This window comes from Arachis hypogaea, chromosome 16 (genome assembly GCF_003086295.3).
Source record: "Arachis hypogaea cultivar Tifrunner chromosome 16, arahy.Tifrunner.gnm2.J5K5, whole genome shotgun sequence".
Classification (NCBI taxonomy): domain Eukaryota; kingdom Viridiplantae; phylum Streptophyta; class Magnoliopsida; order Fabales; family Fabaceae; genus Arachis; species Arachis hypogaea.
Genome location: NC_092051.1, coordinates 117,439,878 through 117,511,966, shown reverse-complemented (window position 1 = coordinate 117,511,966; position 72,089 = coordinate 117,439,878). Strand labels below are relative to the sequence as shown.

Below are 72,089 nucleotides of genomic sequence, written 5' to 3'. Positions count from 1 at the left end.
ATTATGTATATGAAGGCACTGATGGGTTATCATAGATATTATACGAGTTTTGAGTAAAGCGAATCGCGGGTTTTGGAAACATTGGAAACTATTTCTCGAGGCTATTCAGTTGTGTGTCTTGAATTCTATTCGAGTCGACCTGTTCCTTCATGTCCTAATTTGAAGTTCTTGTTTGCTAATCCTTTTGAAAAGTAGTTTGATTTTTCAACTCTATTCCTCTATTCATATGCATTCTTGTTTGATCTTAATTGCATATGCTTGTTTGGAATCATTGTTGCGTCTATCTTCCTCTATTTGAGTTCTTCTTGATTCATGTGTTCTTTGACATAGCTTTGAACTTGTCTTGATGCGCTGTGCCTTTTAACTCCTGATTCCGAGTACATTATTAGAGAAATTGTTGATTCAGTTTTTCTCTTATTTGGCAGTGATCGCAGCCAATTATGGGATTTTATAAAAATTACTGTTGATTAGATATATACTTATCTATATATGAAACTTTGAGATTTCTTATACAGTTTAACAACTATTTACTTCTAATGCCTCGCCTGTACTTTTACTGGTTTACTGAACCGTATTTACTTTAAATACAAATTTATTTTCTAGTAATTTTACTATAGTTCCAATGCACATCTTTATTTGATTATATATTTGGGCATTTTTTTTTTAAATTCTGGGAAGAAGGGATTCTTCGCTTTTATTCCGGTTGACTTTCGTTGATAAACTTTACCTAAATTATTTTTGGCTTGAGTTTGGTTTAGCATACTACATGGTTTATGCCATTGTTGTTCTTTTGAAAATGTTGGACTCATGGCTTTCTTCTTATGAGCGAACTCGCTCCTTTTTAAGCTTTTCACCTCTATGAATGTCATACGTGGTTCTGTTTTTAAATATACATCTACCTTTTGGGAGCACTACAATCAATTTCAGCTTTCCTTCTCTGGTGAATCTCATTCTTATGAGTCAGTTTGATTCGTTTCAAAATAGTGCATCATTTATCATCTCATTGTCTCTACCAGAATTTTTAGTCAAAGATTTATCCTTGAGAAATTACTAATGATTGAGTTGTCTTTTCCTATGACTTTTGTATTCTTTTGAATCAATTGAAAGCTTGTTTGATGTCTCATGCCTAATGGATCTTGTTTGAACTATCTTGGTTTAAGATCCTTTCTTGCAAGGCTTGACTCCTTTTTAGTACATCTTAAACTTCTTGAATGTTCTTCTGAGATGGTGATTTCAAGAACACTTTTGGAGTCTTGTTTTGAACTTTTTTAAAGAAGTTTTGAATTCTCTTTGGAAGAATACTAAATGGAATTTATTTTCTGTTGTTTGATTGAGATTGAAATCATTGTTCAATTTTGACGAAGTTAATTTAAAGTTGGCATACGCTGTTTTAAATGAAGTTTTGGAAAGCTTCCTTGTTTAGTGAAAATCGGTTCGTTTGTAACGCACCACTTACTTCCTTTACCAAATTGTAAACAAATTTTTACTTCGGAGTTTTTTTTTCTAAAAAGAGTTTGACTTCCTCTTTTGTACTTGCTATAAATGTTATACACGCTTGTTTGAATATAAAATTTTGAGAATTTTGAACAAGCATTTGATTACTTCCGATGTTTTATTGAACTGCTTTTGGTTAGGTTGTGTACCTAACTATCCTTCTAAAATATTTGAGGAAATATTTTAGCTTTTAGCCAAACTTGTGTGCATTTTGTTTTTAAAACTCTACATGATCTACTTCAACATGAGATTGTATTGAAGTAACGCCACGTTTATGCTTTTGCTACTCTCTTGAAGAATGTTTGTTGCTCAACTTTTCTTCTAGACTGCAAAGTGGTTTTTCGCAAGTTTTCGACTCTTTTATGAACAATGTATTCGAAAGTATTTGTAATCGTGCTCTTGAGTTCTGTGAGATTTGTCTTGGGTCTGAGATATTCTTTTCTGTAAACATCATACTTCTTCGACTCAGCTTGAGTTTGTTTCAAACTGATGTGCTGGTTTTCTTCTTATTGATCCTATTGAACTTCTTTGATCCAAAGGTTATCTTTGAAGTTGTTAATTAATTTATTTCTAGCAAACCTCATTGCTTGAGCGTCTTTGTTTATATGGAAATTGGATACATTCTCTTAAATCTATGAGTATTACCCTTGACAATTGTCTCTCCGTTCTAAATCTGGTATCCTTCTGAGTAGACTCGAGAATTATTTTGATATCACGTGCGACTTGTAGATGTAGTAACACAATGCGTTAGTTCTTTAAGACGTGATATGCGTATACGAAAGTTGAAGCGGTAGGTGTGCAACGTATGAGTTGTCGGTGTTTTGTTCCTTGCGAACGGGTTTGCAATCGTTAGGCTTATGATCGATTATGGGGATTGTAAAGTGCTTGATGGAGTTGGAAAGTTGAAGCTTTGAAGTGATATGAGATTAGTGTGCGGATGTTGAGCACGTCGTTTTAACCCCATCATGTCTTATAGCCTTCGATGCCTTGCCTTACTATCACATGTTTGAATCATGTCATCTTTTGATTGAGCCTATCTTGTAACGTTTGCATTGCAATCACACTCCTACCCTTGCATCTTATGCATACGACAACCCAAGTATTTGAAAACCGTATATATATGTTTATATGTTGAGGTATTTTTTCATCTTCCTTAAATGTGTTCCAGGATGAACTGTTATGAAATTTCTTTCGTTTTGTATCAATTTTTGAGGGCAAAAATTTTTATAAGGTGGGTAGAATGTAAGACCCAAAACCTTTGAAAAATGGCTATCATTAGCTAATTTTAAATTCAGTGTTTCTGTAGCTTTAATTTCAGAAATTTCTTTATTAAAGAAAATAAAAGCAAGTTTTGATTTATTGAATTTGAGATAAGTTATGATTATTATCCAATTTGATAATTATTGGATTATTTTCTATAATTATATTATAAAGTTGGTAGTTGTGAAATAATAATGATTTTTATATGATTCAGATTAAATAATTAATATTTTAAATATTAATACTGTTACTTTGGAAAATAAAGGGTTTAATTATATTATTTCTAATTATTTTGATTTGGGCATTTTATGGAAAATAATTTGTAAGATTGATGAGCAAATAGTATTTTTCTATATACAATTAGTGTTGGATTTAATTTGGGTTTCAATTACTACATTATTCCCAATTTTATCTGGAATTACTAAAACGCCCCTAACCCTAATTTTTGGAAATGAAACCCTAACCCTGAAACCCTAACCTGTGACCCGGTTACCTTCTCCCCCAACCCAGCGGCAGCAACACAAACGCTCCCCCTTTTTCCTCAAACCAATACACTCAGCAGCAGCAGCAGATCTTCCCCTTTCCCAACAGAACGCAACACACACGACTTCCTATTTCATGAAAGAAAGAAACTGAGGCAGAGAGGGGAGATCGGGCAGAGAGGGAAGGGCTGCGCTGTGACCACCGCCCAGCCATCGCAATCGCCGTCGCGCCTTGCGGAGGTCAGCTTCGCCGTCTTTTGCCTTCCTTCAGGCCGTCTCGCCACTGACGTCGTTGAGCAGGGAGAGCGACCACCATGCGGAGCCGCTGTCCTTGCTCGTTGTCCCCCATGGAGTCGCTGCCGTCTGTGAAGCCTGGGTCGCCGTTCTGCCTCGCCATCGCCACTGAAGCAGCACCCAGTCCAGTCGCGTCGCCGTCCCTGCGTCGTCGCAGAGCAGATCTGGGGCGAGGGGGAGGACCGCGATGGGGGAAAGAGTTGCGCCACCCAGTCGCCAGTCTGCTCACCGCCAGTGTTGCCGGTATTGAGGTCAGCCATTCCACTACCACCGTCGAGCTTTGTTTGGGGCTGGAGCTTCTCTTGGAGGTTTGGAGGTAGACAGGCAGAACCGCGAGGTAGAGGAGCCATTAGGGTCTGCCGTCGAGCTGCGGCACCAGCCACCACCGCAGGTGTCATTGCCAGAGAAGGGAGTTGCATCTCTATGATTCTGGCCGCCGGGAGTGGTTCTGTGACTTCCGAAATCGCCGCCGGAGCTCCGGGCTGAGCTTCTGCCACTTGAGACCCTGTTGCTGTCGCCGGAAAAGTTTACCGGTAAGGGTTTTAATTGAGGTTTCTGCCTTTTTAGATTTCGAGAAGGTTTTAATGCTGCCCGATTTTTATAGTTGATCCACCAAAGCTTCTGGCCGCCGCCGGAGCTGTTGCCGGGCCAGTTCGAAATCGCAGCTGCCTCATTGTGTTATTTCGGTAAGAAATTATGTTTCGAATAATCTCGCGTTAGTATTCTGTTGTGTTTGGTTAATGAATATGAGTCTTGGTAACGTGGGATCGAGTCCTGATTATTATATGTTGCGATTAGTGTTGCTTTGGTTATTGCGAAAGTGGCTGGGAGCTGAGGTTTTGATTGCCGGTGATTTCGAGTTCAGGCGGAAAGGACTCCGTGAGACGTTTGGGTTATGGATTTGCGTTTTGAGGTAGGGGCGCTTTCCAAAAACTATATTTTATATATTGGAATTATTACATATGGATACTGATGTGAGTGAATGTGTATTTGGTGATTGTATCGGCCTTATGTATGGCTTGATTTGCCTTGGTTGGTTATGAACGTCTGTTGGTTGAATTGTTGTGTGGTTTTGTGAAACGAAATGCTTTTCAAGTTGATTCTTTTAAAGCTTTGAGATCGAGTTTAACCCGTTGAGAATTGATTTGAGTTAATTTTATTGAGAATGTGAAAAATAGAATCCACTCTTGAATTCAGCCTGGCTTGCTTTAAGTGATCTGGTTTGATAAATGATTGTTGCTGAACCGTTTCTTTAAAGCTTTGGAAATGAGTTAATTCGGTTGATATTGGTGTGATTTTGAAACGGTTTCCTTGAGATATGCCAATGAGGCGACTGTTGGATTTAGTTTGATTTTGAATTGATTTTGGATTATGGACTGTTGAAAAGGATTGTGGAACGGTTTAGTTGGGACCCGAACCGGGTGGCAAGTCCAAGTTTTAGGGGAGATGCTGCCGAAATTTCTATAAAATCCGAGTCTTTATTGAAATGTTATCTGGAAAAATGATGAGTTAAAGACTTCTACTATTTTATTTGAATTATCAAGAAAATGATGATTCATGTTTTTAAAATGAATTATTAAAGGGGAAATTGTGATTTAGTCTTGCTTCTTAAGAAAGGCATTGTATCTCTTTCAGGAGAAAGTTATTTAGATGAAACTTATGTTTTAAAGCTGTTTTAAATGTGGTAGGGGCAATGCCTTTGAATTTGACTTGAGGGTTTCAATTAGAGGAGTTTCAATGACTTTGAAAGAACCTGAATGTCTATTGACAAGTTTCATTTTGAAATGTTTTGGGAAAGGTTTTAAGTACTCTTTGAATTCTGAATTCTTACAAGACTAAAACAATTTTGAACAGCTGAAACGCCTTAGAAATTATCATGGGGGTTGAAGTTGGTTTTGCCTAAGTAAAGGAAATGGCTTTGAAAAGAGTAATTGATTACATGACTCGGTATGGCTTAGATCCTAATTTGTTACTCAAACCGGAAAGCCAAGGTTTTAATGATTTTAAATGAATTTGGCAAAATGAATTATGTTTTTCTCCCCTAAAGACTTGGGACTCTGCCGAGAAACTTTGTTATAAAATCCCATTGTTGGATGGATGATTTTGAATGTTTCAAAATGAATATTTAACCTTCCATGGTTATGAAAGTTTTGAAAAGAGGATGCCGAGAGTGGCATTGTTTTAAAAGGGGAATTTACCTTGGGTAAAAGTGGCTTATGAGCCTGAGATGATTTGAGAAATGAGATCTTTAAAGCCAAGGCTGAAAAGAGTTGAAACTTGATTTCAAAGTGAAATGAATTGAGAAAAGTGATTTATGGCTTAAATGCCGATTTTATGAATTTGATGATGTTGAATGGTGGAAGTGCTGTTTTGTTGTGAGCCGGAATGGCTGTGTATGATATGAATATTGGCTGGTTCTGGATTGAACCGTGAGCCAGAATGGCTGTGTATGATATGAATATTGGCTGGTTCTGGACTGAACCGTGACTAGATGTTGATCCATGGATGAGAATAAATGCATGTATATGCTGAATTATTGATAATTGTGATTTGCACTTCCACTATCAGAGGCACGAGTTCCCTGGGAGGAAGCAGTGGCTAGCCACCACGTGCTCTAGGTGGAAACTCGAGACTCTGCTGACCCTATGTCGTAAGTGTGGCCGGGCACTGTGAAAGTCCTGGATAAGCTCGCCCCCGTGAATATTCACCAGTGAGGGTGATGGATATGGATCATGATTATGATCAAATTTATGATGAGTATAACTCGAGTTGGGGATGCACGACAGAGGGACAGTCCAATGGTTAGCTACCAGGACTTGTCAGGTTGACTCTATAACCGACAGATGATATCATCGGCCACTAGGGACAGGCATGCATCATATGCATCTATGTGACATTGTTTACGTGTGCATATTGTACTTGGTTTGCCTATGTGATTACTTGAGATTAACTGCTACTTGTTCTACTTGCTGTAACTGTTTGTTTGTGCTTGAACTTCCTATCTGTGTTTGCAACTGGGACTCTGTTGGATTGTGGTGATTGGTTGTTGGTTGGATTGTTTGGGCCTAGGGCCGTGGTTGAATTGAGATGGACTGATGGTTGGTTTCGGTTTTGTGGTTATGGTTTGGAAATGTATGAAAGGCTAATTTGGTTCAGCATAGATAAACCTTTTGAAAAGCTTTTGAATATTGTTTTAAATGAACAGTTTCCTCTTTCAGAAAAGGATTTCAGATTTCTCTTTTATCGTAAACCTTTGTTTTTGAAAAGAGGCATAAGACGGTTATTAATCACTAGTACGGTTTATCTTCACGTATCCTATTACAGTAATTCCCAAAAACCCTCTACTGAGAACCCTTTCGAGGATGATGTTCTCACCCCCCTACATTTTTTCCCTTTCAGGATATGGGTGCAGAAGTCGCGAGAAGTTTATTTAGTTGTTGAGATGCTCTGTATTGTTTTAGTTATGGTGTATTGAACCCTCGCCTTTATCTTGATATATTCTGTAAGAGGGATAGGAATTGTATTGGTTAATGCTTGTAATATTATATATGTATATGTATATATATGGATGTACTCTTTATGAGTTTTTGTAAGTTGTATGGTATCTATGGATGTACGTTATCGAACGAAAGTATTTTCGGGAGTGGTGTTGCAGTTTAAAGTTTTAAACAGGCTCATATTTTAGTATCAAATAATATAAAAGTCGTCGTAATGTCCGAACTATCAGAGTCGCGCAGCCGGAAGCGTGAACTTTGGTAGTTAGGGTGTTACACATCGGCTAGCTCAATCATGCTGGTGACCAATGTAGGAAATGGCAGTAGGCCATGAATGTGTGCACGCCACATGCTTTACCTGATCAACCGGGGAAAGTCTACCTCCTTCTCCTCCATGACGCAGCCAATAAGAACTAGTATATCCATCGGAATCTCTGAAAAGTGAGTGGTGGACAAGACATAATGGGCAAATATATGCTGCCAAGTCTTAGCCTCTCTCGACAGATAAGTGAATAGCATCCCCTTGGGCTTCTTGTTGCCAGAATCCATCACCCAAGGGGCGTCCGGAGTGGTAGTCACGCGCTTCAGCGCTTCATAATCAAAGGTCATGCAGTGGATAGCTACCTCTGCCTGCTGATAGGCGCATGTGTCATCAGTACGAGGTCGGCAAAGCAATGCCTCCCCAATAGATGCCTCAGTGATCAAGATCTCCCTACCCCGCAGGTGGACTGAATCAAGAGTGGCACGAAAGAAGTTGCAGTAGAACTCCTTCACCCACGAAGTGTTTATCCTCTCCAAGTCCCTATCAACAAAGTTCAGGCCCAATTCCAGAATACGGCCATTGATCGCGCATCTCACGTCGTTGAGAAGGACCAGTTTCTTTTCAATATTCAGATTCGTCTTCCGATATTTGGGGAAGCAAAGCTCACAGTAGAGATTGGAAAACTTGATTGGGTCTATGGATGGTAACAATTGATTCTCTTTTTCCACGTCATTTAGTGGATTTTTAGCATAGTTGGTGTAAGGAAAAGGGGTAGAGGCTTTAGAGCACTTCCTCTTCTTTGAGGTAGTAGCTATGGCTTTTCCCTTATCTGATATCCTGAAAAACAGATGTGATATGATATAAGCAGCTAGCCAAGTAGATGTGTAGCACTCAAGGTAAGGCATACTCATGAAGTGAGTGAAGAGAAGAGAATTTTTGGAATGCAAGTAACAAAATTCAGAATTCAAATCGAGTCACAAATCAAGAATTCAAACCACAATTGCACAATGCTTGTTCATTAAGCCTAAGAAACGCCATCTCAAAAAGAATGATCAAAAGAGTTAAGTTGGAAACCAAAAGAGAAGTTAGTTGGTTAAACAAGTTAGGATTTAGAGAAATGGTTCAAAAGTTAGTGATATGACGATTACTGGCTCAATTAAAAGAAGTGCACAAAGTATGGAAGGTAAGCATACTCATAATCATGAGGAACACATAGTCATTGATGATGAAATATGAAAATTTTTGCACAAAAGCATATATATGAGAAGTAAATCATCAATCAGTGTCATGGTCACAAGGGTTTTGCAATAGTTGGTACTGAAAAAGTGAAGTACACACTAATGCAACCAAAAACACTCAGAAATAGTTTTGAGTCAAAAATGGTTATACTAGTGAGATCCACCAACTATTGCAATTAAATTAACCTTATTGAGGAAAATCACAAGTTAAAGTCAGATTATAAGTTTAGCATGAATCAAAAGGCAGTTGACTTAACTTGAAGGGTGAAGACATAAAAAGGTTCAAGTTGATGAGTTAGGTAAGGGATTATTTGTCACAGAAATCCGACAAGCAACTCCTTGAACTAATCAATCCATTGCATATCGCGGGAAATTCAAGTAAGCACGGAAATGCCAACCATAGTAGCCTAGGAATTGAACTTGTTGAAGTCAGGAAAAACTCACTTCGAAAAGTGCCAAGTTCAAGTCTTAGGTTGTAAGTTAAGAACAAAACGATTTTCCAGAAATTTGGGCAGCATTCCAGCAATAAAATGGATGTTCCCAAATAGCAACAACAGCAAATTCACATACGAATCCAAGAATGCAACAAAACACAGTAAGAGCATGGATTACATATGATTGACTAGCATTAATCTAAATTATGCAAGGAAACTCAGCAGGGTAGCATGTAAGAACCAAAAACTTAGCACAGCCTTAACCAAAATCCAGAAATAGCAGCAACAACCATCATTCAACCAATCATGCACAATTAAGCAAATAAACACAAACGGAGCACTTATCAGGCCTAGAATCCTCTAACCACATCCTAACTACCTAACCGCAATTATTTCTATCTATCCTAACATGCAGCATTATCCAACTAACTAATTAAAACTAATTAACAAAACTAACAAAAGACAGTAAAGAAAGCAGAACAGTGGTTCAGGCTATGAAACCTGGAAGCAGAGCAGAGTACAACAGCAATAGAGGAAGGGAAAAGGTGGAGGAGCATCACAAGTGGTGGTGGCAACGAATTCATGGCGGTGGGTGGCAGTGATCAGAGGGAACAGAGAGGAGACAGAGCAGGGGCGAAGTGAGAAGAAGAAGGTGAGAAAGGGAGGAAGAGCGAGGGAAGAAGAAAGAGGGAGGTGTGTGGTCGCGGGATGCTTGCCGGCGACAATGGTTGTCGTGGCGGTTGTTGATAGTTGCAGCAGAGAGTAAGAAAGAATGAAAGAGAGAGCAGAGAAGTGAGAACGGTGAGAGAGAGAAGATGGGATGAATACGGCCAGCGGTGACGAGGTGTTCGCTAGACGGTGGCGGTTATGGGTGGTTGGTGGTTGAGGAGCTCGAAGGTTGGAAATGGAGGGAGAAGAAGAGGGAGAGACGTTGGCTAGAGGGAGAAGGGGTGCGCAACTGCGCTAGGGCTCTCGCGTCCCTGGGGTAAGTGAAATTTTGAATCCACGCGCGTACGCACCGTGCGCGTCCGCGTGGATAGAAGAATAAAGAAGTGGTGCAGGAGCGTCATATGCGCCTGCGCGTGGATGGGAGATATGGGAATGGGCACGGATGCGTACGATGCGCGTCCGCGTGGGTGAGCTGGGCCAAAGACACAAAAGTGGCCCAGAGTTGGCATAACTCTCGAGTCTTTGGCCTGGGTGATGCAAAAATCCATCGACGCGCGCGTGCACTGTGCGCTTGTGCGTGGTTGAGTTGAATGATGATGGGACGCGGAGGCGCCGAGTGCGCCAACGCATGGGTAGGGAAACACAAAGGGACACGGGCGCATCGCGTACGCATCCATGTAGATTAAGGCCCAGAGTTGGCTCAAAAGTGGCACAACTCTCTGGTCCTTGGCCCTGAAAGTGCGAAATGCACAGCCGGCGCGCGTGCGCACTGTGCGCTTGCGCGTAACTTGCTCTCTTTTTTTTCAAAAGCACCAAGAAAAGCTCACAATCCTCCTAATCTCCTCTAGGACTCTAAAACCAACTAAAATGCAAAATCAAACATATTTTTGAATTTTTGGGGATTTTTCAAACAAATTGAGAAAACTTGTAATCCAAGCAAAAACTCAAATTCAAATAATCATCCCTAATTAAGGCATAGAGTGTATAAACAACTTAGCAAGCAAGGTAAAATATACTAAGGGGGTAAGGAAGCTATACACAATGGAACCCAATTCATTCATTCATTATATCTACAAGAGAACGGAAAGAGTTTACCATGGTGGAGTGTCTCCCAACAAGCACGTTTAGCTTAAGTCCTTAAGTTGGACATTTGGGAGGCTCTTTGTCAAGGTGGCTTATGCTTGTATCCATTCTTGAACCTCCAAGAGTGCTTGTCCTTCAATCGGTTGCCAGAAGTTCCAACCATCTTCACCGAGCTTGGGTGAGGTTCTCTCCAAGATATGAGTTCCCAAAATTGGTTTTCATGTTGTGATCCAGGGTCCCATATCTTATCTTCGCACCCATCTTTGAATTGATCGCCTTGATTCCGTCTGGGTGACAAGAAAGCCAAATTCTCATGAAAGCACCAAACTATCCTCCTAGACCCATTTAATTGAGCATTACACCAATCCATGCTCTTCAATTTTGAGCTTCCAACCATAATGAGTCTAGATTTACAATGCCAACCACTAAACATCCTCCTCTTTCGCTTAATTCCACAAAGCGCCCTAAGTTGGCCATCCTTTTCAAGCAAACCAAATTCAAGTGGAATAATAAAGCTGAGAGTTAGAAGTTTTACCCACTCAAATGAAGGATTGGATGGCGACCTAAGTGGAGGAGTTCTCAATGATCTTGACAAAGCACGCTCCACTCCTGTCCATCCTCTTCTAGAGGCTTCCACCACTTGGCATGGTTTTTCAAGTTCCTCCTCTTGCCAAGCTCCCTCAAGTTCACATTCTTCTTCACCAATTTCTTCTATCTCTTCCCCATCACTCTCATCATAGATAGGAGGTCTAGTGAAGTCTACTTCATCATCAAGTCTAAGCATATTAGGGAAGGACTCTTCAAACTCGAAAGGGTCATATGTTGATGCGGAACCATCGTATATAAGGGGGCTTGTTGCTTGGGACACTTCTTCCAATTCTTCACTCATAACATGCCTTGGAGGTTACACATCCTCCTCAACATTGTGTTCTAGTCCACTAGGAAAAGGCTCAACAAGATCGTCAAGGAGATTGATCAATGTGGGCAAAAAATCACTAATGATGAAATCCACTTCTTGATCAATTTCCTTCAACTCTCTGTCTACTTCCGCAACATCACTCTCATCTTTAACATCCCTTCTAAACTCCTTGGAAGAGGGCTCTTCAACTTGAGATTCCTTTATGTGCTCAACATACCCTAAACATCCACCCACTACTTCCTTTTGTCCACTAATCTCTACCTTCTCCTCTTGTTGCACTTCTTGCTTTAACTCCTCTTCCTTACCATGGGGCTTCAAGTTCACTTCCTCACTAGGCTCCTTGATTGTTTCTCCACATTCAATAATGGGAGTACTTAGGGTGCATGAGCTTAGGTGGGATGTTAGGTGACTCACGGCTTCTACTATGCTAGCCATCCTTGCTCTTAGCTCCTTAAACTTATCTTCATCCTCCTCTTGTCGCCTTAAGATATGAGATTCAGGGTCTCTCAGTTCTAACATGAAGGTTTCATCGGGAGGTAGTGGTGAAAGAGAGGGTTCATTGTTTGAGGGAAGGTTGTTGTAATTGGAAGGTGGTTCATATTGGTGAAATGCTTGAGGTGGTGGGTGTGGACTTTGTGGTTCTTGGGCGTATTGGTGTTAGAATGTCAGATATGGGTTGGGATCATATAGAGGTGGATGGTGGTAGAAGGCTTGTGAGTGTGGTGGAGGGCTATGTTGAGGAGGGGGTTCATATGCGTGTGGTGGTTGTAGTTGACAATTACAATAAGGGTGACGAACTGAATTCCTGCGCGATCTAGAATTTTCCAAAAATAAATCCTCGTTGCAAGTATAGCTTCTAAACTGGCAAGGAATCCCTTTCATACAAACGTTTCGTTGTCACAAGTAACAAACCCAATAAAATTTATAAACTAAAGTATTTAAACATCGGGTCGTCTTCTCAAGGAATTGTAGGGAAGTATGATTTATTATTGTTATGGAAAACGGTATATTTGGGTTTTGAAAAGGTTTGAACAAGAGAAATAAATTACAGGAATTAGTAAATCAATAACTAAGAAAACTCTTGGCAAGGTATGAAAATTTGGAAGTCCTATCCTAGTTATCCTTATCGATGGCGATGAGAATTGAGTTTTAATCCCACCTAGTTAACCTTTACTAAAGCAAAGGAAAGTCAAGTGGACTAATTAGTTTGATCTTCAGGTCCTAGCCAATTCTTAAGAAAGGACTAGAGTTATTGAGATTCAATTCAATCAGCAAAAATAACAATTATCAATCATGATGAGTTTGATAACTCAAGAGTCTCCAATTAATCAATTAAAGCCAAAAATATAAAAAGCTAAATAAGAATCATAAATTTGAAATACCTCAATTGCATTAATAATAGAAAATCAATCTAAACATAAAGAGTTCATAAACTAAATTGATAAAATAAATAAAAGGAACATTGAACCTGTAATGAAGATAAGCAGTCCTAAAATTGAGAGAAATCCTAATCCTAATCCTAAGAGAGAGGAGAGAACCTCTCTCTCTAGAAACTACATCTAAAACCTAATATTGTGAATTATTGAAGACCTCTTAATGAATGGATGCATTCTCCCACTTTATAGCCTCTAATCTGTATTTTCTGGGCCGAAAATTGGGTCAAAAACAACCCAAAAATTGCCCCTAGCGTATTCTGGTACGTACAGGCCGCGGAAAAGTGACGCGGAAGCGTCGTCCACGCGTTTGCGTGGATTGCATTTCTGCCAGGTCACGCGTCCGCGTGATCCACGCGTTCGCATCATCTGGCTTTGGGGCAGCTGTGGCAAATTATATATCGTTGCGAAGCTCCGAACGTTAGCTTTCTAACACAACTGAAACCATCTCATTTGGACCTCTGTAGCTCAAGTTATGACCGTTTGAGTGCGAAGAGGTCAGGACTGACAACTTTGCAGTTCCTTCAATTTCTTGTATTCCTTCCACTTTTGCATGCTTCCTTTCCATCCTCCAAGCCATTCTTGCCCTGTAATCTCTGAAAACACTTAACACACATATCAAGGCATCGAATGGTAATAAGAGAGGATTAAACATAGCAAATTTAAAGCCCAAAGAAGCATGTTTTCAATCATAGCACAAAATCCGGAAGGAAAAAGTAAAACCATGCAAATAGTATGAATAAGTGGGTAAAGAGTTGATAAAAACCACTCAATTGAGCACAAGATAAACCATGAAATAGTGGTTTATCAAAGGGTCATCACACACATCGGATTGGTATGCATTAGGATTAGGATTATACCCATAAGAGTTCGGAGGAGGTTGTTGCCAAGAAGGTTGTCCATAAGCTTGGGGCTCCTCCCATCCTTGATTTCCAAATCCTTGATGCACATCTTGATTGAAGCTTCCATTTTCTACAACATAGTTTGAACCACACTCATAACCAAAAGGATGAGAATTCATAGTGTCAAGAGAAAATAAAAACAATGACTAATAAGAACAAAGAGAGAAAAATTCTACACTAACAAAAACTAACAAACAAACCAAAATTCAAGCTATTCACAATATATACGATAGCCAATAACATAGCACCATTGTCCCCGGTAACGGCGCCATTTTTGATGCACAGATTTGCTCAATGGTCTAGATTTTTTCCTAAAGAAAGGAATTACTTCATTGTAAGCATAGCTCCAAACCAACAAACAACTCTCGCATCAAATTAAGATATGATTTTGTCACAAGTACAAACCCCAAATAAGAATTAACCGAAGTATTTAGACTCCGGGTCGTCTCACAAGGAATTGCAATGAAGTGGTCAATTATTGGCTATAAAGGGGGTAGGGGGGTTTTGGGTTATAAAAGGAACAAGAAAAAGTAAATTAAGCAAGTAATTAAAGAAAATAAGATAAAGAACTCTTGGCTAAGACTTAGGTAATTGAGATCACTATCCTTGTCAACAATTCAAATATTGATAATTATAAGAAACCAAGCTCATTAGGTCTACTCACTAAAGCCTTAAGTACGCAATGTCTACTCCTAGGCTTGGAGTATATCAAATGGTTTGATCAACATCAATCCATAAGTCCCGACCTAGCTACTAATTAACTTAGTAGTAGGCTAGAATCAATGGTTATCAAATTGATCTCCAAGGGTTCTAGAATTACCAATTTAATGAAACCCATGGACTCAAGATCACTCAATCCCTTTAGCCTAGGCCAAGGGTCAAGAGAACTACTCAGAAACTAGTGAAAACATTCTATCAAACACCTAATGTGCAATAAAAGTAAACATCACAAAATGCTAAAATTACGGAACCCATAACTAACATAAGCAAGAACTCAACAATATCAATGAAGATATATATAAAAGAGACATGGAAACATAAATTTGCATTAAAAGGAAATTAGATCCACAATGTTCATCAACAAAAAGGATAGAAAAATGAGAATTTAACATTACAACTAAGAAAGACAATATGTAGAAATGAGAAATTATAAAAGAAACAATATGAAATCAAGTAATTAATTCAAGATCCAAGACAATTTAACCTAATCCTAACCTAATTCTAGAGAGAAGAGGGAGCTTCTCTCTCTAGAAAACTAACTAAAGGCTCATGTTGACTAACTAATTGCTCCCCATTTACTTGGACTTCAATTCTGCATGAAATACACTCAAAAACAAGTTGGAAAAGGCTTGGGCAGCTCAGAAATTGCCCCCAGTGTTTTGCCTTTAAGTGGGTCACGTGAGAGTATCGGCGCGTACGCGCCATGTGTGCGTGCGTGTCGATTGGCTGTTTCTTCATCTGCGCGTACGCGTCATGTACGCGTGCGCGTCTCTATGCGAAGCCACTTCTGCGCGGGTGCGGCTTGTACGCGTGCGCGCCCATCGATGCATTTCCAATTCTTGTTTCCTCATGCATTCTCCACTTTGTATGCTTTTCTCCTCATTTCTTCCATCCAATACTTGCCTTATGAACCTGAAATTACTCAACAAACACATCAAGGCATCGAATAGAATTAAAGTGAATTAAAATCACCAATTTAAGGACCTAAAAAGCATGTTTTTACACTTAAGCATAATTCAATGGAGAATTACAAAACCATGCTATTTCATTGAATAAATGTGGGAAAAGGTGATAAAATCCCCTAAAATAAGCACAAGATAAATCACAAAATTGGGATTTATCAAGTGACGAACTGACGCTGAGAGAGTGGCGAACTGCCAGCGCCGAGCTTGAGAGAGTGACGAGGTGAGGGTGAGGGGCTGCCCACTGCCGACGAGCTCAAGAGAGCAGAGACAAAGAGACGAGGGCACGAAGCTGGCTTCGGGGGTGGTTTTCATTTAATCTCAGATGCGAGGCTTAGTGTTCAAAGAGGGAGTGGGGGTGCGAGCTGAAACGATGCCGTTTCAGGGGAAAAATATAAAAAAATAATAAACATGACCCGGACCGAATTTGCACAAAACACGTCAGGTCGAACCGGGTTCGACCGGGTCTGTTGCATGAACGGTTCAACTGGTGGCTCGACCCGGCCAGGTGACCGAGTGACCGGGTTTCCGGTCGAACCGGCCGAGTCTGATAACTATGGGATTAGAGTTACTGGGTTACCTTATTGAATGAAACGGCGCCGTTTAGGATACAAAATTAATTTTTATATTGTTCCAATTATCTTATACTGTACCATGGCTAAAACTTAAACTATAATTAAAACAAATTTAGCATTATAAGTGGTCACTGATGATGGGTTAGTTTTTCATCTGTTATTAATAAGTTATTAAATTATTTTTTATATTATTAAGTTCTAAATCATTTTTAATTTAAAATTAATAGTATTCAACTTAATTTTTTTTATAAAATTAGATTTAAAATTTTAATATTTAAAGTAAATTATATAAAATTATTATTAGTTTTTAATTATTAAAATTTTTAAATTTTAAAAAGATAAAATATTAAAAATTATAAAAAAATACATAAAAATATTAATTAATTAAAACTCAAATGATTAAAACTGTGACCATAGACCCCTTTAGGTCACCCCCCAAAACTGTGACTATAGATTCTTTTAGGTCACCCTCCAAAATCGTGACCATAGACCCTTTTAGGTCACCCTTTTGAAAAACCATCACCATAGACTCTTTTTTGTTACTATAAAAAATCGTGATCATAGACCCCTTTAAGTCACCCCCTAAAACTGTGACCATAGACCCTTTTAGGTCACCCCCAAAACTGTGATCATAGACTCCTTTAGGTCACCTCCCAAAACCGTGACCATAAACCCTTTTAGGTCACCCTTCCGAAAAATCGTGACCCCAGACTCCTTTTTGGTCACTGTAAAAAATCGTGACTATAGACACATTTAGGTCACCCCAAAATCGTGACCATAGACCCTTTTAGGCCACTCCCAAAACCGTGACTATAGACCCCTTAGGTCACCTCTCAAAACCATGACTATAGACCCTTTTAGGTCACCTTTTTTTGAAAAATCGTGACCATAGCCCCTTTTTGGTCACCCCCAAAACCGTGACCATAGACCTTTTAAGCCACCTTTCAAAACCGTGACCATAGACTCCTTAGCTCACCCCCAAAACTGTGATCATAAACCCTTTTACGTCATCCTTTTTTGAAAAACTGTAATCATAGACCCCTTTTTTGTCACTGTAAAAAATGTGACTATAGACCCCTTTAGGTCACCCATCAAAATCATGATTATAGACCCTTTTTGGCCACTCTTTTTTAAACTGTAACTATAGATACTCTATGGTCACTCTTGCTAAAAAAAAACGTGATTATAATTTTTTTTTTTTGTGGTCATCCTAAAAAATCCTGACTATAGAGAGTCTATAATCACGATTTTTTATCGTAATTAAAAAAATCGTAGCCATAAACCCAAAATGTTGTAGTGGTTATTATCAAAGTTGATCCCCGTTAACAATACGATGAGTTAACACATTAACTTGTCACGTTATGCTCGTGGGTTCATAATGCCACGTCGGAACGACCAACTATTAGTTGAAATGGCAAATTTAGTTTTGGCTCAATTTAACCCTTTCCAATGAACATAAAAGCCTAACTAGAGCCTCGAATTTCCCAAATTAAATTGTTATTGTCGCCTTTGTGACTATAGTGGGGGCGATAGTCAAGCTTTTGGGAGCTTGACTAGGTCTCAGTCACTTGAAAGCAGGGTGAGAACTCTCAATCAAAGCAAAGCCATGAATCTTCCACACTGTTGTTGTTGGGATGCGCCTTGAGTTTTGCTGGTTTAGGACAAAAGTGAATCCCCAGCGATCGTTTAATTTCTTTACTTGCCCAAATTATAATGAGTTTTGAAAATATTGGTGCTTATTTCTTCTTAGTTAATGCATTTTAATTTTTGTTGTTATTGATGTTATAGCCTGTTGAAAAGAGAGAATGGAATTTTTTTTGTTTGGACAGATGGAGGAAAGAAGAAGGCATGGTTGGAAGATTTAATAATGAAAAGAATGTTGACTTACTATAAGATGAATTTAGTTTAGAGAATTAGCATAGTGGAAGCTGAAATTAGAGTTTTGGAAATATAGAATAATGTTATGATTATGTTTCTTTTTCTGCTTGAGTTTATCAATATTGTCAATGGGCTAGCTATATCAAAATGGTAAGTGAAATGAGCAGAGCTTATGTTGAAAAAAATCCTTAGTTTTTGGGTGAGTTTATGGATTTTTTATTTTAATAAATAAAATAATTATAATAATTATTGAAATAAATAATTTAAAAAATATTTATCAAAATAAATATTCATCTCTTATCTCGTTTACATTGTAAACAAGATAATTTTTTATATATCTCGTTTACCGTGTAAATCAGATAGGTGTATTTTTTCAATTTTCATATATCTCGTTTACACAGTGTAAACGAGATACCTAAAAAATTATCTCGTTTACAGTATAAACGAGATATATGTATATATAAATAATTAAATATAAATTTTTAAAATAATAAAAAATATTAATAATTTAAATTAGACCAAACTTTAAGAATGAAATGTTTCAAGAAAGATAGACGATTTTAAATAATAAAAAAAACAAACAGTGCATTTTAAATAATAAGAAGATGGACTGTCTATTTAAAATAAGCACCTTAACACGTTTACTTTTCCGTTAAAATAAGTGAAAACATACATAAGTGCACTGTTAAACTATGTTGACTCCTTTATCGTAGCCGCTAATATCTAAATAATATATTAACCCTTCATTCATCTTTGGAAATTGTATTCCATCCTCAACCGCTTCTTCTATTTCCATATCCCCCACTTCTCTTTCTACCGTAAATTCTGCTCAACTACTTTCAAATTATTTTTAAAATAAGAAAAGATAAAACAAAATATTCTTATATTATAAAAATATATAAAAAATAGACGCAAACAATAATGCAAATATTAATTTTAATTATTTCGAATTATTTTTGTACAAAAAACATTATTGAAAAAGAGATAAAAATATAAAAAAGTTTTTATAAACAAAGTAAACCTATGTATGTTTAATTTATTAATTATTATCATTAGAATTTTAAAATTATTTTTTCAATAAAAAGTTTTTAGTTTTTTATTTGTAACAATATACTAAGAATATTAGTTAAAGTTTTAAGTGAATGGAATAAGCAATAACATTAATAATGGGTAGTTAGAAAAAAAATAATCGTATTAATAGTGGGCAGTTTAACGGTGTATTTATGTATGCTTTATTGCTTTCACTTATTTCAGCGGTTAGAAAAGGTAGATGTGTTAAAGGTGCTTATTTTAAATGGACAGTTCATGTCCATCTTTTCTATTATTTAAAATACACTGTTTATCTTCCTATTATTTAAAATGGTCCATCTTTTTTATCATTTGAAACAGTCTATTTTTAAAAATTTGATCCAATTTAAATTATTAATATTTTTTATTATTTTCAAAAATTATATTTAATTATTTATATATACATATATCTTATTTACATTGTAAACGGGATAATTTTTCATGTATCTTGTTTACACTAAACGAGATATATGAAAATTGAAAAAATACACGAACGAAATACATAAAAAAATTATCTTATTTACAGTGTAAACGAGATACGGGATATTTATTTCAATAAATATTTTTTAAATTATTTATTTTAGTAATTATTATAATTATTTTATTTATTAGAATAAAAAATCCGTGAGTTTATAGAAGATGTGAATGATATAGCTCAATATAAAATTAAAATTTTGTGAATGTTTTCTGTTTGCTTAGTTATTATAGCTACTCCATTATATTATGTAAAATGTAAACTAAGAAAGCAAGAATAACTACAAAGTTAATTAAAATAATAAATTTATAAATTACATTTGTAAAACTTAAGTAATGACAATGAGCAACTCTAACTGCTATAAGTCACCAAAAGCGATGTCAAGAATATCATCTTCATATTATCGTTAAAAGGGTTATACAAAAAATTCCGAAAAATAAAATCGTATAGAATATAAAAGAGTCACAGTCACAAATACTTTCAAAACAGTACAGGCATATACTGTTAAGGAGTGTGCATTAGTGGACAGCAAGACTGAAGCTCAAGAAAATCAAGAATCAATTATCACAAGAACTAGTTAACAAGTTAGTTAATAAGTGAAGTTTTGTGTGCTTGGTTTGTGCTGTCACAGTGGTGTATAAATGTGCTTTCTAGTCTATTTTACGGAGAGATAGAAAAGTATTATTCAAGTTCATATTTGTTCTTTCATAGTTCTTTAAACTTCAATAAAACACGTCTTCTCTCTTCTTTTTCAATTCTATTTTTCTGCTCTGAGTTGACAGATTCTATTAGTGGTTTTTCTGCTACTAGTATCATAGTTATTTCTATATGGTATCAAGAGCATTTGGTTCTTGAACTATGGTGTCTAGAAGATCATCTGTTTCAAGAATGTATACCATCACAATTCGCCTCTCTTGAAGATCAACATAATCGAATTGATTCTACTGTATACCAACAATGGCTTCAGAATGATTACAATCTTCAGTCATGGTTGCTGGCCTCAATTGATCCAATTTTCAAAAATAAGATGGTAGGGTGTACGTCTAGTTATCAAATTTGGAAGAAATTGAAGAATATTTTGCTGAATCAATAAGATTTCGAGTAAAGCAGCTCAAAGCTCCAACTCAAAGCGACCAAGAAACTAGGACAATCACCTAGTAAGTATGTCCACAAAATAAAGACCATAGAAGACTCTCTTGCAGCTTTAGGATCTCCTTTAAGAATTGAAGAACACAAAGAAGACTTACTCGATGGTTTGAGTGAAGAATATCAAATGATACTTACCACTGTCAGCACCAAACTTGAATTGTACAGTCTTTGTGAAGTAGAGACTATCATTATGTCCTATGATGATATGCTTGACAAATTCAAGAACACCAACTTGTTGCCATAGGCTCATCTCACACAAAGCTCATACCCTTCAATTCCAAACCCTGCAAGAAGCTTCGGAGAAAGAAGAGGGCGTGGGGGCAGATCCTAACATGGAGGAAGATCATTCTTTCATAACATATGGCCTCAATGCCAATGTGGTCATTTTTGCCACAAAGCTTGGCATTGCTTTAACAGATTCAACTAAGATATTCCTCCTCCTTTCTAGAATTTTTTATCATGACAACCATCTTAATATGCCTCTTTTGTATCCTCTTCAACATAATCTCAAAGCAACATGTGCTCTAGTCTATTTTACTGAGAGATAGAAAAGTATTATTCAAGTTCATATCTGTTCTTTCATAGTTCTAGAATTGGACAATCTTTCTTATATGCATATGATTCCAAATAATTTTTCTCATTACAAAATCTAATTCATTCACTAGAAATCACTAAGAATTTGATAAGTGTGTCCAAATTTTCTAAGGATAATTGAGTTTATTTCCAATTTTATGCACACATATGTTTTGTTAAATGTGAAATGACTGATCAGATTTTGTTACAGGGGTATAGACAAGGAAGAATTTACAAATTTTACCACGTAGCAGTTCCTAGAACTTCACCTTATTCATTTACTCCTTGTGCCTTTACAATTTCTTTAGCTTCTTTAGATTTGTGGCATAAATGACTTGGACATACTGCTAAGAAAACTGTAACTACTATACTGTTCAAATGTAATATTCAACTTTATAACAATAATAACAATTCAAAATCTAATTTGTGTGAGAATTGTATGCATGCAAAAATGCACAAATTGTCCTTTTCGTTATCTCTTACTTCATATCATGCCCCTCTGCAATTGGTTTTTTCTGATGTATGGGGCCCTACTCCTTTCACTTCTCATCTTGGCTTTAAATACTATGTTACCTTTATCGATGCCTATACTCATTTTACATACTTGTGTTTTCTCAATAGCAAATTTCAGGTGTTTTATGCCTTTCAACAATTCAAAACATACATGGAGACTCTTACTAATCACAAAGTTAAGGAATTCCAATTGGATAATAGAGGTGAGTATACCTCACACAGATTTACTAATTTTCTTGCAAAAGAGAGAATTATGCAGAGGTTTACTTGCCCTTACACACTGGAGCAGAATAGTGTGGCTGAGAGAAAACATAGGCATCTCATTGAAATGAGTATTGCCATGTTATACACAGACTCCATGCCACTTATGTTTTGGGATGAGGCTGTTTTGACAGAAACTCATCTAGTTAATAGAATACCTTCTCTTTCTTTAGGTAATCGTTCACCTTTTGAAAATTTATTGGAACTCTTCCTGATTATCATTCATTAAAAATTTTTGGTAGTTGTTGTTATCCCTTGCTTAGGCCCTATAACAAAACCAAATTAGATTTTAGGTCTCACAAGTGTGTCTTTTTAGGTTATGCTTCACATAACAAAGGTTATAAGTGTCTCTCACTAAATGGTAAAATTTTTATAACTAGACATGTACAATTTGATGAGAAATCTTTTCCTTATAAGGAGCTTTTTCTTCAGACCGTCACCACTAATTCTAATGATTCTGAATCTTTAATTCCTAGCATAGGCACTGCATCTAATTCTATGCATCATTTATTATCTGCAAATAGTATAACACATAAAGCTACCACCTCTACTATTAGTCCTCTATCTACACTAAATTTGGTTCATGACATCTCTTCTACTCATTCTACTCCTACTAGTGACCTTCATTCACATCAGTCTACTATACCTATCTTTGATATACAAATCTACATACCATCTATTGACACACATCAGTCTAGTTCTCTATATAATTCACAATTGTCTTTACCTACTTTCCCTCCCTCACAAAACTATCTAATAAGCATCACATGTTAACTAGATCCAAGACAAGAGCTAATAAACCAAAAGCCTTTTCTACATCTCTAGATAGTGCTCTCGAATTAGATTCTATTTCCAAAACTGTCACTGTAGCCTTGAGCATTTCATATTGGAAGAAGGCTAAACCTGAGGAACCATACCTAGACCCTTATTCCTAAACCTGAGAATGCAAAAATCATTGGTTGCAAGTGGATTTTGACCATAAAAAGGCTTCCTGATGGAAAAATCCAAAAACACAAAGCGAGATTGGTTGCTCAAGATTTTCACTAATCTCAAGACTTTGATTTTGAGCAAGTTTTTAGCCCTGTAATTAGACCTACTACAGTTCGAATTATCCTAATCATTGCTTTGTCTAGTGATGGGGTGATAAGGCATTTCAATTTTAATAATGCTTTCTTAAATGGTGATTTGCATGAAACTATATATATGAATCAGCCGATTGATTTTGCTCGCAATTCTGATACTCATGTTTGTAAATTGAAAAAATCTCTCTATAGATTAAAACAAAGCTCCTAGAGAGTGGTTTCTGAAGTTATGTAACACTTTAAATTCCTTTGGTTTCACTAGTACAGAATTTGATACTTCTTTGTTCGTTAAGCATGGTACTACTTTTGTTTTGTACATCTTATGTTATGTAGACGATATTATTATTACTGGAAATGACCCTATTGAGATTGATTCTATGATAAAGAAGTTGAATAGCATTTTTATTTTGAAAGATCTAGGTCCTTTATCTTATTTTCTAGGTATTGAAGTATTGAGGCTTGACACTGGACAGCTTCACTTGTGCCAGACAAAGTACATTAGAGATTTGTTGTCCAAACCTGGGATGAGTGGAACAAGCTCCATGCCTCATCATTGCAATTACTGTCAACCGGTTCAGTTCGTTTGAGGATCCGAAATTGTTCAGATCAATAGTTGGGACATTGCAGTATGTGACCATAACTAGGCCTGATTTATGTTTTGCTATAAGAAAAGTAAGTCAGTTTACGAATAATCCATTGTTAGCTCATTGAAAAACTGTAAAGAGAATTTTAAGGTATTTACAAGAAACTCAAGATCATGGTCTCATCATGCACAAGTGCAATGATTACAGGTTGTATGATTTTACCGATTCGGATTGGGCTGCAGATTTAGAGGATAGGAGGTCTGTCTCGGGCTATTGTATTTTGTTAGGAACCAACTTGATTTCATGGTCACGTAGAAAAAAAGTTACCATCTCAAGGTCCTCAACAAAAGCTGAATTTTTTATGTTTAGCTGCCTGTGAAGCAGAGTTAGTTTGGATGTAGAATCTGCTACAAGAGTTGAGGATTAAATTGCCAACAGCTCCTACGATATTTTTTGACAACTTGAGCATAGTTATGCTCACTGCAAATCCAGTTTTACATGATAAAACCAAACATTTTCAGTTGAACATTCTGTGTGTGAGAGAGAAGATCAACAGCAACTCCTTGCAGGTTGTGCACATCCCAGGAGTTGAACAGATTGCTGACATATTCTTACTAAATTGCTGTCAGCCTCTTCCTTTGAACGTTTAAAAATCAAGCTCAGAGTTGTCTCAAAGACTAACTTGACCTCAAGAAGGGTGTTAAGGAATGTGCATTAGTTGACAGCAAGACTGAAGCTCAAGAAAATCAAGCATCAATTAGCACAAAAATTAGTTAGCAAGTTAGTTGATAAGTGAAATTTTGTATGCTTGGTTTGTGTTATCACAGTGGTGTATATATGTGATCTAATCTATCTTAATTTTTCTGCTCTGAGTTAACAGATTCTATTGGTTGTTCTTCTGCTACTTGTATCATAATTAGGGTTTCTATATATACAACTAGACCATGTTCACCTCTAAAACCTATATGCATTTCGAATAGTTTTCTTGATTAGACAAAAGAAAGTAAAAACTGAAAAATTCCAAATAATTAGCAAAATCAATTTTTGTTGTAGTAGCAACATCAAAGGGTGTATTTGGGTTAGCTCCATAATTAGCAACATCTCAATCATTATCAGCGACACTAGATCCAAGATTAGCTCCCTCAATTTGAAAGTTAGCAGTAATAACTATTGTTGCTAGAGCAAAAGCAGCTACAACATCATGTCACTTTTTGTGGGAATAACATTTTTTAGTGTGTTTTTTTTTTTGCCACAGCAAGTTCAAGTGAACTCTTTATACACCCTCTCAAATATTCCTAAATGAAAATGTACTTTTCCTAAAATCCCAACCAAAAGAACCCTTACAAAATTTCAACCAAAAGAAGAGGTCGAATGATTTATAAAAATGATAATCATTGATTCCGTGTCAAATCCTTATTTAAAGATAAAAAAAGTGTACACGCATTGGCATTTTTTTTTCAACTTTTTTGCTGAACAAAACTAGTAAGAACACTTTTACGGATCCGGCTCACGGATCCCGCATCCGGAATAGTCTTTGAATTTGGGTACCCGGGTTTGACCCGCTTCATCATTCTAGAAGGCCCGGAACCGAGCCACTAGAGCTCCTAACCGATAATCAAATTCAAATACCTCTCTTATCTTAACCAAATAAGATAAGATAAGATAATTACCATCACCTATATAAAGGGGAGCCCCAAGCTCCCTCAGGTACGTCATTCACTCTACACACCTTATACCTTTGAGATCTATTCTGACTTGAGCGTCGAAGTGTCTTTGCAGGTACCACCCCCCCATTGCTCCAGTCGAAGGATCCGGCATCCACCCCGACCCGCGAGTTCCCGATCCATCTCCCAACCCGTACCGGACACATATTGTACATTGGCGCTGTCTGTGGGGATTTGCAACATCGCGACAGAATGGCGGACGTCTTCGAGGAGCAGTCCCCGAGCCACCACGATAACTCCCGAACAAGGAACCCAACTCCCGAACACCGAGAGGCTACACCCCATGGAAGGATAGCAAGCGCTATTCACCAGACCACCCCACCGCAAAACAAGAAAAACGGTCCCGAAACACGGGCCCCCGAAAACCTGGGAGGAAAGGCAGCCTAGATAATCCAAGATCTCTGCCTCTGAGTACAAGAACTCGAGGGACGAGTTGCAACTAAGGAAAAGCACCACATCAAAAACGGAAGTCACGCGACTTCCAGATCAAGATCTCGTCATGAAACCAGACACGGCAGGTCGCCCGAGCGGCGACACAGCAAGAGGTACTCCCGCGACCCGAGTCATCGACATGACACGGACGACGATCGACGACACCGAGAAACCAAACGCACAAGAAACGACCATGTGATAATGGGAGCTACTTCCTTTACCGAAAGAATTCTGAGAGCAAAACTCCCTAAGGGTTTCGACAAGCCCACGGATATGAAGTATGACGGAACCAAAGATCCCCAGGAATACCTAACGGCCTTCGAGGCCAGGATGAACCTAGAAGGGGCCGCCGATGCGGTTCGATGCAGGGCCTTCCTTGTAACCCTAGCCGGGCCCGCGATTAAATGGTTTAATGCCCTTCCCAACGGATCCATAACTGGATTCTACGATATCTCGCAAAAATTCATGGCCCAATTCACCACCAGAATCACAAAAGCCAAGCACCCCGTCAGCTTGTTGGGAGTTACCCAGAGAAAGGACGAGTCCATGACAAAATACCTTGACCGCTTCAACGACGAATGCTTGACGGTCGATAGACTCACGGACTCAGTCGCAAGCCTTTGTCTAACTAACGGACTCATGAATGAAGACATTCGGAAACACCTCACCACCAGACTGTTGTGGTCCATGCACGAGATCCAGGGCGTCGCAAAGGAGTACATAAACGACGAAGAAGTAAGCCAAGTCGTAGCCGCCAATAAATGGTAGCACGGCAACACAGCACCTCGACATAACCCCCCACCAAGAGAAAACCAGAAGGAACATCCCAAAACGACAAACATAAACCGACCCCCCAGAGTTGAAAAATTCTCTAACTACACACCCCTGACAACCCCGATCACTGAGATATACCACCAAATAGCAGACCGAGTTATCCTCCCAAAAGCCCGACAACTCAAGAAAAGAACGAGCGGCAGCAAAACTCTATACTGTGACTACCACCGAGGATACGGACATAGGACACAAGACTGTTTTGACTTAAAAGATGCTCTCGAACAAGCTATACGAGATGGCAAGCTCCCCGAGTTCGCCAAAATCATCAGGGAACCAAAATGCGCAAAAAGAGACAGATCACCAGAGAGAAAAGGACGCAACCTGAGGACGCAGAGACAAGCCCCCAGGGAAAGCCCAGAGACAGACCCGACCATAATCGTAAACGTCATCACAGGCAAAGACACCCCGGGAAAATCGAAATCAACACTCAAGAAGGATCTCAAGATCTTGGCAGTCAGAAACCAAACCCCAACCGTCACCATTGGTAACGCAATAACATTCTTTCCTAAGGACTGCCAACACGGCACCTCGGCGGAAGACGCCCCGTTCGTCATCTCGGCAAAGATTGGAACCGTGCTAGTTAGAAGAATACTGGTGGACACGGGAGCAGACTTCAACATCCTTTTCAGAGGATCCTTTGACAAGCTCGAACTCCGCAACGACAACCTCCAGACACACCATAATGGAGTCACCGGACTCGGAGAGAACTTCCTCAAGCCAGACGGTTCCATCGTCCTCCGCCTCACCATAAGGACAGAAAACCAAAGGAAGACAATCCTATCCGAGTTCTGGTCCTCAAGGACTCCACCGCTTACAATGTTATCCTTGAAAGGAAAATAATCAATGATCTCTCAGCCATCATCTTCACAAAATTCCTCCTCATGAAGTTCACCGCGGAGGACGGCTCCATCGGAACAATCCACGGAGACCGGAAAATCGCAGTAGAATACGACAACACCAACCTAGCCCTAAGGAAGAGATCCCACGACGTGGCCGGCATATACTTAGCTGACCTGGAAGCCCGGCATGACGGATAGCCTAGACCAGAACCAGAGGTAGACATGGAGAAACTACAAATAGGACACACCAAAGAAGAATACACTTTCATCAACAGGAATGATAAACCCCAATTTTAGGATTTATCTTGTGCTTAATTTAGTAGATTTTATCCATTATTCTCACACTTATTCATTTAATTCGCATGTTTTATATTTTCCTTCCAAATTTAAGCTATGATTGAAAACATGCTTCTTTGGCCTTAAACTTGCTAATTTTAATCCTCTCTTATTACCATTCGATGCCGTGATATGTTTGTTAAGTGTTTTTAGGGTTTATAGGACAGGAATGGCTTAGAGGATGGAAAGGAAGCATGCAAAAGTGGAAGGAATACAAGAAATTGAAGGAATTGCTAAGTTGTCAAGCCTAACCTCTTCGTACTAAATTGATCATAACTTGAGCTACAGAGGTCCGAATGAGGCGGTTTCAGTTGTGTTGAAAAGCTAACATCCGGGGCTTCAAAATGATATGCAATTTGCCATAATTGCCATGCAGTTAGGCGACGCGTACGCGAGGATGACACGTACGCGTGACCTCGCGAAAGTTCAACGACGCGTACGCATGACAGAGCCACATGCTGCACGTATCAGAAAACGTTGCAGGCGATTTCTGGGCTATTTTTGGCCCAGTTTCAAGCCCGAAAATACTGATTAGAGGCTGCAGAGTGGAGCTGGATAGGAGAACATTCATTCACATAATATTAGGTTTTAGATGTAGTTTTTTGGAGAGAGAGACTCTCTCCTCTCTCTAGGTTTTAGAGTTCTTAGTTTTATTCCTTTTCAATTTTTGAATTCTATCTTATTTCAACTTAGTTCTCTTCAACTTTTAATTGTTGTAGCATTCTAGTTTATTTATTTCCCTTGTTGATTACTTTATGTTGTACATTTAGGTTATGAATTCTCATGTTAGATTTGATTTCCCTTTTTAATGCAATTTGAGGTATTTCATGTTTATTGCTTCTTTTGTTATTTGATATCATTGATTTTGCAATTGTTGGTTTTCGATTTTATTATACCTTGTTAATTTTCTATACTTTTATTTTGTGCCCACCAAGTGTTTGATAAAATGCTTGGTTGGATTTTAAATTAGCTTTTTATGTTCTTAGCTTAGATTGAGTAAATTGGAGACTCTTGAATTGTCAAAGTCTCTTGTTGGTTAGTTATTGAAACTAGCTAGTTGGCTTGAGCTTCACTAACTCTAGTATTTGATTAGGACTTGTGAATTCAAGTTGATTTTCTCACTTGACTTACCTTCAATTGTTAGAGGTTAACTAAGTGATAGTAAAAGGCAATTACCATCGCAAGTGACTATGATAATGGGGTTGGGAATTCTAATTATCAATCATTGCTAAGACCTTTCTTAATTATTATTTTATTTCCTTGTTATTCTACTTTCTTGTTCCTCATTTCAAAACCCAAAAAAAGATACAATCTCGTAACCAATTATAAATACACCTCCCTGCAATTCCTTGAGAGACGACCCGAGGTTTAAATACTTCGATTGATTTTTATTGGGTTTGCTTAAGTGACAAACAAATTAAATTTGATTGAGGTTTAATTGTCAGTTTAGATCTATGCTTGCTGATGAGCGGATAATTTATACGCTTTTTGGCATTGTTTTTAGGTAGTTTTTAGCATGTTTTAGTTACTTTTTATTATATTTTTATTAGTTTTTATGCAAAAATCACATTTCTGGACTTTACTATGAGTTTGTGTATTTTTCTACAATTTCAGATATTTTCTGGCTGAAATTGAGGGATCTGAGCAAAGGTCTGATTCAGAGGCTGAGAAAGGACTGCAGATGCTGTTGGATTCTGACCCTCCTGCACTCAAAGTGGATTTTCTGGAGCTACAGAAGCCCAATTTGAGCGCTCTTAATTGCGTTGGAAAGAAGACATCTTGGGCTTTCCAGAAATATATAATAGTCCATACTTTGCTCGAGATTTGATGGCCCAAACTGGCGTCTAATTTCCTGCCAAAGAACTTTTTCTGGCGTAAAACGCCGGAACTGGCACTAGAACTGGAGTTAAACGCCCAAACTGGCATCCAAGCTGGCATTTAACTCTAGAAAAGGCCTATGCACGTGTAAAGCTCTGATCAGCCCAAGCACACACCAAGTGGGCCCTGGAAGTAGATTTTTGCACTATCTGCACTTAGTTACTCAATTTCTGTAATCCTTAGTAACTAGTTTAGTATAAATACTAGTCTTTCCTATTGTATTCGGATCATATCATCTGATCAGCTTATGCCATTGTTCACGTTTGGGAGGCTGGCCATTCGGCCATGCCTAGACCTTTTTATCTTATGTATTTTCCAATGGTGGAGTTTCTATACCTCATAGATTAAGGTGCGGAGCTCTGCTGTTCTTCATGAATTAATGCAAGTACTATTGTTTCTCTTTCAATTCACGCTTACTTCTTCTCCAAGATATACTCCTGAACCTAATTCAGTTAAGTCAAAATGAAGGGGTGACCCGTGATAATCACCCACTATCTTCGTTACTCGCTTAGCCAAGATCTACGTGCCTGATAACCACAAGCGGTCTACATGATGTTCAACGTAGTCATTGGACGACAGCCGGAGTATAGTCACTTGGGTGTCTGATCCACGGATTTGACTTGCCTCTCCTGACAACAAAGCATTCAAATCCGTGAGATTAGAACCTTCGTGGTAGAGGCTAGAACTAATTGGCAACATTCCTGAGATCCGAAAAGTCTAAACCTTGTCTGTGGTATTTCGAGTAGGATCTGGGACGGGATGACTGTGACAAGCTTCAAACTCACAAATGTTGGGCGCAGTGACAGTGTGCAAAAGGATAGAGAGATCCTATTCCGACACAAGTGAGAACCGACAGATGATTAGCCGTGTGGTAGCTGTGCCTGGTATTTTTCATCCGAGACGAGAGATCCGACAGTTGATTAGCCATACAGAAACCGTACCTGGACCATTTTCACTAAGAGGACGGATGGTAGCCATTGACAATGGTGATCCACCAACATACAGCTTGCCATGGAAGGGAGCACACATGATTGGATGAAGACAATAGGAAAGCAGAGTTTCAAAAGCAACAAAGTATCTCCAAACGCTTATATGAAATTCCCACCAATGAATTACATAAGTATCTTTATTTTAATTTATGTTTTATTTATCTTTCAATTATCAAAACTCATAACCAATTGAATCCGCCTGACTAAGATTTACAGGATGATCATAGCTTGCTTCAAGCCACCAATCTCTGTGGGATCGACCCTTACTCGCGTAAGGTTTTATTACTTGGACGGCCCAATGCACTTGCTGGTTAGTTGTACCGGAGTTGTAAAAAGTGTGATCACAATTCCGTGCACCAAGTTTTTGGCACCGTTGCCGGAGATTGTTCGAGTTTGGACAACTGACGGTTCATCTTATTGCTTAGATTAGGTAACCTTCTTTCTTGTTTCAACCTTTATTTTCTTTTAAAAAAGTTTTTAAACAAATATTTCAAAAAAAAAAGGTTTCGAAAAAAATGTTCTTCAGAATTTTTAAAAATGAATTCCACCTTAGAGCTCCATGATGATATGTTGAAACTTGGCTAGCTATTAAGTCATGTCTAATCTTTTGGACTGAAGCTTCCACTTATCATTGCAGCTATTGGAGGAGCCTTTGGATTCTCATTTATAATTCTATGCTAAAGCTTGGCTGGCCATTTGGCCATGTCTAATTCTTTTGGACCGAAACTTTAGACTAACATTACATGAATCCTGGAATTCTTATTAAAAATTTTGAATTTCTTTATTTTCTTTTTCCAAAATAATTTCAAAAAAATACAAAAAAAATTTAATAAAATCATAAAAACCAAAAAAATTGTGTTTCTTGTTTGAGTCTTGTGTCAAATTTTAAGTTTGGTGTCAATTGCATTTTTTTATTTTTCTTAAAATTTTTGAAAATTCATGCATTATGTTCTTCATGATCTTCAAGTTGTTCGTGATGATTTTCTTTGTTTGATCTTTACATTTTCTTGTTTTGTGTCTTTTCTTGTTTTTCATATGCATTTTCAAATTGTTAGTGTCCCTAGTACAAAAGTTCTTAAGTTTGGTGTCTTGCATGTCTTTCTTTTCTTAAAAATTTTCAAAAATATGTTCTTGATGTTCATCATGATCTTCAAAGTATTCTTGGTGTTCATCTTGACATCCAAAGTGTTCTTGCATGCATTATTTGTTTTGATCTTAAATTTTTATGTTTTGTTTCATTTTGTTATTTTTCTCTCTCCTCATTAAAAATTCAAAAGTCAATATATATATATATATATATATATATATATATATATATATATATATATTATATCTTTTCCTTATTCATCTCATAATTTTCAAAATTTTGAGTTGACTTGATCAAAAATTTTTAAAATTTAGTTGTTTCTTGTTAGTCAAGTCAAAATTTCAATTTAAGAACTTTATATTTTCAAATCTTTTTCAAAATCAATTCTTTTTCATTTTTTTTATGATTTTCGAATTTCATTCTTAAAATTTTTTAAAATCTTTTTCATTTTTCTTTTAATGTTTTCGAAAATTTTAAAACTAATTTTTCAAAATCTTTTTCTTAATTTTATTTCATATTTTCGAAAATCCTTGCTAACAATTTATGTTTTGATTCAAAAATTTCAAGTTTGTTACTTTATTGTTAAGAAAGGTTCAATCTTTAAATTCTAGAATCATATCTTTTAGTTTCTTGTTAGCCAAGTCATCAACTTTAATTTTAAAAATCAAATCTTTTTAATTTCTTTTTCAATTCTTTTTCAAAATAAATTTCAATCATATCTTTTTAAAATTTTAATTTCAAAATCTTTTTCTAACTTCTTATCTTTTCAAAATTTATTTTCAAATCTTTTTCAACTAACTACTTGACTTGTTTGTTTTAATTTTAAAAAGTTTACTATTTCTTATCTCTTTCAAAATCACCTAACTACTTTTCCACTTCTAATTTTCGAAAATCACTAACCACTTTTTCAAAAATCTTTTTAATTAACTAATTATTTTAGTTTTTAATTTCTTGTATTTCTTTTTCAAATTTTCAAAACTAACTTAATTAATTAAATAAAAATAAAAATATTTTTCTTTTCCCTCTTCTTAAAATTCGAATATTCTCTCTCATCTCTTTCTATTTAGTTTATTTATTTACTAACATTTCTCTAATACTCATCTAATAATTCGAATTCTCTTCCTCTCTCTGTGTTCAAATTCTTCTTATTCTCTCTACCTCATTCTTCTATTCTTTTTTTCCTCTGACACATAAAGGAATCTCTATACTGTGACATAGAGGATTCCACTACTCTCTTTGTTCTCTTCTTTTTTATATGAGCAGGAACAAAGATAAGGACATTCTTGTTGAAGCTGATTCTGAACCTGAAAGGACTCTGAAGAGGAAGCTAAGAGAAGCTAAAGCACAACACTCCGGAGAGGACCTTACAGAAAATTTTGAAAAAGAAGCAGACATGGCAGCCGAACCCAACAACAATGGTGGAGATGTAAGGAAGATGCTTGGTGACTTTACTGCACCAACTTCCAACTTCTATGGAAGAAGCATCTCAATTCCTGGAATTGGAGCAAACAACTTTGAACTTAACCCTCAATTAGTTTCTCTAATGCAGCAGAATTGCAAGTTTCATGGACTTCCATTGGAAGATCCTCATCAGTTCTTAGCTGAATTCTTGCAAATCTGTGACACTGTTAAGACCAATGGGTTGATCCCGAGGTATATAGACTTATGCTTTTTCCCTTTGCTGTAAGAGACAGAGCTAGGATATGGTTGGACTCACAACCTAGAGAAAGCCTGAACACTTGGAAAAAATTGGTCAATACTTTCTTGGCCAAATTCTTTCCACCTCAAAGGATGAGCAAGCTTAGAGTGGAAGTCCAAACCTTCAAACAGAAGGAAGGTGAATCCCTCTATGAAGCTTGGGAAAGATACAAGCAATTGATCAGAAGGTGTCATTATGATATGCTTTCAGAATGGAGCATCTTAGGTATATTCTATGATGGTCTGTCTGAATTGTCCAAGATGTCATTGGACCACTCTGCTGGTGGATCTCTTCATCTGAAGAAAACACCTGCAGAAGCCCAGGAACTCATTGAAATGGTTGCAAATAACCAGTTCATGTATACTTCTGAAAGAAATCCTGTGAATAATGGGATGACTCAGAAGAAAAGAGTTCCTGAGATTGATACTCTGAATGCTATATTGGCTCAAAATAAAATATTGACTCAGCAAGTCAATATGATTTTTTAGAATCTGACTGGAATGCAAGCTGCATCCGGCAGTACTAAAGAAGTCTCCTCTGAAGGAGAAGCTTATGACCCTGAGAATCCTGCAATGGAAGAGGTGAATTACATGGGAGAATCTCATGGAAACACCTATAATCCTTCGTAGAGGAATCATCCTAATTTCTCATGGAAGGATCAGCAGAAGCCTAATCAAAGCTTCAATAATAATAATGGTGGGGGAATTCGGTTTGGCAATAGCAAACCTTTCCTATCATCGTCTCAGCAACAGACAGAATTCTAGGCAGAGCCTCTCTGACTTAGCAACTATAGTCTCTGATCTATCCATGACCACTCTCAGTTTTATGACTGAAACAAGGTCTTCCATCAGAAACACTACAAGAAAACAGCTCTATTGCCACGCTTTTAAAGCGTGGCGAAAAACTGAAAAAAGCGTGGCGATAGCTTTTCGCCACGCTTTTTGAGCTACTGCCACGCTTTTGAAAGGGTGACCTATGAAAGGGTGGCGGTTGCTCTATCGCCACGCTTTTGGTGGCCTATCGCCACGCTTTTTCTTTTGCCACGCTTTTTACAAATGGTCACCCTTTGAAGCGTGCTGTATGTGAGAGATATGGCCACGCTTTTAAAGCGTGGCCATATGGGAGATATGGCCACGCTTTTGAAGCGTGGCGATAGAGAGAGATATGGCCACGCTTTCAAAGCGTGGCGATAGAGATAGATATGGCCACGCTTTCAAAGCGTGGCGATAAAGAGATATGGCCACGCTTTTAAAACGTGGCCATATCCAGAGGTACGGCCACGCTTTAAAAGCGTGGCAATAGCCTTATAAAATTAAAAAAAAAATCCTTTTACTGATTTTTACCTATTCGATACAAAATATAAATTTTTCAGTTCTATTTTATTACCAAACTTATAAATATAGTATGCAATTTTTATTACAAGACAAATCAAATAATAATTAGTGACATACAAAATTTTTGCTATAATTGTTTTATATATTAAAAAATTAATACTCAAATACAAAATAAATCTCGAGTTCAAATTCCAAAACTAAAAACTGAAAAAAAATACAGAAACAATATAACTTAAATCCTAAGTCCTTTGCTGTTCCTCCTTCCTCTAGCCCTCTTAAACTTCCTTCCTTTAAATCATACATAGTTGTTTCGGAAACATTTGTGAATTTTTTACCTGCAAAAGATGGCAAAAACAGATACAAAATTGATAAATTATTTTGAAGCTTCACTTTCCATTCTTGACAACACTAGCTTTATTTTCTTTTAGCCTATTACTCAAAGTCGCAAACCAAAACATGTGTTATCTTGTAAAAAAACTTTAGAAAAAGATTAAAGAATAAAATTCTTGAAATTGTAAATTCACGCTTTTCTTGTGTTCCCACGCATCTCCACAATACAGTTTGGATCCTTTTTGTCAAAGCTCTGCCCAAAAGCTTAGAAAGAGAATAAAGGGACAAACTTGGATGATATACATGCAAGCACAAATATCCAAACTCAATTATTGTAAAAGGCATTTCCACTTAAAAGGGTCATAGGAAAGAAGAAGAGAATTAAGGAAGGAATACCAGTGCTGTAGGGGCTCTCAACTTTAACTTGGGCACTCAGACAAACTCCCATGCTAGAAACAGGTTCCTCAATTACTGAATCCTTGTTTGTTGTGTGAAGATTACAATCAAAAAAGCTGAGAACTCAAGTTAAGGTCCAGCACAACTGCATAAACAAACAAACAAACAACCATGAAAGGTGGACTGAATACAGAATAAGAAACAAGAAAAGATCTGAGGCCAAGAACCTGGTGGGGAAATGCATTAGGACCCAGTTCTATTTTCCTTTTAACTTCAACCTTTATGGCCCCCCATCCCTTCAATTTTAATTAATGCCTACAAGTTATAATGCCACTGCAATTTACAAGCAATAAGTACACTAACTACACTAAATTGTGCAAAAACACAAACTTCACTAACTCTATACAATCAATATACACACAAATTCTGCCAAAAATAAAACAGTAAAAACGAATTCTGCCAAAACAAGGTGATGAAAGTTAGATATCATGTCACATAAAGGTAACCCTTTAACTCTGTCAGCTTTAAAGTTTAAATAGCACTTTACTAAGTGATTAGTTGATTACTATTCAACTAATGTGTAGGCAACTAGGCATTAGGATTTACATTTCTGACCCATGAAACTCACCATGCTTTTGTAATTAGTCTAGATATAGCAACTGTGCAAGATCACATGGCTTCTAATTAATATTTAATAATACACAAAAATTGATTATTACAAGAGTATTCTATGAAGTTTAAAGATATTGATGCCATTCAGCTATTATAGCTAAAAATCAACCTATCTCACCAACTCAATTATTCTTATGAAAGTCTATATATCCACCAAACAAATATTGGATAAAGGTACCGGCATTAGAATAAGAATTGGGTACAGAAAAAAATCCAAATATGTTCAACTATAGTAATAAATCCATTCATATGCTTCCTTTTTTTCCCTACCAATTTATACAATAACATGACCATATTGCTCCTACCAGGGATAATCGCAGGTTGAAGAAAAAACGATAAAAAAATAACCCCATGAAGCTAGGTACCCTTAGAAGAGAGTATGGTGAGTATAGTGCTGCTTCTGCATGCATCACAGGAAATGAATATATACATGTAGAGATGATAAAAGTGAGAACAAAGTTTAGATCCATGCATAAGATAAATTAAAGGACTGATATCAAAATTAATGATATATGTCAAGAGGAGCAAGCAAGCAATCAGTTAAACTTGCATTGGTCACAGAATTAGAGATAGTGGTTCAGTGAGTGATTCTAACGAAATTCCACTTCTATGGAGACAATCCAGCCTGGCAAATAGATCTTCTTTCTTATTCTACTATATTATATATATAGTTGGCCTGGGTCAAACTTCAGATATCACATGTATGTTAATCCAATACAATAAGTAGACAGACATGTCAATGTCTGAAAACTGGAGTAGATAGAACCTAGAACTTGCATTTAGAGACCAAAAACATGTGTGTAGGTCAAGCCTCAACATTTTCATTGGTCTTAAAAAATTTAACATATAAATGGAAAGAATCTTTTGACAATAACAGAACCTAACCACTCAATTATACATGATTATACTTTAAATTTTTCTCTCCTCAACTGTTTTTTTCCTTTCAATTAGGCGGAATTAAGATAAGAACAACCTAAATATAAGATAAGATCTAATGATCCGTACGGATATATGGGCTAGCTAGATGATTTTACATTGTTTCAACAGTGCTGAACACACTTTAATTATTACTTTAATATTGCAGGTTATTCGAGCTTATCTACAACTTACTACAATTACAGAAATGATCATTTTTTATGCACTCATGAATCATGATTATATTGCTGAAAAAGGAGTATTCTCGTGTGGTTGATTAATATGGAGTAGGAGGAAGAAGGTGATTCTTAACCAAAGACCAAGACTCTTGCAAGTTTTCTTTAACCCATAGAAGCTGAAAAGTTTAGAATACTTTGGAAAATGAGTTCATAAAAGAGAGAATGATTCTTAAAACTATAGATGATGTAACAATAAATCATGTGAACCAACTGCATTGAGCAAAATGTAACCAGTTCAGTAGCTGGGAATGTAAACTTACCCATATCTGATCCATTCGAGGACAAGTTTTCAAATTCAAGGTCATTATCTTCCTCATTGCCAGTGGGTGCTTCAATCACACTAAGAGCAAGTTGCAACTAGCTTCTTTCAACTTTTGAATGAAATCATCAAACCTGTCTTCCAATTGCATAAGGCTATTAGCAAGTTGATTGCAGACACTAACTTCGCCATCCCAGTTCTCGCATAGCCAGAACATTTGCCACACACTTCGCAATACTGAGATGCTCATTGCTCCAACCTGAAACATGACTGTAAGTTCACCAAACGAGGATTGACTTCCAATTAATTCTCAGGGTATGTTTGGTTCGGGTTGAAATTTTTATGGATGAGCTCTGCATATAATTATACACAGCAAACTGTTCCATGAAAATTTCTACATTATCAAAGTATCAATAAGAATTTAGAGCTGATGAATTAAGTCACTATCACTTTCATTCAATTTTCTCTTCCCCATTCTAGAAAATTCAAAAAATCATAAATATAAATATCAGATTATCAATAAATAATTTCCTTTTCCAAATCACCAGAATACAAAATCAAAACCAAATCCAAATTCAAACATCCAAGCATAGTTATCACGCAATCATTCTACACATAAACAAGTAGACAAAAAAGATCCAAAGAAGAAAGTAGGAATTTACCATATCTTCAACTTCTTGGAATCAGCTTTCTCCAGTGCAGCTTCAGAACCCTTTCTCTTACCATTGAGAGACTTCAAAGCCTCCTTCACAGACTCTGCAACCTCGGCGACACAGCGCTCAGACTCTTCCCTATACTTGGCAACATACTTGTGAGCTTCTCCATCGCCAGCAACCTTCTTACCTTTCTTCATCTGCTTCTTCAGAAACTCCTCCACAACCTTCTCCAGCCGCCGCTCCTCCTCCGCCGCCTTCCACTCCTCCAGCCTCTCTCTGCGTTCACGTGCCTCAGCCTTCTCCCACTCATGTCCCTGCAAGCGTCAAAATTGTTCGTCTTTTTTTTTTCGGCCTACATCGCCGCCCTCGAAGCAGCGATCCGAACCCTCCCATGCCGCCCTAGAGCCGCAGAAGGAGTCGCACTGTCGGGAAGATGTTGCTGCCCTCCGGCGAGCAGATGGCCGAGGAGGAGACGGTAAGAGGCTAATAGCGTAAACGACGAGGAGACGGTAAGAGGCTAATGACGCTGACGCTGTTGGATGCTAGGGCAGAGGCGACGAGGAGACGAGGCGGAGGGGAGGCTAACGGCGCAGCGAGGGCGGTGCCGGTGACGGCGGGGATCTGAGCTCTTCCTGGGTTGGCATTGATGAGAGTGACGGTAAGAGTTGAGAGTGAGAGAGTCAGGAACAGGATCGAAGCATTTGGATGGCCAAGTTTGAGGGTTATTGGGTTGGGGGTGGGTAATTAGGGGTTTTTTTTTTTATAAAAAAACTTTTGGCCACGCTTTATAAATGCTACCAAAATGAAACCCTATTGCCACGCTTTCAAAACGTTTCTGTTTCTCTCTATCGCCACGCTTTTGAAGCTTGGCAGAAAAAAAGTGTGGCCGTATCTCTAATCAATTGCCACTCTCACAAAAGCGTGGCCATGGACCCTTTTCGCCACGCTTTTGAAGCGTGGCGAGAAAAAACGTGGCCAAATCTCTATTCAATCGCCACCCTCACAAAAGCGTGGCCATTGACCACTTTTGGCCACGCTTTTAAAGCGTGGCAAAAAAAAAGCGTGGCCATAGGCCATTTTTCTTGTAGTGAAATTTGGAGACACAAGTGGGTCAGGTGAGTAAAATAGTTACTGAAACTCCTCTTAGTACTCTCCCAAGCAGTACAGAAGAGAATCCTAAAAGAGAGTGCAAGGCCATAACTATATCCAAAGTGGCCGAACCTGGAGAGAGTAAAAAGGCAGTGATTTCTAGTGAGGAAGACCTTGCTGAACATCCACTGACCAATAAGGAGTTCCCTATTGAGGAACCAAAAGAATCTGAGGCTCATATAGAGACCATAGAGATTCCATGGAACTTAATGCTGCAGTTCATGAGCTCTGATGAAGATTCTTCCTCTGATGAGGATGAAGATCTTGTTGAAGAGCAAGTTGCTCGGTATCTTGGAGCAATCATGAAGTTGAAGGCCAAGCTATTTGGTAATGAGAATTGGGAGGATGGACCTCCATTGCTCATTAAGGAACTGAATACCTTGGTTCAGCAGAAATTACCTCAAAAGAAACCGGATCCCGGAAGGTTCTTAATTCCTTGCACCATAGGCACCATAACCTTTGAGAAGGCTCTGTGTGACCTGGGGTCAGGTATAAACCTCATGACACTCTCTGTAATGGAGAAACTAGGGATCTTAGAGGTACAAGCTGCAAAAATCTCACTAGAGATGGCAGACAAATCAATGAAACAGGCTTATAGACTTGTAGAGGATGTCTTAGTGAAGGTTGAAGGCCTTTACATCCCTGCTGACTTCATAATCCTAGACACTGGGAAGGATGAGGATGAATCCATCATCTTTGGAAGACCTTTCCTAGCCACAGCAAGGGCTGTGATTGATGTGGACAGAGGAGAGTTAGTCCTTCAATTGAATGAGGACTACCTTGTGTTTAAGGCTCAAGGATCTTCTTCTGTAAATATGGAGAAGAAGCATGAAAAGCTTCATCCAATTCTCTCCATACAGATTCAAGCAGAGCCCCCACATTCAAACTCTAAGTTTGGTGTTGGGAGGCTACAATCATGCTCTGAGTATCTGTGAAGCTCTATAAGAGCTCACTGTCAAGCTATTAACATTAAAGAAGTGCTTATTGGGAGGCAACCCAATCTTAGTTATCTATGTTAATTACTTTTTCATTTGTTTTTCATTTCCATGTTATATTTTCTTTAGGTTGATGATCATGTGGAGTCATAAAAACAGCTGCAGAATTAAAGCAGAATCAAAAACAGCATCAAAAATAGCACACCCTGGAGGAGAGGCTTACTGGCGTTTAAACGCCAGTAAGGATAGCAGAATGGGCGTTTAATGCCCAGTCTGGCAGCATTCTGGGTGTTAAACGCCAGAATTGGCAGACAGACTGGCGTTTAACGCCAGAAAAGGGTATCTGGCTGGCGTTAAACGCCAGAAAAGGGCATCAGCCTGGCGTTTAATGCCAAGAAAGGCAGCAGAGCTGGCGTTAAACGCCAGAAATGGCATACAGAGGGTGTTTAAACGCCAGAAATATGCAGGGACCAGAATTTCTTGACACCTCAGGATCTGTGACCCTCACAGGATCCCCACCTATCCCAATTCACTCTCCTTTTCACACCTTTCCATAATACTCTTCCCCAAAATAACCTCCACCAATCACCTCCATCTCTTCTTCCTTTAATCCTTTCATTCTTCTTTTGCTCGAGGACGAGCAAACCTTTTAAGTTTGGTGTGAGAAAAAGCTCTGCTTTTTATTTTTCCATAACCATTAATGGCACCTAGGGCCAGAGAAACCTCTAGAAAGAAGAAAGGGAAGGCAATTGCTTCCACCTCCGAGTCATAGAAGATGGAGAGATTTATCTCAAAAGCCCATCACTAGAAAAAGGATGGAGCAAACAAGAGAGCCCACTTATGGACCTCAACAAGAGCATGAGGAAGTCCCTCATCAAGAAATCCTTGAGATGCCTCAAGGGATGCATTTCCCTCCACACAACTATTGGGAGAAACTTAACACCTCTTTAGGAGAATTGAGTTCCAACATGGAGCAACTAAGAGTGGAACACCAAAAGTACTCCATCATCCTCCATGAAATCAGAGAGGACCAAAGAGCCATGAGGGAAGAGCAACAAAGGCAAGGAAGAGATATTGAGAAGCTCAAGCACTCCATAGGATCTTCAAGAGGAAGAACTAGCCACCGTCACTAAGGTGGACCCGTTCTTTCATTTCCTTGTTCTTATTTTTCTGTTTTTTGTTTCTATGCTTTATGTTTTGTCTATGTTTGTGTCTTCATTACATGATCATTAGTGTTTAGTGTCTATGTCTTAAAGCTATGAATGTTCCATGAATTTTTCACCTTTCTTAAATGAAAAATGTTTTCTGAAAAAGAAAAAGAAGTACATGAATTTTGAAATTTATCTTGAAATTAGTTTAACTATTTTGATGTGGTGGCAATACTTCTTGCTTTCTGAATGTATGCTTAAACAGTGCATGTTTGAAATTGGAATTAAGAAAATTTAACTCTTGAAAGAATAATGAAAAAGGATACATGTTATTGGTGATTTGAAAAATCATAAAACTGATTCTTGAAGCAAGAAAAAGCAGTGAAAAGCAAAAGCTTGCGAAAAAAATTACGAAAAATAAAGAAAAAAAGAAAGAAAAAGAAAAAGCAAGCAGGAAAAGTCAATAGCTCTTTAAACTAAAAGGCAAGAGCAAAAAGCCAGTAACTTTTTAAACTAAAAGGCAAGGGTAAAGAGGATCCAAGGCTTTGAGCATCAGTGGATAGGAGGGCCCAAAAGGAATAAAAGCCTGGCCTAAGCAGCTAAATCAAGTTGTCCCTAACCATGTGCTAGTGTCATGAAGGTCCAAGTGAAAAGCTTGAGACCGAGTGGTAAAAGTCGTGATCCCAAACAAAAGAGTATGCTTAAGAACTCTGGGCACCTCTAACTGGGGACTCTAGCAAAGCTGAGTCACAATCTGAAAAGGTTCACCCAGTTATGTGTCCGTGGCATTTATGTATCCGGTGGTAATACTGGAAAACAAAATGCTTAGGGTCACGGCCAAGACTCATAAAGTAGCTGTGTTCAATAATAAAAAAGAACTTAACTAGGAAAATCAATAACATTATCTGTATTTCTGAGTTCCTAAAGAGGCCAACAATTCTGAACTCCAATGGATAGAGAGATGCCAAAACTATTCAGAGGCAAAAAGCTACTAGTCCCGCTCATCTAATTAAAACTAATCTTCATTGAAATTTTTGAAATTTATTGTATTTTCTCTTATTTTTATCTTATTTTGTTTTTAGTTGCTTGGGGACAAGCAACAATTTAAGTTTGGTGTTGTGATGAGCGGATAATTTATACACTTTTTGGCATTGTTTTTAGGTAATTTTTAGCATGTTTTCGTTACTTTTTATTATATTTATATTAGTCTTTATGCAAAAATCACATTTCTGGACTTTACTATGAGTTTGTGTATTTTTCTGTAATTTCAGGTATTTTCTAGCTGAAATTGAGGGATCTGAGCAAAGGTCTGATTCAGAGGCTGAGAAAGGATTGCAGATGCTGTTGGATTCTAACCCTCCTGCACTCGAAGTGGATTTTTTGGAGCTACGAAAGCCCAATTGGCGCGCCCTTAATTGTGTTGGAAAGTAGACATCTTGGGCTTTCCAGAAATGTATAATTGTCCATACTTTGCCCGAGATTTGATGGCCCAAACTGGCGGCTAAACGCTAGCCAAAGACTCTTTTCTGGCGTAAAACGCTGGAACTAGCACCAAAACTGGAGTTAAATGCCCAAACTGGCATCCAAGCTGGCATTTAACTCTAGAAAAGGCCTATGCACGTGCAAAGCTCAATGCTCAGCCCAAGCACACACCAAGTGGGCCCCGGAAGTTGATTTCTGCACTATCTGCACTTAGTTACTCAATTTCTGTAATCCTTAGTAACTAGTTTAGTATAAATACTAGTCTTTCCTATTGTATTCGGATCATATCATCTAATCAGCTTATGCCATTGTTCACGTTTGGGAGGCTGGCCATTCGGCCATGCCTAGACCTTTTTCTCTTATGTATTTTCCAACGGTGGAGTTTCTACACCTCATAGATTAAGGTGCGGAGCTCTGCTGTTCTTCATGAATTAATGCAAGTACTATTGTTTCTCTTTTAATTCACGCTTACTTCTTCTCCAAGATATACTCTTGTACTTAATTCAGTTAAGTCAAAATGAAGGGGTGACCCATGACAATCACCCACTATCTTCGTTACTCGCTTAGCCAAGATCCGCGTGCCTGACAACCACAAGCGGTCTACATGATGTTCATCGTAGTCATTGGACGACAGCCAAAGTATAGTCTCTTGGGTCTCTGATCCACGGATTTGACTTGCCTCTCCTGACAATAGAGCATTCGAATCCGTGAGATTAGAACTTTCGTGGTAGAGGCTAGAACCAATTGGCAGCATTCCTAGATCTGGAAAGTCTAAACCTTGTCTATGGTATTCCGAGTAGGATCTGGGACGGGATGACTGTGACAAGCTTCAAACTCCCAAATGTTGGGTGCAGTGATAGTGTGCAAAAGGATAGAGAGATCCTATTCTGACACAAGTGAGAACCGACAGATGATTAGCCGTGCAGTAGCTGTGCCTAGTATTTTTCATCCGAGACGAGAGATCCGACAATTGATTAGCCATACAAAAACCGTACCTGGACCATTTTCACTGAGATGACGGATGGTAGCCATTGATAACGGTGATACACCAGCATAAAACTTGCCATGGAAGGGAGCACGCATGATTGGATGAAGACAATAGGAAAGCAGAGGTTCAAAAGCAACAAAGCATCTCCAAACGCTTATCTGAAATTCCCACCAATGAATTACATAAGTATCTTTATTTTAATTTATGTTTTATTTATCTTTCAATTATCAAAACTCAAAATCAATTGAATCTGCCTGACTAAGATTTACAGGATGACCATAGCTTGCTTCAAGCCGGCAATCTCCGTGGGATCGACCCTTACTCGCGTAATGTTTTATTACTTGGACGACCCAGTGCACTTGCTGGTTAGTTGTACCGGAGTTGTGAAAAGTGTGATCACAATTCCGTGCACCACTTGCAACGCGATTACTTTTGTGAAATTCTTTACCGACGATTTTTTCCCCATCAATTTTTGGCGCCGTTGTCGAGGAATTGCAAACGTGTGCCTTATTATTGGTTATTGTGAATATTGTGAATAATTTTGCTTTTTCGTTTCTTTGTTAGTTGTTTCTAGTTTTAGGAGTTTATTCTCATTATTTTCTTATTAGTTTTTGTTTTTACTTTCTTTTGATACTATGAATTCTCACCCCTTTGGCTATGAGTTTGGTTACAATCATGTTGTAGGAAGAGAAAATTACAATGAAAGCTTGCATCAAAGATGGGAGGAGCCACAAGGATTTGATCAACCCTCTTGGCAACAACCTCCACCCACTTACTATGAGCAAGAACCATTCTAAGGTGCATATCAATCCAATGGATATGGTGGACCCTCTTATAGTTACCAACAAGCCCCAGCCCCACCATATGCCTATGAACCCCTCCTCAACATTGCTTTGAACCACCATACTCACAAGCCCCCTACTACCAAACACCCTCATATGATCCTAATCCTTATCCACCATACCAACCACCTTATGAGCCATATGAACCATACATAGAGCCACCCCAATTCCAACACAATTACTCCCAAGAACCACCACCTCCATATACACCATGTCCATATCCATCAATCCAAGAGCCATATGATCTTAATTATGTTAGCCAAGCTGAACAAGAGTCAAAGAATTGTCTCAAGGGAGCAATGGATCAACTTCAAGCAACCATCTGTCAAAAGTTCGAACCATGTGAGAACCAAGGATTGAAGTGTGTTGTTCAACAAGTGGAAAAGATGGAGAGTGTTGAACTGCCACATCCTTATTATGATGAACCACTCTCATATCATGAACCTTTCCTTCCAAGCAATAAACCCTTCTATCCACCCCAATCTTCAATGGATGACACTCTAAGTGTTCTTATTCAAGAGCAAAGAGAGATGCAAAGGACGACACAAGAGTTCATAGCTACCTTGACTGAAGTAGTAGGTAATTTAGCCTCTCTACACGTCAACACTCAAAGCACTCCCATGACTACATGTGGAGAATCAATAGAAGAGCGTAGCATGAATGAGACACTAGAAACTCCAGTGGACAGTGAGGAATGCAATTTTGTATTCGAACAGTTGGAGGAAGCCACAATAGTCAAAGAGGACGAAGTGGTTGAAGACTTAGGAGACGTCGAACCTCCAGTGGAATCTAGAGTTGTAGAGTATTCCTCCAAGAAGCTTGAAATTAATGTCAAAGAGGCTAGTGCACAACTTCCGTGGCATATTCCCTATGAAGAATTGGATGGGATAGATCAAGAAGCAAGTTTCCTTGGTGGTGATGATCATGAATCAAGTCTTCCTAGTGATAAATCTACATCTGCAATTGAACTCTTTAAAGATGAAGACCCTTCTCTAAGTGAGTTTGAGAATGATATGGAAGCAGAAGTCCTTTGCAAAGGTTGGACGGGAGTTGAGTACGCTTTGTCAAGTACGTTGGAGACTTCTCTACCTAGGTTGCCAACTACTCCTTCATTTGAGTGGGTAAGACTTATCTCTATTCTATTTACTGTCCCACTTGAATATGGTATTCTTGAAACAGATGGCCAACTTAGGAGGCTTTGTGGCATTCAGCATAAGAGAAGGATGTTTAGTCGTTGGAGTTGCAAATCAAGGCTCATCAAGGTTGATACTTCAAGAGCTAGATGCAAGGGTGGAGCTAGTTAACATTTGGTTGGATTTAAGAGAAAAGCTTGGTATTGCATTGAGAATTCGGATTGCTTGCCACCCGGTTGGAGCGATGATGATCCACTTAAAGACGGGTGTAGAAATAAGATTTGGGATCCCGGCATACAAGAGAATCAATTTTGGGAGCTCAAAACTTGTGAAGAACTTCATCAAGGCTTGGTGAATTCACTTGGGAGTGTTGAAGCTTATTGGAAGTCCAAGCGTTGGTGGAAGTTTCAAGATGAGTTCAAGCACAAGCCACCATGACAAGGAGCTTACCAAATGTCCAACTTAAGGACTTTAACTAAAAGTGCTAGGTGGGAGACACCCCACCATGGTAAACTCTTCCTATTTTATCTTTTATTTATGTTGATAATAAGTTGCAATTTTTTTTAGTTAGAATTATTTGGTTTATGTTGGTGGTTTTACTGGTTTAATAATATTTGGATTTATTTTGGTAGCTTGTTAATTTAAAATATATATATAATTACACACTGACACATGAAGCGTGCGCGTCATCGACGCGTAAGCGTCGATGACGCGCACGCTTCATGTGTCAGTGTGTAATACTAATAAAATGAATCGAGAGTTGCAATGGAGACGCGCGGGAGGGGTGCTGGGGGCACAGCCACCCCATGCGTATGCGTGCCCCTGCAAATTTTTCAATCCACACGTAAGCGTCGGCGACGCGTACGCGTGGGCATGAAAATCGGCGTTAAGAGTGAATTGAACAGAGATTTGGGTTGCCACTGTGCTGGAATCACGCGAGTAGTCATACGTACGTGTGACCGACGCTCACGCGTCAGTGTTCATTTTTGGCCACCCACGCGTAGGCGTGGGCGACGCTTACGCGTCGCATGGCTACTTCAGTTTTCACGCGTACGCGTGATGCTTGCGCAAGCGTCGCACCCTATTTTTCATTCCCTTCTCCTTTCTTCTCTCTGTTCTCCTTCTTTCTTCCTCTTTTCTTACTTTCTTCTTCTTCATTTCTTTAACTTCTCATCCTTATTCTTTCATTCTATTTTACTTAATTTATTTGCATACTTTCATTCACTGCATTTTAATTTTGTGCATGTTTTTATTTTTTTTCTAAATTTATTATTTTTCCGTTGGTGTTAAATGTTCTTATTCAACTGTTGCATCTTTTCTTGCATTATTTTGGTGCTTCGTGGCTTATTTTAAATTGTTGGGTATTATTAATTATAAGTCAATGCTAATTTTTATGACACTTGTATTATATTTGCATTGATATGCACTTATACTATCTTGCATTACCCACACTCTCTCCCTCATTGTTTCAATTTTTGCACTATTGTTATGCCATTTGCTTCTACTGTTTTCTCACTTGCATGTTGTAGCTACCATGTAATTAAGACCCTCATTATTTGGCATTAACCTACCCATATTTTATTTGTTTTCCTATCTTTGTTTTTGGGTTACTTTTCTTCCTTTTCCTCTTCTTTCAGGATGGCCACCGAGAGGGGAAAGGAAAAGCTTCTCAATGGGACGACAGACAAGTCCATCTGCATAATCTTTGGAGAAAAGCATCAGTTGTAGCCACCCATCCACTTGAACTTCTTTGCATGCACCGAGGACGGTGTAATCTTTAAGTGTAGGGAGGTCAATACCGACTTCCATGGGTTAGTTATTTTCTTCTCAACACCAATGTCTTAATTTTCCTTGTTAGTTCATAGTTGCATTTGCATGATTGACTGCATGTTTGTTAGATTGATGTTTACATGTATGTACTACTTAGTTGAAGTGATGAGTCTTTCCCAAGAAACTATTTCATATCATTTCACTAATTTGAATTAAAATTTTTGTTAAACTTGTTTGAAGAATTTTATTTTGGAACATGGTTTAGAGCTCGAACACACAGCCTTGTGAGATTTTGAGCCTATTTGATTGGTTGTATTTTTTCAATCAATATTTTATTTTTGGTGTGTGTTATTCTCTCTAAAATTGTGATCTTTGTCTTGCTCAATTCTATATTTCCATTGTTTGATATATGCATGCACTTATATGATTGAGGCCTTGTTTCACTGAGCTTACAAACCCATATGGCCTTAACATTTTCATTATCCTTTGTAAACCAATGTTGAGCCTTTTAACCCCATTTGTTCTTTACTTTAGCTCATCACTAACTCTAAGAGAAAACCAATAATGTCCTTAATTTGAATCCTGGGTTAGCTTAGACTAGTGAGAGACTCATGAATTAAGTGTGGAGAAATTGGATTTGAAAATATTTGGTTTGAGAATTGGGTGTTGCATATTTTTATGAAAATGTAAAAAAAGTGTTGAGGACATGTTGATGCATTCAATATCTTAATCATATGTATTGAGAAAAACAAAAGAAAAAAAATAATAAAAAGAAAAAAAAGAGAAGAAGAAAAGAAAAAAAAGAGAGCAATCAATAAAAAGGGGACAAAATGCCCCAAAACAAATGGTGATAGCAATGCATATGAGTTGTGCTTAAATTGGAATGCATGAATATGTGACAAAACATAGGTAATGGGTAGTTAGATTTTGTATGTTGATTACATGGATTGACTTAAGTTAGGTTGGAAGTTTAGGTTAATCAAGGATTCAGATTTTAGTCCACTTAGCCAGATACAATCCTACCTTGGTCCTAATCCCATTACAACCCTTAAAAGACCTCTTGATATGTGTATTTGTGCATCAAACTATTTTTTGATTGGTAGAAGAAGAGCAAGCCTCAGAAAGCAAGATTAGTAGAGAATTGAGAGAATCGAACCTTAAACACCTGAGTGATTAGAGTGTATACACTTCCGGTGAGGGTTCGATGCTCGATTCTTTGTTCCCGGCTTTCATGAGCTATTTTCTTCTGCAAGTCTACTTGTACTTTATTTTGAGATTTGAATTAGTGGGATCTAGTTTATATTTATTCTTGGAGAATTTATTTACTTTTAAAGCAAGTAGGAAAGAGAATTTTGTATTTAGTTGCATTCATATAGATAGGTTGCATTTCATGAGTTTTACCATTCCTCTTCACTCCTTTATAGTTTCTCTTGAACTTAGCATGAGGACGTGCTAATGTTTAAGTGTGGGGAGATTGATAAACCCCATTTTTAGGGTTTATCTTGTGCTAAATTTAGTAGATTTTATCCATTATTCTCACACTTATTCATTTAATTCGCATGTTTTATATTTTCCTTCCTAATTTTATGCTATGATTGAAAACATGCTTCTTTGGCCTTAAACTTGCTAATTTTAATCCTCTCTTATTGCCATTCGATGCCGTGATATGTTTGTTAAGTTTTTTCAGGGTTTATAGGTCAGAAATGGCTTAGAGGATGGAAAGGAAGCATGCAAAAGTGGAAGGAATACAAGAAATTGAAAGAATCGCTAAACTGTCAAGCCTGATCTCTTCGTACTAAATCGATCATAACTTGAGCTACAGAGGTCCGAATGAGGCGGTTCTAGTTGCGTTGGAAAGCTAACATCTGGGGCTTCAAAGTGATGTGCAATTTTCCATAGTTTCCATGAAGTTAGGTGACACGTACACGTGGATGACGTGTACGCATGACCTCACAAAAGTTCAGCGACGCGTACGCGTGACAGAGCCACATGCTGCACGTATCAGAAAACATTGGGGGCGATTTCTGGGCTATTTTTGGCCCAGTTTTAAGCCCAAAAATACTGATTAGAGGCTGTAGAGTGGAGCTGGATAGGAGAACATTCATTCATATAATATTAGGTTTTAGATGTAGTTTTTTGGAGAGAGAGAGGCTCTCTAGCCTCTCCTCTCTCTAGGTTTTAGGGTTCTTAGTTTTATTCCTTTTCAATTTTTGAATTCTATCTTATTTCTACTTAGTTCTCTTCTACTTTTAATTGTTCTAGCATTCTAGTTTATTTATTTCCCTTGTTGATTACTTTATGTTGTCAATTTAGGTTATGAATTCTCATGTTAGATTTTATTTCCCTTTTTAATGCAATTTGAGGTATTTCATGTTTATTGATTCTTTTGTTATTTGTTATCATTGATTTTGCAATTTTTGGTTTTAGATTTTATTATTCCTTGTTAATTTTCTATGCTTTTATTTTGTACCCACCAAGTGTTTGATAAAATACTTGGTTGGATTTTAAATTAGCTTTTTATGTTCTTAGCTTAGATTGAGTAAATTGGAGACTCTTGAATTGTCAAAGTCTCTTGTTGGTTGGTTATTGAAACTAGCTAGTTGGCTTGAGCTTCACTAACTCTAGTATTTGATTAGGACTTGTGAATTCAAGTTGATTTTCTCACTTGACTTACCCTCACCTGTTAGAGGTTAACTAAGTGATAGTAAAAGGCAATTACCATCACATGTGACTATGATAATGGGGATGGGAATTCTAATTATCAATCCTTGCTAAGACCTTTCTTAATTATTATTTTATTTCCTTGTTATTCTACTTTCTTGTTCCTCATTTCAAAACTCAAAAAAAGATACAATCTCATAACCAATTATAAATACACCTCCCTGCAATTCCTTGAGAGACGACCCGAGATTTAAATACTTCGGTTGATTTTTATTGGGTTTGCTTAAGTGACAAACAAATTAAATTTGATTGAGGTTTAATTGTCGGTTTATATCTATGCTTGCAACGCGATTACTTTTGTGAAATTCTTTACCGACGATTTTTCTTCCATCCCTCCCATATGACCTTAAAGAAGATCTCTCGCGCCTCCTAAGACAGAGCAGAGACTTGTTCACATTCACTCCCGCTGATATGCCAGGAATAGATCCCGACCTAATGTCCCACCGACTAGCCGTGGATCCCAAGGCCAAGCCTGTGACATAGAGGAGACGAAAAATGTCCCCCGACCGAGCAGCCGAGGTAAAGAAATAGGTTAAAGCCCTCCTCGAAGCGGGCTTTATCAGGGAACTACCCTATGCGACCTGGCTAGCTAACGTCTTGCTAGTCAAAAAAGCTAATGGGAAGTGGCAGATGTGCGTCGACTACACGGAATTAAACAAAGCCTATCCAAAAGACACCTTCCCCTACCAAATATCGATGGACTGGTAGACGCTGCATCTAGTCACCAATATCTCAGCTTCATGGACATATACTCCGGGTACAACCAGATACCCATGCACCGACCCGACGAGGATAAAACGGCCTTCATCACCCTCGACGGCACATACTACTACACAGTCATGCCCTTCGGCCTGAAAAACGCCGGAGCCACTTACCGAAGGCTCGTCAACAAGATATTCCAAGGCCTATCCGGGACCAAGCTTGAAGTCTACATAGATGACATGCTCGCTAAGACTGAATCCAGCGAGCAACTCATCGGCGACGTTGAGCTCGTTATGAACACCTTGAGGAGGCACCGAATGCGTCTCAACCCGACAAAATGCGCCTTCGGAATGGAAGCAGGAAAATTCCTAGGGTTCATGATCACACAACGCGGGGTAGAGGTAAATCCCGAGAAGTGTCGAGCCATCCTCGAAATGGCAAGTCCAAAAAATCTCAAAGACATCCAGAAACTGATCGGCCGACTAGCCTCCCTGTCCCATTTCCTCGGCGCATCGGCCTAGAAGGCGATCCCCTTTTTAAAACTTATGAAGAAAGGAACTCCCTTCAAGTGGGATACAGAATGTGAAGGGGCATTCCAACACTTCAAGAAAGTACTAGCAGAACCCCCCATTCTTGCTAAACCCCAAACGGGAGAGGTCCTTTACCTATACCTATCCATAACAGAAGAAGCACTTGCAGCGGCACTTGTCCGAGAAGACAAGAATAAGGCCCAGCGACCTATCTACTTCATAAGCAAAGTCCTCTAAGACATGGAGTCACGCTACTCCCGCCTCGAGAAACTCACCTTCACACTCCTTACAGCCTCCCGACATCTTCGCCAATACTTCTAGTCTCATCCCATTACGGTCTGAACCGACCAAGCGGTCAGGCAAGTCTTACATAAGCCCGACCTGACGGGGAGAATGCTAGCATGGTCCATAGAACTATCCTAGTTCCAAATAAAGTCCGAACCCCAGACCGCAATCAAAGCACAGGCCCTGGCAGACTTCATCGCCGAGATGACTCCAGGAAACCCCGCCACCGAAAATTGGAAGCTACACGTAGACGGCTCATCCAACACCACTTCTGGGGGAGCCGGGGTGATACTCGAAAGCCAAAATGGGATTGTAATCGAACAATCCGTTTGGTACGAGTTCCCAGTCTTTAACGACCAAGCAAAGTATGAAGCTCTCTTGGCCGGCTTGACATTAGCCAAGGAGGTCGGCGCAAAAATCTTGGAGGTATGCAGCGACTCACAGGTAGTCAACTCCCAAGTCAACGGAGACTACCAAACACGAGACCCCCTACTCCAATAATACCTCACCAAAGTAAACAAGATAAAGGAAGAATTCGATCGTATAACCATACAACACGTCCCTAGGAAACGAAATGCAAGGGCAGACCTACTCTCGAAACTGGCAAGCACCAAGTCAGGACAAGAAAACCGGTCGCTAATTCAAGAAGTCGTCAGAACGCCGTCTGTATCAACTGCGGCCGGCAACGGCCTACTGATTTCCAACCAAGAATCATGGACCTCCCCCATCCTACAATACCTCCTCAATGGAGTACTACCCGAGGACCCGAAATAAGCAAATTGGATAAAAAGGGAAGCCGCTAACTACACCGTCGTGACGGGACAACTGTACAAATGAGGATTCTCGCAACCCTTACTCAAGTGCGTCGAGCCTGGGGACATGGAGTACATACTCCGCGAAATCCATGAAGGCTGCTGCGGCCATCACGTCGGAGGCAAAACCTTGGCCCAGAAAGTCACCCGGGCTGGATACTTCTGGCCCTCGGTTATTAGGGACTCCATGCAGCTAGTAAAAAATTGCAGCAACTGCCAAATACATGCTGACTTCCACCAAGCCGCCCCACACCAGATCAACGTCATAACGGCAGACCGGCCATCCGGAACATGGGGTGTCGACCTCGTTGGCCCTTTTCCCACGGCAGCTGGACAACTCTGATACCTCATCGTCGCCATCGACTACTACACCAAATGGATCGAGGCCGAACCCTTGGCCTCTATCACTGGAACCCAATGCCGAAAGTTTTTTTGGAGACACATAATAACCCGGTTCGGGATCCCCGAGATAGTAATCTCGGACAACTGATGAGCGGATAATTTATACGCTTTTTGGCATTATTTTTAGTATGTTTTTAGTATATTTTAGTTAGTTTTTATTATGTTTTTATTAGTTTTTATTTAAAAATCACATTTCTGGACTTTACTATGAGTTTGTGTGTTTTTTTGTGATTTCAGGTATTTTCTGGCTGAAATTGAGGGACCTGAGCAAAAATCTGATTCAGAGGCTGAAAAAGGACTGCAAATGCTGTTGGATTCTGACCTCCCTGTACTCGAAGTGGATTTTCTAGAGCTACAGAAGCCCAATTGGCGCGCTCTCAATTGCGTTGGAAAGTAGACATCTTGGGCTTTCTAGAAATATATAATAGTTCATACTTTGCGCAAGATTTGATAGCCCAAACAGGCGTTCTAAGTCAGCTCAAGAATTATGGCGTTTAACGCCAGAACTGGCACAAAAGCTGGAGTTAAACGCCCAAACTGGCACAAAAGCTGGCGTTTAACTCCAAGAAAAGTCTCTACATGTGAAAACTTTAATGCTCAGCCCAAGCACACACCAAGGAGGCCCAGAAAAAGATTTCTGCATTAATTACCTATTTCTGTAACCCTAGGCTACTAGTTTTCTATAAATAGGACCTTTTGCTATTGTATTTTAATCTTTTGATCATCTTGGAATCATGTTTTGATGATTGAACCCTATTTGGGAGGCTGGCCATTCAGCCATGCCTAGACCTTTTGTTCTTATGTATTTTCAACGGTGGAGTTTCTATACACCATAGATTAAGGTGTGGAGCTCTACTGTTCTTCATGAATTAATGCAAAGTACTATTGTTTTTCTATTCAACTCAAGTCTATTTCTTCTCCAAGATATTCATTCGCACCCAAGAACATGATGAATGTGATGATTATGTGACACTCATCACCATTCTCACCTATGAATGCGTGACTGACAACCACTTCCGTTCTACATGCAAACAAGCTTGAATGTGTATCTCTTGGGTTTCTAATCTAAGATTAGAACCTTCCTGGTATAGGATAGAATTATTGGCGGCCATTCCTGAGATCCGGAACGTCTAAACCTTGTCTGTGGTATTCTGAGTAGGATCTGGGAAGGGATGACTATGACGAGCTTCAAACTCGCGATTGTTGGGCGTGTGACAGACGCAAAAGGATCAATGGATCCTATTCTAACATGATCGAGAACCGATAGATGATTAGCCGTGCGGTGACAGCGTGCGTAGAACATTTTCACTGAGAGAACGGGAAGTAGCCATTGACAACGGTGATGCCCAACATAAAGCTTGCCATGGAAAGGAGTATGAATGATTGGAAGAAGGCAATAGGAAAGCAGAGGTTCAAGAGGAACAAAGCATCTTCATACGCTTATCTGAAATTCCTACCAATGAATTACATAAGTATCTCTATCTTTATCTTATTTTATGTTTTATTCATCTTTTAATTATCAATCCTTCATAACCATTTGAGTCCGCCTGACTGAGATTTACAAGATGACCATAGCTTGCTTCAAGCCGACAGTCTCCGTGGGATCGACCCTTACTCACGTAAGGTATTACTTGGACGACCCAGTGCACTTGCTGGTTAGTTGTGCGGAATTGTGACAAAGTGTGATTCACGTTTGAGAGCTCCAAGTCTTTGGCGCCATTGTTGATGATCACAATTTCGTGCACCAAGTTTTTGGTGCCGTTGTCGGGGATTGTTCGAGTTTGGACAACTGACGGTTCATCTTGTTGCTTAGATTAGGTACTTTTCTTTTTATTTTTCAGAATTTTTAAGAATGAATTCTAGAGTTTCAAGGTGATGTTCTTATCATCACAAAAGCTTATTGATTCTCATCAATTTAGCTGCTGAATATAAAGTCCTACTGAAGCTTGGCTAACCATGTCTAATCTTTTTAGACTGAAGCTTTAGACTAACATTGCATGATTCCTGGAATTCTTATTAAAAGTTTTGATTCTCTTTATTTTCTTTTCTATATAAGTTTCGAAAATCACAAAAAAATTTATAAAATCATAAAAATCAAAAATATTTTATGTTTCTTGTTTGAGTCTAGTTTCTAATTTTAAGTTTGGTGTCAATTGTATGTCTTTATTCTTCTAATTTTCGAAAATTTCATGCATTATGTTCTTCATTGATCTTCGAGTTGTTCTTGATGATTTCAGTGCTTTGATCTTTAATTTCTCTTATTTTGTGTCTTTTGTTGTTTCTTATATGCATTTTCAAATTGCTATAGTCCTTAGTATACAAACTTCTAAGTTTGGTGTCTTGCATGCATTATTTATTTGATCTTAGTTACATTCTTTTTATTATTGTTTCTCATCATTTAAAAAATTCAAAAATTTTTAAATTGTGTCTTTTCAAGTCAATAACACAGAGAATTGAAGATTCAGAACATTTAGTAGAGGAATTACACAGAAAAAGCTGGGCGTTCAAAACGCCCAGTGAAGAAGGAAAACTGGCGTTTAAACGCCCAAAAAGGTAGAGATTTTGGGCGTTAAACACCAGAATGGATGTCATTCTGGGCGTTTAACGCCAGGATGACATAAGAGGGAAGATTTTGTTTTTAATTCAATTTTTTTTCAATTTTTCATAATTTTTCAAAATCAAATCTTTTTCAAATCATATCCTTTCAATCATATCTTTTCAAAATCAATTTCTTTTCAATTTTTTTATTTATTACTATTTTCAAAAATCCTTGCTACAATTAATAATTTAATTCAAAATTTTCTAGTTGTTACTTGCCTATTAAGAAAGGATCAAAAATTTTAATTCTAGAATCATATCTTCTAATTTCTTGTTAGTCAAGTAATCAACTTTAATTTTAAAACTTTCTCTTTTTAATTTGATTTTCAATCATATCTTCTCAATCATATCTTTTCAATCACATCTTTTTTCAAAATTATGTTTCAATCATATCTTTTTTATTTCTAATTTCAAAATCTTTTTCAAAAATCACTTAATTTCTTTCCCAACCTTAATTTTCGAAAAACCTTTACCAAATTTTCAAAATTTCTTTTAATTATTTCAAAATCTTTTACTTTAATTTCGAAAATTCTTCCCCTCTTCCCACATCCTTCTATTTAAGGACTAACACTCCTCCACTATCAACAATTCGAACTCTATCCCTCTTGATAAGTTCGAATTCTTCTCTTTCTACCTTCTCCTTCTATTCTTCTGTTCCTCTGACACCTCAAGGAATCTCTATACTGTAACATAGAGGATTCCATTCTTTCTTGTTCTCTTCTCTTTCATATGAGCAGGAGAAAAGACAAAGGCATCCTTGTTAAAGCTGATCCTAAACCTGAAAGGACCTTGAAGAGAAAGCTAAGAGAAGCTAAAGCACAACTCTCTGTAGAGGGCCTAACAGAGCTTTTCAAAGAAGAAGAAGCAATGGTAGCCGAAAACAACAATGCCAAAAATGCAAGGAAGGTGCTTGGTGACTTTACTACACCTACTCCCGACTTCTATGGGAGAAGCATCTCAATCCCTGCCATTGGAGCAAACAACTTTGAGCTTAAGCCTCAATTAGTTTCTCTAATGCAACAGAATTGCAAGTTTCATGGACTTCCATTAGAAGATCCTCATCAGTTCTTAGCTGAATTCTTGCAAATCTGTGACACTGTCAAGACCAATGGGGTTGATCCTGAGGTCTACAGGCTTATGCTTTTTGCTTTTGCTGTAAGAGACAGAGCTAGAACATGGTTGGATTCACAACCTAAGGAAAGCCTGAACTCTTGGGAAAAGCTAGTCAATGCCTTCTTGGCAAAGTTCTTTCCACCTCAAAAATTGAGCAAGCTTAGAGTGAAAGTCCAAACCTTCAGACAGAAGGAAGGTGAATCCCTCTATGAAGCTTGGGAAAGATACAAGCAATTGATCAGAAGGTGTCCTTCTGACATGCTTTCAGAATGGAGCATTATAGGTATATTCTATGATGGTCTGTCTGAACTATCCAAGATGTCATTGTATAGCTCTGCTGGAGGATCTCTTCATCTGAAGAAGACGCCTGCAGAAGCTCAGGAAATCATTGAAATGGTTGCAAATAACCAATTCATGTACACTTCTGAAAGGAATTTTGTGAATAATGGGACAAATCAGAAGAAATGAGTTCTTGAGATTGATACTCTGAATGCCATACTGGCTCAGAACAAAATATTGACTCAACAAGTCAATATGATTTCTCAGAGTCTGTCTGGAATGCAAGCAGCAACAGGCAGTACTAAAGAAGCTTCCTCTGAAGAAGAAGCTTATGACCCTGAGAACCCTGCAATGGAAGAGGTGAATTACATGGGAGAATCCTATGGAAACACCTATAATTCTTCATGGAAAAATCATCCAAATCTCTCATGGAAGGACCAACAGAGGCCTCAACAAGGCTTTAATAACAATAATGGTAGAAGAAACAGGTTTAGCAATAGCAAGCCTTTTCCATCATCTTCTCAGCAATAGACAGAGGATTCTAAGCAGAGCTACTCTGACTTAGCAACTATAGTCTCTGATCTAATTAAAACCACTCCAAGTTTCATGACTGAAACAAGGTCCTCCATTAGAAATTTGGAGGCACAAGTAGGTCAGCTGAGTAAGAAAGTTACTGAACTCCCTCCTAGTATTCTCCCAAGCAATACAGAAGAGAATCCAAAGAGAGAATGCAAGGCCATAAACACGTCTCACATGGTTGAACCTGGAGAGGAGGAAGAGGCAGTGATTTCCACTGAGGAAGACCTCAATGGACGTCCACTGACCTCCAAGGAGTTCCCTAATGAGGAACCATGGGAATCTGAGGCTCACACTGGGACCATAGTGATTCCATTGAATTTAATTTTGCCATTCATGAGCTCTGATGAGTATTCTTCCTCTGAAGAGGATGAAGATGTTACTGAAGAGCAAGTTGCTAAGTATCTTGGAGCGATCATGAAGCTAAATGCCAAGTTATTTGGTAATGAGACTTGGGAGGATGAACCCCCCTTGCTCATCAAAGAACTGGATGACTTGACTAGGCAGAGATTACCTCTGAAGAGACAAGATACTGGAAAGTTCTCAATACCTTGTGCCATAGGCACCATGACCTTTGAGAAGGCTTTGTGTGACCTAGGGTCAAGCATAAACCTCATGCCTCTCTCTGTAATGGAGAAGCTAGGGATCATTGAGGTACAAGCTACAAGAATCTCACTGGAGATGGCAGATAATTCAAAGAAACAAGCTTATGGACTTGTAGAAGATGTCTTGGTAAAGGTTGAACACCACTACATCCCTGCTGATTTCATAATCCTAGAGACTGGAAAGTGTGTGGACGAATCCATCATCCTTGGCAGACCCTTCCTAGCCACAGCAAAAGCTGTAATTGATGTTAACAGAGGAGAATTGATCATTCAAGTGAATGAAGACTCCCTTGTGTTTAAAGCTCAAGGATATCCCTCTGTAACCATGGAGAGGAAGCATGAAGAGCTTCTCTCAATACATAGTCAGACAGAGCCCCCACAGTCAAACTCTAAGTTTGGTATTGGGAGGCCACAACCAAACTTTAAGTTTGGTGTTGAACCCCCACATTCAAACTCTAAGTTTGGTGTTGGGAGGTTCCAACATTGCTCTGAACATCTGTGAGGCTCCATGAGAGTCCACTATCAAGCTACTGACATTAAAGAAGCGCTTGTTGAGAGGCAACCCAATTTTATTTATTCTCCATTGTTATTTTATGTTTTCTGTAGGTTGATGATCATGTGAAGTCACAAAAACAATTGAAAAAGCAAAAACAGACTGAAAAATAGAATTAAAAATAGAACACCCTGGAGGAGAAACTTACTGGCGTTTAAACGCCAGTAAGGGTAGCAGAATGGGCGTTAAACGCCCAGTTTGGCACCATTCTGGGCGTTTAACGCCAGAAATGGGCACCAGACTGGCGTTTAACGCCAGAAAAGGGCAAGAAGCTGGCGTTAAACGCCAGAAATGGGTAGCAGCCTGGCGTTTAACGCCAGGATTGACAGAAAGGGGCGTTTTGCACGCCACTTAGTGCAGGGATGAGATATCCTTGACACCTCAGGATCTGTGGACCCCACAGGATCCAACCTACCCCACCTCTCTCTCTCTTCTTCACCCATTTACCAATCACCTCAATACCTCTTCCCCAAAAATCCCTCACCTATCAAATCCCACCATTCTCTTCACCACTCACATCCATCCTTCATAAAACTCTACCTACCTCACCATTCAAATTCAAACCACTTACCCACCCAAACCCACCCATAATGGCCGAACCCTAACCCTCTCTCCACCCCTATATAAACCCATCTTCATTCCTTCATTTTCACACAACATACACACTACTTCTCCCCCTTGGTCGAAACAGTAAGCCCCATCCATCTCCTCTATTTCTTCTTCTTCTACTCTCTTCTTTCTTCTTTTGCTCGAGGACGAGCAAACCTTCTAAGTTTGGTGTGGTAGAAGCGTTGCTTTTTTTTTTCACAACCATTAATGGCACCAAAAGGCTGGAGAAACCTCTAGAAAGAGGAAAGAGAAGGCAAAAGCTTCCACCTCCGAGTCATGAGAGATGGAGAGATTCCTCTCAAGGGTGCATCAAGACCACTTCTATGAAGTTGTGGCCAAGAAGAAGGCATAACCTCAAACCCGTGGCTAGGGGATGGTTGGAGTTCATCCAACACTCAATCATTCCCACTAGCAACCGGTCTGAAGTTACTATAGACCGGGCTATCATGATCCATAGCATCATGATTAGGGAAGAAGTAGAAGTTCATGAGGTTATATCTCAAGAACTCTACAAGGTGGTGGATAAATCTTCTACTTTGGCAAGGTTAGCCTTCCCTCACCTCATTTGTCACCTCTGCAATTCAGTTGGAATTGACATAGAGGGAGACATTTTCATTGATGAGGACAAGCCCATCACTAAGAAAAGGATGGAGCAAACAAGAGATCCCACTCATGGACATGAGGAAATTCCTCACCATGAAATCCCTGAGATGCCTCAAGGGATGCATTTTCCTCCACAAAACTATTGGGAGCAAATCAACACCTCCCTAGCAGAATTAAGTTCCAACATGGGACAACTAAGGGTGGAGCACCAAGAGCATTCTATCCTCCTCCATGAAATTAGAGAAGACCAAAGAACCATGAGAGAGGAGCAACAAAGGCAAGGAAGAGACATTGAGGAGCTCAAGCACTCCATTAGATCTTCAAGAGGAAGAACAAGCCACCATCACTAAGGTGGACCCGTTCTTTAATCTCCTTGTTTTTTATTTTCTGTTTTTCGAAAATTATGCTTTATGTTTATTTATATTTGTGTCTTTATTACATGATCATTAGTGTCTAAGTGTCTATGCCTTAAAGCTATGAAAATGAATCCATCACCTTTCTTAAATGAAAAATATTTTTAATTGAAAAAAAGAAAAAGAAGTGCATGAATTTCGAATTTTAAAACAGTTTAATTATTTTGATGTGGCGGCAATACTTTTGTCTTTCTGAATGAATGCTTGAACAGTGCATATTTTTTATATTGTTGATTCATGAATGTTAAAATTTTTGGCTCTTGAAAGAATGATGGAAAAGGAGAAATGTTATTTGATAATCTAAAAAATCATAAAATTGATTCTTGAAGCAAGAAAAAGCAGTGAATACAAAAAAAAAAGAGAGAAAGAAAGAAAAAGCAAGCAGAAAAAGCCAATAGCCCTTTAAACCAAAAGGCAAGGGTAAAATAAAAAAGGGATCCAAGGCTTTGAGCATCAGTGGATAGGAGGGCCCACAGGAATAAAATCCTGGCCTAAGCGGCTAAACCAAGCTGTCCCTAACCATGTGCTTTTGGCGTGAATGTGTCAAGTGAAAACTTGAGACTGAGCGGTTAAAGTCGTGGTCCAAAGCAAAAAGAGTGTGCTTAAGAGCCCTGGACACCTCTCACTGGGGACTTTAGCAAAGCTGAGTCACAATCTGAAAAGGTTCACCCAGTCATGTGTCTGTGGCATTCATGTATCCAGTGGTAATACTGGAAAACAAAATGCTTAGGGTCACGGCCAAGACTCATAAAGTAACTGTGTTCAAGAATCAACATACTTAACTAGGAGAATCAATAACACTATCTGAATTCTGAGTTCCTATAGATGCCAATCATTCTGAACTTCAAAGGATAAAGTGAGATGCCAAAACTGTTCAGAAGCAAAAACCTAAAAGCCCCGTTCATCTAATTAATACTGATCTTCATAGATATTTTTGGAATTCATTGTATATTTTATTCTTTTTATCCTATTTGATTTTCAGTTGCTTGGGGACAAGCAACAATTTAAGTTTGGTGTTGTGATGAGCAGATAATTTATACGCTTTTTGGCATTGTTTTTAGTATGTTTTTAGTATGTTTTAGTTAGTTTTTATTATGTTTTTATTAGTTATTATTTAAAAATCACATTTCTGGACTTTACTATGAGTTTGTGTATTTTTCTGTGATTTTAGGTATTTTCTGGCTGAAATTGAGGGACCTAAACAAAAATCTGATTCAGAGGATGAAAAAGGACTGCAGATGCTGTTGAATTCTGACCTCCCAGCACTCTAAGTGGATTTTCTAGAGCTACAGAAGCCTAATTAGCACGCTCTTAATTGCGTTGGAAAGTAGACATCTTGGGCTTTCTAGAAATATATAATAGTCCATACTTTGCCCAAGATTTGATGGTCCAAACAGGTGTTCCAAGTCAGCTCAAGAATTTTGGCGTTTAACGCCAGAACTGGCACAAAAGCTGGAGTTAAACGCCCAAACTGGCACAAAAGCTGGCGTTTAACTCCAAGAAAATTCTCTACATGTGAAAGCTTCAATGCTCAGCCCAAGCACACACCAAGTGGGCCCGGAAAAAGATTTCTGCATTAATTACCTATTTCTGTAACCCTAGGCTACTAGTTTTCTATAAATAGGACCTTTTGCTATTGTATTTTAATCTTTTGATCAACTTGGAATCATGTTTTGATGATTGAACCCTCTTTGGGAGGCTGGCCATTCGGCCATGTCTAGACCTTTTGTTCTTATGTATTTTCAACGATGGAGTTTCTACACACCATAGATTAAGGTGTGGAGCTCTGCTGTTCTTCATGAATTAATGCAAAGTACTATTGTTTTTCTATTCAACTCAAGTCTATTTCTTCTCCAAGATATTCATTCGCACCCAAGAACATGATGAATGTGATGATTATGTGACACTCATCACCATTCTCACCTATGAACGCGTGACTAACAACCACTTCCGTTCTACATGCAAACAAGCTTGAATGTGTATCTCTTGGGTTTCTAATCTAAGATTAGAACCTTCGTGGTATAGGCTAGAATTATTGGAGGCCATTCCTGAGATCCGGAACGTCTAAACCTTGTCTGTGGTATTCTGAGTAGGATCTGGGAAGGGATGACTGTGATGAGCTTCAAACTCGCGATTGTTGGGCGTGTGACAGACGCAAAAGGATCAATGGATCCTATTCCAAAATGATCGAGAACCGACAGATGATTAGCCGTGCGGTGACAGCGTGCGTAGAACATTTTCACTGAGAGGACGGGAAGTAGCCATTGACAACGGTGATGCCCAACATAAAGCTTGCCATGGAAAGGAGTATAAATGATTGGAAGAAGGCAATAGGAAAGCAGAGGTTCAAGAGGAACAAAGCATCTTCATACGCTTATCTGAAATTCCTACCAATGAATTACATAAGTATCTCTATCTTTATCTTATTTTATGTTTTATTTATCTTTTAATTATCAATCCTTCGTAACCAGTTGAGTCTGCCTGACTGAGATTTACAAGATGACCATAGCTTGCTTCAAGCTGACAGTCTCCGTGGGATCGACCCTTACTCACGTAAGGTATTACTTGGACGACCCAGTGCACTTGCTGGTTAGTTGTGTGGAATTGTGACAAAGTGTGATTCACATTTGAGAGCTCCAAGTCTTTGGCGCCATTGTTGATGATCACAATTTCATGTCCCAACAACGGAACCCAATTCACCGATAAAAAATTTAGAGAATTCTTGGAGGGGTTGCACATATCTCACCGTTTCAGCTCGGTAGAACACCCCCAGACAAACGGACAGGTGGAGTCGGCGAACAAGATAATAGTCAAGGGACTCAAGAAACGACTCGATGGGGCCAAAGGCCTACAGGCCGATGAACTCAGATCAGTCCTCTGGTCATACCAAACCATACCCCAAACCTCCATAGGTGAAACCCTATTTCGCTTAACCTACGGTGTAGAAGCCATTATCCCAGTAGAGGTAGGAGACCCAAGCCCTAGAAGAACAATTGGAGGCAATGATGAAGAGGCAGAACAAGACCTCACAGACGAAGTGAGAAGCATAGCCCATGTGCGAGAACTAGCCTTAAAGCAAAGAATCAGCCTAAGGTATAACCGTGGCGTAGTCCCACGGGAATTCATGCCCGATGACCTCGTCCTACGACGAAACAACATCGGTGCCCCCACCCCCAGAGAAGGGAAACTCACCCCTAATTGGGAAGGCCCATACAGAATCAAGGCAGCAATCGGAAAAGGAGCCTACAATCTTGAACGACTTAACGGCGCCGAGATCCCGAGGACCTGGAACGCCGCCAACTTACGACGATATTATGCGTAGGCTCATCCCCTACCTTTAAACTCATCTTTTACTTGTTTCCTTACTTTATTATTTTTGTTTTAAGTGTTATTTTCGCGTACTCTTTCCCGCCACATCGGAGGGTTTTAACGAGGTCCAACTTAATAAAATTCCATTTAACCACGTACTTGCCCCCACCCCCTATACTATTGCCAACCCCCCCCCAAATGGCAAAGGAACAAACGGCCGACATCGGGGACTGATCACCCTCGAGGCCCAAAAATGGATATCCATACAACACGGTTAAAACGGCCTAACGACGGCCTACCCTCCCCCCTAACACTATTGAGTCACTTAAAACGATTCAAGAATAAACGACTTGGGTGAAGTACGAACTCTTGATTGACAAGATAAATGGCCTGAACGGCCTAAAATACAAATTCGTTAAAATACCTAAAAGTCTCAAAGCACGGCCAAAACGGCCAGACGTCAGCAAAAATCACAAAGTACAGCCACAAGGCCAAATCTCTTACACAAAACAAAAATAAACAACTGCTAAACAAAACACCCTACTCGAGGTCGACGATCTGGCCATCCTGAACAGTCTTGAATGCCCCCATAACTGACACATCGACCTCCGGCACAAGAACCAGGGCTTGAGCTTTCATCATCTCCTCGGTAGCAGAGATCACCCCCTTCACATCATCCAGAAGCTCTGCCTTCTCCTTCCCTAACCCCTCCACCTCGGCTTTCAAAGTATTCACCTCGGTAAGAAGCGTCGTCGCCTGAGATTTGGCATCTGAGGCCTTCTTCCACTCTCCCCCAAGTTGAGACAAAAGTGGAGTCTCAACCTCAGAAAGCCGAAGGATCTCAGCCCCCGCATCCTCAGACGATATCATAGCCTTCTCCCGGGCCGTCTCCGACGCCTCAAGTAGCTCCTTCAACTTGGCCACCTCTGATTGAGCCTAGCTGATGAGCGGATAATTTATACGCTTTTTGGCATTGTTTTTACTTAGTTTTTAGTATGATTTAGTTGGTTTTTAGTATATTTTTATTAGTTTTTAATTAAAAATCACATTTCTGGACTTTACTATGAGTTTGTGTGTTTTTCTGTGATTTTAGGTATTTTCTGGTTGAAATTGAGGGAGCTGAGCAAAAATCTTATTCAGGCTGAAAAAGGACTGCTGATGCTGTTGGATTCTGACCTCCCTTCACTCAAAGTGGATTTTCTGGAGCTACAGGACTCCAAATGGCGCGCTTCCAGTTGCGTTGGAAAGTAGACATCCAGGGCTTTCCATCAATATATAATAGTCCATACTTTGCTCAAAGATAGATGACGTAAACATGCTGCAGTCTGGCGTCCAGCGCCAGAAACAAGTTACAAGTTAGAGTTCAACGCCAGAAAAGGATCCAAAGCTGGCGTTGAACGCCCAAAACAGCCCTATGCATGTGAGAAGCTTTAGTCTCAGCCCCAGCACACCCCAAGTGGGCCCCAGAAGTGGATTTCTGCACTATCTATCATAGTTTACTCATTTTCTGTAAACCTAGGTTACTAGTTTAGTATTTAAACAACTTTTAGAGACTTATTTTGTATCTCATGACATTTTAGATCTGAATTTTGTACTCTTTGACGGCATGAGTCTCTAAACTCCATTGTTGGTGGTGAGGAGCTCTTCTGTGTTTCGATGAATTAATGCAACTATTTCTGTTTTCTATTCAAACACGCTTGTTTCTATCTAAGATGTTCATTCGCACTTCAATATGATGGATGTGATGATCCGTGACAGTCATCACCATTCTCAACCTATGAACGCGGGCCTGACAACCACCTCCGTTCTACTTTCGATTGAATGAATATCTCTTGGATTCCTTAATCAGAATCTTCGTGGTATAAGCTAGAATCCATTGGCAGCATTCTTGAGAATCCAGAAAGTCTAAACCTTGTCTGTGGTATTCCGAGTAGGATTCAGGGATTGAATAACTGTGACGAGCTTCAAACTCGCGAGTGTTGGGCGTAGTGACAGACGCAAAAGGATCAATGGATCCTATTCTGACATGATCGAGAACCGACAGATGATTAGCCGTGCGGTGACAGCGCACCTGGACCTTTTTCACTGAGAGGATGGATGGTAGCCATTGACAACGGTGATCCACCAACACACAGCTTGCCATAGGAGGAACCTTACGTGCGTGAAGAAGAAGACAGGGAGAAAGCAGAGATTCAGAAGACAAAGCATCTCCAAAACTCCAACATATTCTCCATTACTGCATACCAAGTATTTATTTTATGTTCCCTTGTTCATTTGCAAGTCAACTGATAATTATAATTGACCTCCTAACTGAGATTTACAAGATAACCAGAGATTTCTTCAAACCAACAATCTCCGTGGGATTCGACCCTTACTCACGTAAGGTATTACTTGGACGACCCAGTGCACTTGCTGGTTAGTGGTACGAATTGTGAAAAGAGTGATTCACAATTCGTGCACCAAGTTTTTTGTGCCGTTGCCGGGGATTGTTCGTGTTTGAACAACTGACGGTTTATTTTGTTGCTTAGATTAGGAAAAATTTTTCTTTTTGGTTTAGAGTCTCTTATTATTGTTTCTGGTTAAAATCTTAGAATCCTTATTTTCTCTTTCAAAAAAAAATTTTTTTTTTCGAAAATTATTTTTTTTTATTTATTGACTTTTTCTTGTTTGATCTCTGGTTTTTCTTGTTTTGTGATTTTTCTTGTTTTTCTGTGCCTTTTCAAAACATCTGTTTTCAAAAAAAAAAATACTTCTTCAAAACAAGTGTTACATTTACTGCCCAATTGGCTAGAGCGTTGGTCTAAGTTCGTGGCAATTTGGTATACTCTTTTCAAAATCTTCTTTTTTTAAAAAAAAAAACAAATAAATAATAATTTCTCTATTAAATTTTGTGCCAAACTTTAAGTTTGGTGTTTTCTTGTTGATTTTCCTTTGGTTTTCGAAAATTTTAGTTTGGTTTTCTAAAAATTCTAAGTTTGGTATTCTTTCTTCATGTTCTTGTGTTCTTGTGAGTCTTCAAAGTGTTCTTGAGTTTTCCTTGTGTCTTGATCTTAAAATTTTTAAGTTTGGTGTTCCTTGGTGTTTTTCCTCCAAAATTTTCAAAAACAAGGAGCATTAGATCTAAAAAAAATTTTAAATCTTGTGCTATCTTATTATTTTTCTATCTCCTCTTTAAATTCAAAAATATCTTTTCTCTCTATTTTAAAGCTAATTTTCGAAATTTACCTTTAAAATTCAGATTTTTATTTCAAAATTTAAAACCTTTTTTAAAAATCATCATATCCTTTTCAAAACTTCCTAACCACTTTCTCTCTCCTCATTTTTTCGAAAATTTTTAACCATTTTTATTTATTTTATTTTAATTTATTTCATTTTCGAAATAAATAAATAAATAAATAATAAAAATAATTTTTTTTTATTTTACATCATCTCCCTTTCTCCATCATGGATCTAAGTGGAAATGAACAGTCCAGAAGGACTTTGGGGTCATATGCTAACCCCTCTACTGCTTCATATGGGAGTAGTATCTGCGTACCCTCCATTGGAGTCAGTAGCTTTGAGTTGAATCCTCAGCTCATTATCATGGTGCAGCAAAGCTGCCAGTATTCCGGTCTTCCACAGGAAGAACCTACAGAGTTTCTGGCACATTTTTTACAAATTGCTGACACAGTACATGATAAGGAAGTAGATCAGGATGTCTACAGATTATTACTGTTTCCATTTGCTGTAAAAGACCAAGCCAAGAGGTGGTTAAATAACCAACCTAAGGCTAGCATAAAGACATGGAAACAGCTGACAGAGAAATTCCTGAATCAATACTTTCCTCCAAAACGGATGACACAGCTAAGTCTGGACATCCAAGGCTTTAAACAAGGAGATAATGAACCTCTTTATGATGCCTGGGAGAGATACAGAGAGATGCTAAGAAAATGCCCCTCTGAGATGTTTTCAGAGTGGGTTCAGCTAGACATCTTCTATTATGGGCTTACAGAAAGGGCTCAGCTTTCTCTAGATTACTCAGCTGGTGGATCTATCCACATGAGAAAGACAAGTGAAGAAGCTCAAGAGCTCATTGATACAGTTGCCAGAAATCAGCATCTGTACCTAAGCAGTGACCCTTCCATGAAAGAAGAGGTTAAAACAGTAACTGCTGAACTCAATCCTGCAGAACAAGCTGTTGAATTCAATCAGCAATTGGATTTTCTAACAAAACAGTTAGCCGAATTTAAGGAGAGACTACAAGAGACAAGGATGGCTAATATAAATATGGAAGAACAATTAAAGCAAGCAAAGCAGCAGCTGTCAAAAAAAATAACAGAAGAATGCCAAGCAGTTCAATTAAGAAATGGGAAAACATTAAATACCCCACCTCAAGGCAGCAGGAAGCCAAGAAATGAGCAAACTACCCAAATTCCATCTGAGGACAGTAAGAGCCCGGGGGAAAATAATTCTGGCGCTAAAACGCCAGAAATTGGGTGGAAGGCTGGCGCTGAACGCCCAAACCATGCTCAGGACTGGCGTTCAACGCCAGAAACAAGCAAGGAACTGGCGTTGAACACCCAAAGGAAGCACAGTTCTGGCATTCAGACGCCAGGAACAGATGAGGAGTTGGCGTCTAACGCCACTCCAGCTTCCAACCCTGGCTTTCAAATGCCAGTGAGGGATCAGACACCAGCAAGTGCTGATAATAAATCCCTCAAGAAGGCTTCTCAACCTACCTCTATAGGAAATAAACCTACAGCAACTAAGGTTGAGGAATACAAAGCCAAGATACCTTATCCTCAAAAACTCTGCAAAGAGGAGCAGGATAAGCAATTTGCCCGATTCGCAAACTATCTCAGGACTCTTGAAATAAAGATTTCGTTTGCAGAGGCACTTGAGCAAATACCCTCTTATGCCAAGTTCATGAAAGATATCTTGAGTCATAAGAAGGATTGGAGAGAAACTGAAAGAGTTCTCCTCACTAAAGAATGCAGTGCAGTCATTCTGAAAAGCTTCCCAGAAAAGCTTAAAGATCCCGGGAGCTTTATGATACCATGCATATTAGAGGATAACTGCACCAAGACAGCTCTATGTGATCTTGGGGCAAGCATCAACCTAATCCCTGCATCCACTATCAGAAAGCTCGGCTTGACTGAAGAGGTCAAACCAACCCGGATCTGTCTTCAACTTGCTGATAGCTCCATTAAATACCCATCAGTCATAATTGAGGACATGATTGTCAAGGTTGGGCCATTTGCCTTTCCTACTGACTTTGTAGTGCTGGAAATGGAGGAGCACAAGAGTGCAACTCTCATTCTAGGAAGACCATTCCTAGCAACTGGACGAACCCTCATTGACGTCCAAAAAGGGGAGATAACCCTGAGAGTCAATGAGGATGAGTTTAAGTTGAATGTTGTCAAAGCTATGCAACATCCAGACACATCAGACGACTGCCTGGGCGTCGATATTATTGACTCCCTGGTGGAAGAGGTCCATATGACTGAGAGTCTCGAATCAGAGCTAGAGGTGATCTGGAGGAACCAGAGGAAATAAAAGAACCTCTGAAAACTCCTCAGGAAGAGGAGAAACCTCCTAAACCTGAGCTCAAACCACTACCACCATCCCTGAAATATGCATTTCTGGGAGAAGGTGACACTTTTCCTGTAATCATAAGCTCTACTTTAGGGCCATAGGAAGAGAAAGCACTAATTCAGGTGCTAAGGACACACAAGACAGCTCTTGGGTGGTCCATAAGTGATCTTAAGGGCATTAGCCCAGCCAGATGCATGCACAAGATCCTATTGGAGGATGATGCTAAACCAGTAGTTCAACGACAGAGGCGGCTAAATCCCGCCATGAAGGAGGTGGTGCAGAAAGAGGTCACTAAGTTACTAGAGGCTGGGATTATCTATCCTATTTTTGATAGCCCCTGGGTGAGCCCTGTCCATGTTGTCCCTAAAAAGGGAGGAATGACAGTGGTTCCTAATGAAAAGAATGAACTGGTTCCTACAAGAACAGTTATAGGGTGGCGTATGTGTATTGACTACAGAAGGCTCAATACAGCCACCAGGAAGGATCATTTTCCTTTACCATTCATAGACCAGATGCTAGAGAGACTAGCAGGTCATGAATATTACTGCTTTTTGGATGGCTATTCCGGTTACAACCAAATTACAGTAGATCCTCAGGACCTAGAGAAAACAGCATTCACATGTCCTTCTGGAGTGTTTGCCTACAGAAGGATGCCTTTTGGTCTGTGTAATGCACCTGCAACCTTTCAGAGGTGCATGCTCTCTATCTTCTCTGATATGGTAGAGAAGTTTCTAGAAGTCTTCATGGATGACTTTTCAGTATTTGGAGACTCATTCAGCTCCTGCCTTAACCATTTAGCACTTGTTCTGAAAAGATGCCAAGAGACCAACCTAGTTTTAAACTGGGAAAAATGTCACTTTATGGTGACTGAAGGGATTGTCCTTGGGCATAAAATTTCAAACAAGGGAATAGAGGTGGATCAAGCTAAAGTTGAAGTAATTGAAAAATTACCACCACCTACCAATGTTAAGGCAATCAGAAGCTTTCTGGGGCATGCAGGATTCTATAGGAGGTTTATAAAGGATTTTTCAAAAATTGCTAAACCTCTGAGCAATCTGCTAGCTGCTGACACGCCATTTGTGTTTGACACAAAATGTCTGCAGGCGTTTGAGACCCTGAAAGCTAAGCTGGTCACAGCACCAGTTATTTCTGCACCAGACTGGACATTACCATTCGAACTAATGTGTGATGCCAGTGACCATACCATTGGTGCAGTATTGGGACAGAGGCATAACAAGCTTCTGCATGTCATTTATTATGCTAGCAGTGTTTTAAATGATGCCCAGAAAAATTACACAACCACAGAAAAAGAATTACTTGCAATGGTTTATGCCATTGACAAGTTTAGATCCTACTTAGTAGGATCAAAAGTGATTGTGTACACTGACCATGCTGCTCTTAAATATCTACTCACAAAGCAGGATTCAAAGCCTAGGCTCATAAGATGGGTGTTGCTTCTGCAAGAGTTTGATATAGAAATAAGAGACAGAAAAGGGACAAAGAATCAAGTAGCTGATCACCTGTCCCGGATAGAACCAGTAGCAGGAGCATCCCTCCCTCCTACTGAGATCTCTGAAACCTTTCCGGATGAGCAATTGTTTGCTATTCAGGAAGCTCTGTGGTTTGAAGACATTGCAAACTATAAGACACAAGGTTCTCCTTCTGTAACCATGGAGAGGAAGCATGAAAAGCTTCTCTCACTACAGAGTCAACCAAAGCCCCCACAGTCAAACTCTAAGTTTGGTGTTGGGAGGCCACAACCAAACTCTAAGTTTGGTGTTGGGAGGTTCCAACCTTGCTCTGATTATCTGTGAGGCTCCATGAGAGCTCACTGTCAAGCTATTGACATTAAAGAAGCGCTTGTTGGGAGGCAACCCAATGTTATTTAATTAGATCTATTTATTTTCCATTGCTATTTTATGTTTTCTTTAGGTTGATGATCATGTGAAGTCACAAAAACAAATGGAAAATCAAAAACAGAATGAAAAATAGCATGAAAAATAGCACACCCTGGAGGAAGATCATTCTGGCGTTTAAACGCCAGAAACAAGCATCTGTCTGGCGTTTAACGCCAGAAACAAGCATCAGTCTGGCGTTAAACGCCAGAAACAGGCTACATTTGGGCGTTTAACGCCAGAAACAGGCAGCAGTCTGGTGTTAAACGCCAGGATTGCACAGTAAGGGCATTTTGTACGCCTAATTGGAGCAGGGATGCTAAATTCTTGGCCCCACTGGATCTGTGGACCCCACAGGATCTCCACCTACCTCACCATTCAAATTCAAACCATCCCCCTCCCAAACCCACCCATTCACACACTTCCATTTCCTCCATCTTCTCCACTTCTTTCTTCTTTTGCTCGAGGACGAGCAAACCTTTTAAGTTTGGTGTGGTAAAAGCATTGCTTTTGGTTTTTCATCATTCAGAGGTAGAGCAATTGACTGCAGATCAAAGAGCTATGAGGAAAGAGCAACAAAGGCAAGGAAGAAACATAGAGGAGCTCAAGAGCACCATTGGTCCTTCAAGAAGAGGAAGAC

The 72,089-nt window shown here is 38.8% G+C and overlaps 2 protein-coding genes, 2 long non-coding RNA genes and 2 other non-coding genes across 6 annotated transcripts; 3 read left to right on the top strand and 3 right to left on the bottom strand.

Annotated features, from left to right (window-relative positions):
* Nucleotides 1-21,951: 21,951 nt before the first annotated feature.
* On the top strand, nt 21,952-23,975 carry LOC112754730 (uncharacterized). The gene is made up of 2 exons (XR_003178686.3): nt 21,952-22,080; nt 23,662-23,975. It is a non-coding gene; the product is annotated as an uncharacterized lncRNA (long non-coding RNA).
* A 2,186-nt stretch (nt 23,976-26,161) lies between these two features.
* Nucleotides 26,162-27,634, top strand: LOC140180195 (uncharacterized). Its single transcript, XM_072220625.1, has 2 exons — nt 26,162-26,724; nt 26,980-27,634. The coding sequence occupies exons 1-2, from the start codon at nt 26,162-26,164 to the stop codon at nt 27,632-27,634; spliced, it is 1,218 nt and encodes a 405-aa protein (XP_072076726.1).
* A 6,086-nt stretch (nt 27,635-33,720) lies between these two features.
* Nucleotides 33,721-33,828, bottom strand: LOC112760448 (small nucleolar RNA R71). Its single transcript, XR_003180887.1, has one exon. It is a non-coding gene; the product is annotated as a small nucleolar RNA R71 (small nucleolar RNA).
* Nucleotides 33,829-35,077: 1,249 nt separating this feature from the next.
* On the bottom strand, nt 35,078-39,181 carry LOC112754729 (uncharacterized). The gene is made up of 4 exons (XR_003178684.3): nt 38,430-39,181; nt 37,769-38,026; nt 35,683-35,827; nt 35,078-35,291 (listed from the first exon to the last, which is right to left on the bottom strand). It is a non-coding gene; the product is annotated as an uncharacterized lncRNA (long non-coding RNA).
* An 18,008-nt stretch (nt 39,182-57,189) lies between these two features.
* On the bottom strand, nt 57,190-57,297 carry LOC112761744 (small nucleolar RNA R71). Its single transcript, XR_003182123.1, has one exon. It is a non-coding gene; the product is annotated as a small nucleolar RNA R71 (small nucleolar RNA).
* A 6,208-nt stretch (nt 57,298-63,505) lies between these two features.
* Nucleotides 63,506-63,993, top strand: LOC140180194 (uncharacterized). The gene is made up of 2 exons (XM_072220624.1): nt 63,506-63,551; nt 63,617-63,993. The coding sequence occupies exons 1-2, from the start codon at nt 63,506-63,508 to the stop codon at nt 63,991-63,993; spliced, it is 423 nt and encodes a 140-aa protein (XP_072076725.1).
* The last annotated feature ends 8,096 nt before the right edge of the window (nt 63,994-72,089 follow it).

What these genes read in the sequence shown, in the direction of transcription:
- LOC140180195 (XM_072220625.1), top strand. Translation starts at nt 26,162, where the DNA reads ATGGGAGCTACTTCCTTTACCGAAAGAATTCTGAGAGCAAAACTCCCT. An exon ending in GTCGTAGCCGCCAATAAATG is followed by an intron (nt 26,725 to 26,979) that starts GTAGCACGGCAA and finishes ATACGGACATAG; the next exon opens with GACACAAGACTGTTTTGACT.
- LOC140180194 (XM_072220624.1), top strand. Translation starts at nt 63,506, where the DNA reads ATGGGGCCAAAGGCCTACAGGCCGATGAACTCAGATCAGTCCTCTG. An exon ending in GAACTCAGATCAGTCCTCTG is followed by an intron (nt 63,552 to 63,616) that starts GTCATACCAAAC and finishes CCTACGGTGTAG; the next exon opens with AAGCCATTATCCCAGTAGAG.